This window comes from Bos mutus, chromosome 11, assembly GCF_027580195.1.
Source record: "Bos mutus isolate GX-2022 chromosome 11, NWIPB_WYAK_1.1, whole genome shotgun sequence".
Classification (NCBI taxonomy): domain Eukaryota; kingdom Metazoa; phylum Chordata; class Mammalia; order Artiodactyla; family Bovidae; genus Bos; species Bos mutus.
Window position 1 is genome coordinate 40,926,787 of NC_091627.1, and position 72,089 is coordinate 40,998,875.

At 37.7% G+C, this 72,089-nt stretch overlaps 1 protein-coding gene across 5 annotated transcripts; it reads right to left on the minus strand.

Annotated features, from left to right (window-relative positions):
• Positions 1–6,291: 6,291 nt before the first annotated feature.
• Positions 6,292–24,716, minus strand: ETAA1 (ETAA1 activator of ATR kinase). 5 transcript variants are annotated; one of them, XR_011466031.1, is made up of 7 exons: positions 24,358–24,716; positions 23,086–23,214; positions 22,749–22,825; positions 18,884–18,996; positions 16,592–18,633; positions 13,369–13,667; positions 6,292–11,527 (listed from the first exon to the last, which is right to left on the minus strand). XR_011466031.1 is itself a non-coding variant. In XM_070379358.1 (7 exons), exons 1-7 carry the CDS (start codon positions 24,578–24,580, stop codon positions 11,412–11,414), a joined length of 2,568 nt encoding a protein of 855 aa, XP_070235459.1. In that variant the 5' UTR covers positions 24,581–24,716; the 3' UTR covers positions 6,294–11,411. The 5 variants fall into 5 exon arrangements, 4 of the variants coding, with proteins under 4 accessions (XP_070235459.1, XP_070235460.1, XP_070235458.1 ...); XM_070379358.1 differs by lacking the exon at positions 13,369–13,667 and having other exon boundaries at positions 6,294–11,527; positions 16,592–16,696; positions 16,829–18,633; XM_070379359.1 differs by lacking the exon at positions 13,369–13,667 and having other exon boundaries at positions 6,294–11,527; positions 23,086–23,210; positions 24,358–24,496.
• Positions 24,717–72,089: the final 47,373 nt, after the last annotated feature.

Consider the following 72,089-nt stretch of genomic DNA (forward strand, 5'->3'; position numbering starts at 1 on the left):
TGTTGTCAGTGATAAAATTTAAGCTTTGAAGCAAAATTTAGAATCTTGGAAAACTGGTATCAGCCAACAGCGTTTTGACACATGGAAGGCACTTCTTGAGATTAGTGGCAATAGTACAGAAAGGTGATTATGTAACGATGTGCCAGCATTTTGAACATCTGCATAACTCAGTGAACCAGTGTTTTCCAAGTGACCATTGCATGATGATACACCGATTTGAATGCAGAGTTCCAAAGAATAGCAAGGAGAGGTAAGAAAGCCTTCCTCAGCGACCAATACAAAGAAATAGAGGAAAACAATAGAATGGGAAAGACTAGAGATCTCTTCAAGAAAATTAGAGATACCAAGGGAACATTTCATGCAAAGATGGGCTCGATAAAGGACAGAAATGGTAGGGACCTAACAGAAGCAGAAGATATTAAGAAGAGGTGGCAAGAATACACAGGACTATACATAAAAGGTTTTCACGACACAGATAATCATGATGGTGTGATCACTCACCTAGAGCCAGACATCTTGGAATGTGATGTCAAGTGGGCCTTAGGAAGCATCACTACAAACAAAGCTAGTGGAGGTGATGGAATTCCAGTTGAGCTATTTCAAATTGTGAAAGATGATGCTGTGAAAGTGCTGCACTCAATATGCCAGCAAATTTGGAAAACTCAGCAGTGGCCACAGGACTGGAAAAGGTCAGTTTTCATTCCAATCCCAAATAAAGACAATGCCAAACAATGCTCAAACTACTGCACAATTGCCCTCATCTCACACGCTAGTAAAGTAATGCTCAAAATTCTCCAAGCCAGGCTTTAGCAATACATTAACCATGAACTTCCATAGGTTCAAGCTGGTTTCAGAAAAGGCAGAGATCAAATTGCCAACATCCACTGGATCATTGAAAAAGCAAGGAAGTTCCAGAAAAACATCTATTTCTGCTTTATTGACTATGCCTAAGCCTTTGACTGTGTGGATCACAATACACTGGAAAATTCTGAAGGAGATGGGAATACCAGACCACCTGACCTGCCTCTTGAGAAACCTGTATGCAGGTCAGGAAGCAACAGTTAGAACTGGACATGGAACAATAGACTGGTTCGAAATAGGAAAAGGAGTATGTGAAGGCTTATATTGTCACCCTGCTTGTTTAACTTATATGAAGAGTACATCATGAGAAACACTAGGCTGGAAGAAGCACAAGCTGGAATCAAGATTTCCAGGAGAATATAAATAACCTCAGATATGCAGATGACACAACCCTTATAGCAGAAAGTGAAGAAGAACTAAACAGTCTCTTGATGGAAGAGGAGAGTGAAAAAGTTGGCTTAAAGCTCAACATTCAGGAAACTAAGATCATGGCATCCGGTCCCATCACTTCATGGTAAATAGATGGGGAAACAGTGGAAACAATGTCAGACTTTATTTTTGGGGGGCTCCAAAATCACTGCAGATGGTGACTGCAGCCATGAAATTAAAAGACACTTACTCCTTGGAATGAAAGTTATGACCCACCTAGACAGCATATTGAAAAGCAGAGACACTACTTTGTCAACAAAGGTCCATCTAGTCAAGGCCATGGTTTTTCCAGTGGTCATGTATGGATGTGAGAGTTGGACTATAAAGAAGGCTGAGCGCCGAAGAATTGATGCTTTTGAACTGTGGTGTTGGAGAAGACTCTTGAGAGTCCCTGGGACTGCAAGGAGATTCAACCAGTCCATTCTAAAGGAGATCAGTCCTGGGTGTTCATTGGAAGGACTGTGTTGAAGCTGAAACTCCAATACTTTGGCCACCTGATGCGGAGAGCTGACTCATTTGAAAAGACCCTGATGCTGGGAAAGATTGAGGGCAGGAGGAGAGGGGGATGACAGACGATGAGATGGTTGGATGGCATCACCGACTCAATGGATATAGGTTTGGGTGAACTCCGGGAGTTGGTGATGGACAGGGAGGCCTGGCATACTGTGGTTCATAGGGTCGCAAAGAGTCGGAGACGACTCAGTGACTGAACTGAACTGATACTACACATGTATAAAAGATCTATTTAAAGTACAATATAAAACAATTGATTTTAATATACTACAGATAATTCACTGATTTGGCTTGCAACTCATTTTATTTACTTACTTCCATATTTTAAGTTATGTAAATTACACATAACTTAAAATCTATCATCTTAACCATTTTAAGAGGTAAGTTTCATGGTATAAAATGCAGTTGTAATGTTTTGCAGTGAATTAAATATATGCAAAGTATGACTTGCTGAATGAGGAGACACAGGTACACAGGGGAAGTAAAAACCCCAGGGTCCTTTGGTGGAAGGCATGGTTTCAACACACTCACACAAAGGAGGTGAGGTCACAAGATTTTTTATTTGCAAATCCCAGAAATGAGGGCAGACTGCAGGCAGCTGGGGGGAGGGGAATCCTCTGACCCGCATCATGAGGAGCAGGAGACAGAAAGCAAGCACCATTCCTGTAAGGTGGCTATGGTGAAGGTCACTTTTGCTGGACCAGCTCTTAGTGGTTACATTAAAAGTTGTCCAGGGGAAAGCAAACCAGGAACTTGTGAGAATTTTAATCTCAGGTCTTTTCTAACTATCCACACTTTGGATGTGAGCAGAATTATCATACTGTTAAATGCCTAGGCAATGACTCAAAATACTGTAGCTGTTTTCTCACCAAAACCAACCATCAATTTCCAGAACGCTTATTATCTTGTAAAACTGCAACCCAAAACCCATTAAACAATAACTACCTATTCCCTCCTACTTCAGTCCTTGGCAACCACCATTCTACTTTGTTTCCATGATTTTGTTAAAAATTGAAATACAGTTGATGTACAGTATTAGTTTCAAGTGTACTACATAATGATTTAACATCTGCATACGTTATGAAATGACCACAATGGTAAATCTAGTGACCATGTATCCCCATACAAAGTTATTACAATACTATTGACCATATTCCTCATGCTGTATACCACATCCCCATGACTTATTTATTATGTAACTGAAGGTTTGCATCTCCTAATCCCCTTTACCTATTTCACCCACTTCCTCACCCCTCTCTCTTTTGGCAACCACTTGTTTTCTGTATCTATGCGTCCATTTTTATTTTGTTTTGGTTTTTAGATTGGATGCAGAATCATATGTGAGTGAAAGTTCAATTTTTTTTTCTAATTTATTTTACTAGCTAATGTACTATATACCCACACAAGCTACCACAAATGGCAAGATTTTATTTTTTACGGACTGAGTAATATTCTATTCCATACAATGGAATATTATATGTCTATATAATATTCTTGGAGAAGGAAATGGCAACCCACTCCAGTGTTCTCGCCTGGAGAATCCCATGGACGGAGAAGCCTGGTAGGCTGCAGTCCATGGGGTCGCACAGAGTCGGACACAACTGAAGCGACTTAGCAGCATATAATATTCTATATCTATAGATATACCACATCTTATTTATCTATTCATCTATTTATAGGAACTTAGGTTGCTCCTATATCTTGGTTATTGTAAATTATGCTGCAATGAACACTGGAGTGCATATATCTTTTTGAATTACAGGGTTTTCATTTTCTCCAGATACATACCCAGGAGTGAAATTGCCAAGTTAGGTGGTAGTTGTATTTTTAATCTTTTGAGGTCTCTCCATACTGTTTATAGTGGCTGCACCAATTTACATTCCCACCAACAGTGCATGAGGGTTTCCTATTCTCCACATTCTAGCCAACATTTGTTATCTGTGCTCTTTTTGTCTGCCATTCTGACAGGTGTGAGATGGTATCTTGTCATGGTTTTGATTTTCATTTCTCTGATTAGCGGTGTTGAGCATCTTGTGTCTCTTGGCTTTCTATATGTCTTCTTTGGGAAATGATTATTCAGGTCCTCCACCCATTTTTAAAATCAGATCTCTTTTTTGGATGTTGAATTTTATGAGTTCTTTGTATGTTTTGGATATTAACTCCTTATCAGATTACAAGTATCTTCTTGCTTTTAGAAGGATGACTTTTCATTATGTTGATAGTTTTCCTCATCGTGCAAAAGCTTTTTAGTTTGACGTCTCATTTGTTTACTTTTGCTTTTGTTTGCAGAGACATATTCAAAAAATATTGCTAAGACTGATGTCAAAGAGTGTACTGCCTATGTTTTAAGAATTCTATCATTTCGGGTCTTATGAATACAATAGTCTTTAATCTATTTTGTTTTTGTGTATAGTGTGAGGACTTATCTGGGGGCTCAGATGGTAAAGTGTCTGCCTCCAACGCGGGAGACCCAGGTTCAATCCCTGGGTCAGGAAGACCTCCTGGAGAAGGAAATGGCAACCCACTCCAGGATTCTTACCTGGAAAATCCCATGGATGGAGGAGCATGGTAGGCTACAGTCCATGGGGTTGCAAAGAGCTGGACTCGACTTAGCGACTTCACTTTCACAGTGTGAGGAAGTAGTTTGATCCTTTTGCACGTAGCTGTCCAGTCTTTCTAATACCATTTATTAAAGAGATGGTCTTTTCCCTGTTGTATATTCTTGCCTCCTTTGTTGTAGATTGACCATGTTAAGCGTGGGTTTGTTTGGGGGCTCCAAATTCTATTCCAATGATCTATGTGTCTGTTTTTGTGGCAGTATCATAGTTTTTTGATTACTGTAACTTCATATAATAATATAGTTTGCAATAATCAGGACTGTCTCTCTGATTTTGACAAAACTATTTCATAATTAGAAATACTTTCAAGTAGAACCATACAGTATTTGTCTTTTTGCAATTTGCTTGTTTCAACTTAGCATAATGTCCTTCATGATCATTCATGTTGAAGGAAACGTGTCAGAATTTCCTTCCTTTTTGAGGCTGAATAATATTCCATCAATGGACACTTGGGTTACTTCCATGTTTCAGTTCTTGTGAATATCCAATTATTAATAATTTTATTTTTAATAAGGCAGCTTTGAGGTATAATTGACTTAAATTGTATACATCTATATAATCAGTTTTGAAGTATATATAGTCATGAAAATTTCACCAAAATCAAATAGTAAACATATCCATCATCTCAAAAATGATGATGTAATCCTTTGTAATCCTTTCCATCCATTCTTCTTGATCCTCCCTCCTCAAGCAGTTACTGACCTGCTTTCTGCCACAATCAGCAGTTTTACTAGTGTTGGTCTCTCAGTCGTGTCTTTGTGACTGTATGGACTGTAGCACCCCAGGCTCCCGTCCACAGAATTTTCCAGGCAAGAATACTGGAGTAAATAGCTATTCACTTCTTCCAGGGGATTCTTCTGACTCAGGGATCAAACACAAGTCTCCTGCATTGCAGGCAAATTCTTCACCGTCTTGAGGCACCAGGGAAACCCCTTTTCTAGTTTCATATAAATCATAAAATTGTTTTCTCAATGGTTTTTTGATCAGTTTAAATTGCTATCAGCAACATGAGAGTTCTAATCTCTCCAGATGTTACTAGTACTTGACATAGTCTTTTTAAACATTCTGATATGTATATGGTAGTATCTCACTGTAGTTTCAATTTTCATTTCCTAATGATCTTTTCATGTGCTTACATGCTCTGTATATATTGATGAATTCTGTGTTCAAATCTTTGTTCTCTCCTCTTTCTTATTGTTTCCTGTTTTAAGGTTGAGTTTTAAGAGTAATTTATATATTCTGGATAGGGCTTCCCTGGTGGCTCAGTGGTAAAGAATATGCCTGCCAATGCAGGAGATCCAGGTTCAATCCCTGGGTCAGATCCCCTGGAGAAGCAAATGGCAATCCCCATTCCAGCATTCTTGCTGGGAAATCCCACTGTCAGTCATGGGATCATAGAATCAGACACAACTTGGCGACTTAACAGCAACAGCAGCAGCTGGATACTTGAAGCTGTTCTGTAACTCATTCATGCTTTTATTCCCCCTCCTCCATTCTGAGTAGTTCCTGTTAACATGTTGTTTACTAATCTTTTCTTGGGCAATGCCTAATGCGTCATTCATCCCATCTAGTGTATTTTTCAACTTGGAAATTATAGTTTTCACCTCTGTAAGTTTGATTTTGGCCTTAAAATCCTACATGTTTCTAAATCTTTTGAGTACGTTAAGTTTTACCTAATACCCTTACCTGCTAATTCTAAAATCTGTTTAAGACCTAGGTTGGTTTCACTGGATTATTCTTTCTTATGGATCATGTTTTTTGTTTCTTTGCATGTCTACTGATCTTTAATTGATGACATCCATTGTTAATTTCACCTCATAATGTTGAGTATTTTTTTGATTTTAATAAACACTTTTGAGCTTTGTTCTGGGACAGTTACTTGAGAATGGTTTGATCCTTTTGAATCTCACATTTAATTTATTGAGTGGAGCCACAGCAGTACAGTTTGGGGGTAATTATTTCCTATTAGAATCAAGGGCTACCCATTCAACTGTGGTTGCTGAGAATAGGCAGTTACCAGACCCACACGAATCCTCTAATCCTTTCAAATGCCTCTTTCTCCAGTCTGCTTCCTCATATACTTTGCTGATCAGGACTGTTTAATTCTCAAAGCGACCATCTATAGGTATCTGGAGTTCTGTGTTGTCTCCTGGCTGGTCCTCTGCCTCATGAAATCTTAGTCTTCCTAAGACACTTAGCTCCCTTTCCTTAACTCAGGGAGCCTACCTGGCTCTTCCTCTGTTCCCCTTCCTTGCTTCATGGCTTGGAAGTTCCCTCAAATCAGTAAGCTGGGAAAATTGTAGGGTTCTATTTGTTTCCCAATTTTCCTCACTGTCTGAGGCCTAAGGTCTTGAAGTCCACTTCTCCATGTAGTTTATTTTTTATTTGATTCTTTCAGCAAGAACAAGCAGTCCTTGTTTTCCATCATGGCTAGAAACAGAAATTACAGCTAACTTTTAAGAAACTACCACTTCTCGAGTTTTTTGAATAACATCAAAAGAGTATCTACAATTATATAAAAGATTATTTCAGTGCTGCTTTGTCTAACAATGTATCTGTGAGACATGAGACTTCATATATTGGGTTGGCCAAAAAGTTCATTTGGGTTTTCCTCTAAACTCAAACAAACAGGTACAGAAATACAAAAATACAGTACAGCATACAGAAAAACCCGAACAAACTTTTTGGTCAATCCAGTACTTCAACCGTAACAATGTATTACAACAAATTAAATGCAGAATACCACTATTCTATACAGTGGGCATCTAACCAGAAACCCTAATTTTACTACCTGGATCAAAGTTTTACTAGAAAGCTGGAGTATGCCATTACATCTTGGACTAAGCAAGTTTTCCCCAGTAGATTTAAAACTAGAACACCCAGAAATTACTAAAATAGTGAAGTAAAATGAAGATATTTAATATAGCTATACATTTTATGGATTTCTCTAATAGTTGCATGAAAAAAGTATATTCATATATGTATATATGTATTCATATAATCAATACCAACTCACCCTCTCACATACACATAGAATACAGGAGTCATCTGTAATAGCAATTCAGACTTGAAGAAAATTCTCCTGAGCTATACAATTAAGCTATAGAATTCTAGTGAGTTTTTTGGCACATATGCTTGAAATGTTACAATTATTTCCTATCAGTTCAGTTCAGTCATGTCCAACTCTTTGCGACCCCATGAATTGCAGCACGCCAGGCCTCCCTGTCCATCACCAACTCCCGTTCACCCAAACCCACGCCCATCGAGTCGGTGATGCCATCCAGCCATCTCATCCTCTGCCGTCCCCTTTTCCTCCTGCCCCCAATCCCTCCCAGCATCAGAATACATTCAGGTAATTTCCATAAACCACTGGTTTTTGTGAAGTTTCCATGAATGACCGTATATTCAGTGGTTAATATCGTATTATTTGTAATTACACTGCTTGAGTTCAAACTCCAGCTCCAACAGCCAACTGTATGACCTTGAGAAAGTCACTTATTATGCTTATTTCAGTTTCCTTATTTGTAAAATGGCCTTTAAATGTAAATTTCTTAAAACCATTCATGGTAAATAAAACATTTAGCAACTGTTGTATCAATTTAGTAATTATGCCTTCTTCTGGATCCTGTTGATTTTAGTCAATGGACTTTAAAAGCAAACATAAAAATCTACCCCTGATGTACTCATTTATGAAGTCTACGGGAAGGCATAAAGACCTAAGTTTGTTGCTTTGTTTTTGAGTCTCACAAGCAATTATGATCACTACATCCGACCAAGAACTGAAAACTACAATCATACTCCAGATAAATTATCATTTATATGAATCAGTGTTAGGCTAAATTTAAACTGTTTCTAGAAACATATTCCAATTCTGAAGTTCAAGGAATCAGAGTCAAAATGCTTTAAATGCGGAAAGACAGAATCTCTGCCATCAGAATCCATTTAAATTCATTCAACATTTTATAAATACCACTGAATATCAGCCACTGAATATTGGATAGACAGATGAATAAGATGCCTCTGTCCTTAAGAACTTTATAGAGTATAACGATATAAGTAGTTTTTCCCAAGGTGTGGTACATGCATGCGTAACACTGTATATAAGAAGCAATCCAAATTTTCCTTGGATCAGAGATGACTACAGCAAGAATGAATAATGACAGAGAGGCTCTCTTCTGTAGATTTTCCTACAATAATGGCATTCTTAGCATTGGTTTTTCTGCAGCCAACCTGAGATACATAAATAGCAGCAGAGCTTGAGATGGACTAGAACTGCCAGGCCTACCAGTTGCCCTTTCCTTGTGTGAAAACTGGAAAAAGCCAAGCTAGAGACACTATCTAAACAGTCCTCCATATGCTCAGTAATGGGCCCCTCAACTCCTACCGTTTCCAACAATAACTAAAGAAGACGAATCAGTATGATAAAAAGGGAGAGGGTGAAGAGCATTCTCAGGCTTGGATTTGGTGAGCCACACTTACAACTCCATAAGTACTGTAAGTTTGCCTTTAAAGAGAAAAGTGGTCACTTTAAAGAAATCGTTAAGTAATTAGCAGCATAGGCTGTATTGAGAACATGATAAAATTATGGAAGAGATGCAAACTAAAAAGTTTTACAAATATTACTACAATGCATATACAACTGAATTAACACATAAGGCATTATAGAATTGTTCTACAAAAGATACAAGAAATAAGTACCACAATGATCAGAGAAATCAATTCCAGTAAGGATGAAAGTGAAAGTGAAGTCGCTCAGTCGTGTCCGAACTTTTCAGACACTATGGACTATACAGTCCATGAACTTCTCTAGGCCAGAATACTGGAGTGGGTAGCCTTTCCCTTCTCTAGGGATCTTCCCAAACCAGGGATCAAATCCAGGTCTCCTGCATTGCAGGTGGATTCTTTACCAGCTGACCCACAAGAAGTAAGGAGGGTAGGGTACAAGTGTCAAAGAAACGGAAACTTACTGGGCTGTTTTCACAACTGGACAGAATAGGCTAAAGGCATTCTAGATAAATCAAGTGGTGGGCGGGAGAAGCTTAAATAAACAAAAGCAGAGATAGATACCAAAGGATAGTAAGAACACAGTGAAGTTATTTTAGAAAAAGATAAGGGTGTTCTTTGGAAGGAATGATGCTAAAGCTGAAACTCCAGGACTTTGGCCACCTCATGCGAAGGGCTGACTCATTGGAAAAGACTCTGATGCTGGGAGGGATTGGGGGCAGGAGGAGAAGGGGACGACAGAGGATGAGATGGCTGGATGGCATCACCGACTCGATGGACGTGAGTTTGAGTGAACTCCGGGAGTTGGTGACAGACAGGGAGGCCTGGCGTGCTACGATTCATGGGGTCGCAAAGGGTCGGACATGACTGAGCGACTGAAGATTCTCAGCTCTTCATTCTCTTACATACAACAATTACCTGTATTTATGTCCTTTCTAATAAGAGCCTTAGACAAAAATTACACATTACCTAGAATGTGCTATATTGCTATTGCTAAGTCACTTCAGTCGTGTCCGACTCTGTGCGACCCCATAGACGGCAGCCCACCAGGCTCCCCCGTCCCTGGGATCCTCCAGGCAAGAACACTGGAGTGGGTTGCCATTTCCTTCTCCAACGCAGGAAAGTGAAAAGTGAAAGTCAAGTGGCTCAGTCGTGTCTGATCCTCAGCGACCCCATGGACTGCAGCCTTCCAGGCTCCTCCATCCATGGGATTTTCCAGGCAAGAGTACTGGAGTGGGGTGCCACTGCCTCCTCCGAGAATGTGTTATATATGAAAATACAATTTTAAAAATGAAGTATCTCTGTATAGGTCAAAATAATGGTGAACACCCTCACAGGTATGTCACATCTATAACTTTCGTCACATCTCCTAAAGCCATTTGGGATAAACAAAGCATTCTTACCACCCTTATGCCCTCATCTTAGAGTCTTTTTACTTCTGGCTTAGAAAATCTCAGACAAAAACAGATAATAGAGAAGAATAAGCAAAGTCAGTGAATTAATCAAGGGAAAATTACATAGTTACAGGAAAATTGAAGAGATTCTTTTTATATCCTGATTCTTTAATATAAGAAACAATCAGCATTATTATGAAAGTCTCTTAATGTATTTTACTTTTAATTTTATACTACAATTAATGCTCCCACAAACAAGTTATTTTATGTAGTAATTAATACTCTGAAGCAAATGATACCATTTGACTAGGTATTCATTAGAATGAAATAAACCTTTCTAATCCAAGCACGAACTTGCCTGGGACTTTCAGAATAAGTATTCATCTCTCACCTATACAATGAAATTAGACCAGATGATCTCTAAAGTTTCTGATAGTTCTAAATGTTAATGACACTACACTACTTATATAGCCAATCCACATTCTTTTTTCTAAAGTTCTTAAATCAGGATCTTCCCTAAAAATGGTGTGAAGTTTCCAAAATGCATTACATTTTAGAAAATTTTAAATTCACATCTATTACAGACTAGGAATTGAAAAGAGTAATTTCTTACAAATAAAGTGAAGTCCTTTATTTCCTACCATCCATGTTCCTAAGAATATGAAAGTATTAATTAAATTTCAGAAATGTATAAAAACTTTAAGGAACAGTTACTGAAAATAACAACAAAAAATTCTATTAACTTAGTAGGTTGAAGTTTTGTATTTGGAAAACAATTAACAATAAAAAATTAAGGAGTTTTGGGATGACCCTCTGTAATCACAGTATTTAAAAATAAAACTTTCCTCTGCATAATTCTACTACCTAACTGCTAACTTTACTGAACTTCCAAAACTTACATGCAATTAACTTCAATATACATCTCCAAGGAAAGGTTTCATCGACCACATAAACACTGATTTATTAAATATAGCAGAAGTCCATGCTTTATAACTCAGCATTAAATTTCTCATGGAGAAATCAAGAAAAACATTTCCTATCATAGATAGTTATCAACTGTCTTTATCTCCCAAGTAACATTTCATTAAATAAATCATCTGCCTTTCTTTACAGATGATGCCTGTGCTTTGGCCATTCTTCTAATCAGCGCTGCTTGTCTTTTTCTCTGAATTTCTTCCGGAGAACACTTTCTATTTTTCTCTTCTTCTTCTAAAAATGAAACCAAATATAGATATTAGTTTTAAAGACTATAAAATCATTCTGAATGAGTTTTAATTTTTACTTTTTCATTACCCAGATCTGCCACACTGGTTTTGTTATTGGGCTTCCCTGGTAACTCAGATGGTAAAGAATGTCTTTGGTTTTGTTACTCAACCATGTTGTTGCTGTTTAACTGTTAAGTCCTGTGGGACTCTTGTGACCCCATGGACTGTAGCCTGTCAGGCGCTGTCTATGGGGTTTATCAGGCAAGAATACTGGAGTGGGTTGCTATTTACTTCTCCAGGGGATCTTCCTGACCCAGGGACTGAACCTGCATCTCATGTCTCTAGCATTGGCAGGAGGATTCTTTACCACCTAGCCATCAAGGGGGCCCATCCTAAACTATTAAGTATAAGACTACAAATGCAGATACAGTACACGGCTCCAGGCCAAAATGAAATCAAGAACTCATCAATCTCTTTGATGTACCTCTTCTCACAGGGTGATAAAATTGATTAAAAACTGTATTTTGACTACCCAGCAAATAATTCTTATGAACAATGACACCTAACTTATATAACCAATAAATGAATATATTTTAAAAACAAACTGGAATTTTAAATGTTACATAGATTTTAATAGAAATGTACTCAAAATAAAATGAATCAGATATTAATAATACTTCAAATATATATTTTTACTATAACTGATGTTAATATTCCTACGCCTACATTTTTTTCCTCTATAGATCTCAGAGATTTTCATTTCAGCTGTTTAAGAAAAATATTTTGCAGTAATAGACTGAAACCTATCATGTCAATAAACATAAAATTCACTGTCAAATACTGTATTTTTAGATGGAGGATATATTTTTTATAAACATTGGAAAATTATTTCAAGGAGCAGGATGTCTGCATAAAATTTTCAGTATGAAATCTTTTTAAAAAATATGAAGCATTCTGATATTTTTTTATGCAACATACCTTAGTATATACTTCAGATAAACATACTATGAAATGAACAACGTGTCTTAAATTTAACACAACCAATTCTGCCTCTACCAAAATTCTGAGTTCTAATAAAATGAATTTAATTCCACAGTTAAGCCAAATCACTCTTGAGCTAAAATATTAGATTATTTATGTAATGCTACTAAGAATTAGACTTCAAAATTTTAGCCAACATTTTTTCATTTAATGTTCTAAAATCAAGACCATCATCCAAATACATATTTAAGTGACTGTGTATTGGTGAAACTGTATATGTTGTAAAATTTACCCTTTAAAGAATAAGAATCAGTAGTACTGTTAACAAGAGAAATAATATCTACAGTGACATCTACAGAGATTCAGAATATAGTTGTTATAAGACATTTCTCTTGTTAACCAACGTAGATATTTACCCAAAATATATCATCACTCTCTCCTTCTGTCCCCAGTATAATCAGAAATGGGAGAGGGTGCTCAGAGTAAGAGATATATATCTCAAATTCCCCAGGTGATTCTGTTGCCTTTTACTTTCTAAATCAATTATCTTATAGACTGCAGCTATTTTTTCTTATAGAAAGATACAACATACTTTTAAATTAGCTTGACTAATTTATTATTTTAGTCTGAAAGCAGAGAAACACAAGAAACTCAGAACACACACACAATTTACATTCAGTTGACTGTAAATTTAGAAGGAAAATAGGTTAATAATCCATGGCAGAATAGAACATAGCTCCCTAAAACTGGCACCTCAGTTGGTTATGTGGTATTCTACAAATTAATTTCAAAAGATACAATAAAGTCACATAGGGAAAATTTGATTTTGGAAGAGCCATTCATTTCTTCGATAAAAATACATACCAAGGGCTCCAACTACTGGCGAGGAACAAAACAAAAATGGCTCTTTCAAATCTTAATCCTGAAGCAGGGGTGAAAAACTTTTTTTTTTTCAGTTGCTGTTTAGTCACTAAGCCGAGTCTGATTCTAGCAACCCTGTGGACTGTAATCTTCCAGGCTCCTCTGTCAATGGGATTTCCCAGGCAAGAATACTGGAACGTGTTGCCATTTCCTTCTTCAGGGAATCTTCCCAACTCAGGGATCCAACCTGTGTCTCCTGCATTGGCAGGCAGATTCTTTATCACTGAGCCACCAGGGAAGTCCTTTTTTTCAGTAAAAGACCCAAAAATATGTTAACTTTTAAGAGGCATAGGATTTCCTGTGGCAACTATTCAGCTCTGTCACGGCAGCATGAAAACAGCCATGGGCAACACATATAAACAAATGATGTGGCTATGTTTAAATAAAAGTTTGTTTATGGACAATGAAACATGAATTCCACATAGTTTTCAAAAGGTATTAAGTATTATTATTCTTTTCATTTTTTTCAACCATCTAAAAAGTGAAAATCACCTTAATATGGTGGCTGTACAAAAAACAGGTTATATAGGCTGGATCTGGACAGGCCACAATTAGCCAAATCTAACTTAAAACAATGAGGTAGTTAGAAGTATCCCCCACCCCGCCCACCCTGCCAAAGGTATGTGCTGCAGAGCAGCTTGCTACACCAAAGTAAAAGGAAATGGCAATAATAGAAAATGTCAACAAGGTTAATATTAATTAGAATATTAGGTACTATCAATAAACTTAACAGAAAAACTGTAAAGTAAACTGAAAGAGTCTGTCCATAAAAAACAATGCTGATAAAATAGTAGACAGGAGTTTCGGAGAAACTCACATATTCCAGAGAGACTTAGTCTTTAATGGACTTACAAGTATAATTAAGTTAATTCACACTGGAAGAATGACTCACTTAACTGTACTTAAATATAAACAAATATCTAAAACTACTATCAATTGACAACAATTTTAAAGTTTCAAAATATCTAGTTTGGGTGATAACGTAGCGTATTCATTGTCAGTATTGATAAAAGTATAAATTGATGTAATTAGGGGTAAGATTTTAAGATCTCCATCAACATTTAAAATATTCTGAATCTTGTATCAATTTTCAAACAGATACAATCTCATGAGCATGTGCAAATTTATGTAGAATATTCACTGGCACACTGGACTGCTTGTAATGCAAAAAACTGCAATCAAACTAAACCTCCATCAATAGAGAAACAGATAAATTATGGTATCATCCATACAACTACATACTATGTAGAGATTCAAAGGACTAAAGCAAATCTCTATCTACTATCAGGAAAAAGACAGTTACAATATATTAAGTGAAAGCAAAATCAAGCTGCCAAATAGTCTTTGCTATATAATTACAACTATTTAAATAAATGTATAGGTACACACACACCATCCTTCACCCCTACATTTTTATACTTGCAGAAAATGCTATTAACAGGGGCTTTCCCTGAAAAATCATTAGAAAAAAGGAGAAATAGAGGACTTACCTTTTTATGTCAAATTAACTTATACTTTTTACTTTTAAACAATAACCTATTACTGTTGCAAATTTTTTTAAAGTGAGGGATCACTTAACAGGAAAGTTGTAGTGATAATGCCAACAAAAGCATCATTTAGAATCTAAACAGAAAATCTACTATTAAAAGAAACTAAAAACTCCATTACCGTATCAACATTGATCTACATAATAGGTAAAATTCCTAATGTTAGCCTCAAGTGAGGGAGACTGATGTAAAAAGTCAATATTTACAAGCCAGCATAGTAAATGGTGTAAAACAAGTTAGCACGGGCTACTGGCATAACTGAGAAAGTGAATCAAAATCATTCTGAGTAGTTAGAAACACAATGTGTTTAAGAGATAAATGGAAACCAGCTAGCAGATCTGGTGTATGCATGTGGGGATACAGGTTTCTGTTGAAGAGCAATGGGCATTAAGAAACACACACAGTTATGCCAGAAATATTCCTTTTAAAAAATTATTACAGTATCAGTGAATGACAGACTTTTCAGATTATATTGTATAATGTTCACTCAAATATTTATTAAACATCTTCTAAATGGCAGCTGCTATGGTAGCCTAGATTCACTGATGAGAGAGATGGTAATCAATATCTGATTGCAAACTGTGACAAAAGAAATTAAGGAAATAAAAGAGAGATGACTGAAAATAACAGGAAAGCATTTATAGACTGTTGAAGGCAGTAGTGTTAGCTGAGAATAGCAAAGTTCCTGAACTAGAGAAGAACCTATTCTGTTTGAGGAACTCAAAATACAGCTGGGGTAGCTGAAATCTAGTAGGTAAGGCAAGGAAAAAAGAGAACAGGCAGGTTATAGAGACAGTCCAGGCTTGCAGATCAGGGTGTAAATTAAGATTTTATTTGAAATACGATGAGTGGTGCCTGAAACTTGTCTTCAAGCAGAGGAATGCCAAATATGTCTACTTGCTTTTTATTTTTTTAACCTTGTTTTAAAAGATGAGTTTGCTGTTTGGAGACTAGAAATGAGAGGGAACAGGTAGAAGAACTGCAGCAGTCCAGTCAGGCAATGTTGCCTTGCATAAGGGTGGTACAGCAGAGAGTGAGAAAAATGGACCATTTTGAGATACATTTTTTGAAGTAAAAACAATGGAACTTGAGAGATAGAAAGGAAAATTGGGGGAAAAGAAAAACTGGAAAGAATCAAAGATCACAAGATGTACTAAATAACAACTCTAACCATAATAGCTAACAGTTTTATATCAGATAGTATTCTAGCAAAGGCATTTAAGTAGAATGCTCTAAACCTTCACATATTGTTCTGCTAAAAATAGACAATTACTCAGATTTTAAAACAGTGAGGTATTTCAGTGAACACAAGGACTCTCAGACAGTAATACATAGATGTATAAGTAAAATTTTCTAGGAAATAATTCAGAAAAGACTCAACACATACTTATTGATTGGCAACTATAATAGTCACTGTATTATATGTTGGCCAAGAATTCAATGCAGTCTTTTAAAAACACAAACCACCCAGTGTTTGTATATTCCAGCATCATTATTTGTAAGAATCACTTTAAGACTTCTAGTTAAAGCAGAATAGTCTTTAACATATATGTTATGAAAATTCAATACAACAAAGAACTAGTCTGGCTATTTTTCAAAGAACACTGTTTCATACATACCTTTTGAAGGTTGTTTCAAAGGTTCAGAAAATTTCACCAAAGACTGCTGTTGAACAGCCTTCCCAGGTAACGGGTTGACAGTTTTCTTCTTCTCCAAACCCTGTGCTATTTTGGTATCAGAAATACTTCCTGTTACAGAACTGTTATTAAATGGGGAAAGCATCGGACAATTTTTCATCTTTGTAAACACATACTCAGACAATCTAACTGCTCTGTTAAGGTCACTCTGAGCTTTACCTCTTGTGGTGCTCTTGGATAGATGTAGGGTACTCAATCTGTTCTTAGAAGCAGCAATTTCTGTACTCATATGATGTGAACCCACATTCAAACTTGAATTTCCTGTAAGAACTGATTTAGAACTATTCACTTGTTTTGGTACATCAGGGTTGTTGCAAGAGACATGCAGATTACTGATCTGACAGTCTGAGTTCTTAGAGTATATACTCAAATTTGTCGTGGCACCTAAAAATCCTGGAGAATTTCCATACATTTCCCCTCTCTCCATCTTCACTGATTTATTTATTTGTAAGCTATTTGCCAATGAAGATGTCTGTGCTGAAATGCTGTTCAGATTCAGGTGCTTTGACTGCATCAACTGACTTCCTTGTTTAGGTGTAGTAAACACGTTTTTGGCTCCATGTTTAGAACTATTATTGATCCCAAGTACACTTTCTGATGTCTTGCTGTCAACTCTAATATCTTGCTCCTGAGTTAGTCTTTCAATATCATCACATGCCTGGTATAATATATCATCATCTACGTCATCTGCTTCCCAGCTATTCTCTAACTGATGACATGCTTTAACAATTTCATTGGTAAATGATGGGTCATTCCAATCATCAAAGAAAGAACCTAACTTTGATCCATTAGTCTGATCTGGGTTACAAACACTGGTTGTACTGCCCAAAGTTGCTGAGCTGAAAGGCCTGACATTAGCAGGCACCTTCAAAGACTGATTAAAAATGGACTTATTAGAACATCCTGGTTTCAAAGCAGATTTCTTTTCAGAAGCATTTACTTTACAATTAAATTTAGTATGAGTATCTTCATTTACTTTTGTCAGATTAGATGCAACTGCACAGTCTTGAATTTTGTCTTGATTAACAACTATATTAAAAGATTTCTCCAATTTCATTTTATTTCCAGTGGTTGATAATTTATTTGGTTTATCATTTGGCTTTGGTGAAAATCTGTATTTTTCAGCATCTGTTAATTCATTGTTCCATGTATTTGAAGGAAGACCTTGTAAAATTTTTGAATCTCTTAACTTGACATCTACACTTTTATTCATTCCTGACTTACTTTTAGCCTCTTTACTGTTAAAGGAACACATTTCCTTTTGATCAGCAATTTGGATTGTTTTAGGAGCAGGGAACAGCTCAGACGTTTCAATATTCTGCATAACAAAAGGTTCATTACTTAGTAAGTTTTCCCAATCATCCTCAAAATCACTGGTAGTAAAAGTATCAATGTGCTTATTAAAAGTTCCTGGTTCCTTAGTACAGAAAGTTACATATGATTTTGTCATTCCAGGATTATCGACTTGATGAGAAAGTGATCCTAGGGTTTTACTTGGCAGATTTTCAGTGACCACAGATTCATTAGTAATGATTTTCTCCTCTTTCAAAGTGTTTTTCTTTCCAAAGGTGGTATTACTGGTTTTCAAGAAAGAATCTGACAAATCTTGGCTTAATTGTCCACTACATTTCTGAGTAGAACCATCAAACATGGCAATAAAGGCTGCTTCAGCATTTTGGTCAAATGGCTTCTGACTGCTGGTTTGATCATTTACCACAGATATCTTGGTGTTTTCTTTCACTGGCTTCTTTAGTAGAGCCTTATCTATTTCAGGAACTATATCACACAGTAACTGCATCTGTACATTATCTCTGCAATTAAGTGAAGTCTCTGCTTCTGAAATCATCTGGATAAGATCATGATTTCTCTTGTCTTGCTCTTGAATCACATCCAGCTCTTCCATATTTTTATCAAATTGCTTAGCTAATTTCATAAGTTCTTCCTCTTGATTTTGTGATTTTAACCTATTAAACAAATATTTCAAAAATTATGTAGATATTCTAAAAGTCATAAATACTCAACCGTTATTTAACATGTTTTAATATTAAAACTCACAAATTTTAACATATCCTGACATAAATAAGTTCAAAACTTTACATGTCAAAGTTAAGGATAATAATTTATAACCATTTTGACATACACACAAAGCCCAAACAAAATACTAAAAATATTCACTTCACTGAATGTCAGAAAAACTGAAAAGTTTAAACTTACTTTGTGCAGCTGAGTTTTGTTCTTGATTTTCCTTTTGCTACACTAGGAGTGCAAGGAATGGCAGTGTCACCAATCCACACGCCCAGCATGGAGTCTGTTGTTGGTTTCTCATCCTTTGGTAGAAGGGCAAAAAAAAAAAAAAGAGAGATGTGAAAGTACAAAAACAACTAACCAAACAAAAACCCACTTTAATTATGTAGAATTATTTTCTTAAAGGAATAAATTCTGGTAAAGTGACAGCAATTAAACAAACTTCAAAACAATGAAAAGCTGGAGGATGGTAATAACAAGTTGCAAGACGTGATCTACTTGCTTTAGGGAATGAAAACACTCAGAATTGGGATTTCCATATTTTCAAAAAACTTTTAAGTTTTTAAGAATTTAATTAGAAATGCACGTTAGTTGCTCAGTCATGTCTGACTCTTTGCGACCCCATGGACTGTAGCCTGCCAGACTCCTCTGTCAATGGAATTTTCCAGGCAAAAACACTGGAGTATATAGCCATTCCCTTCTCCAGGGGACCTTCCTGACCCAGGGATCGAACCCAGGTCTCCTGCATTGATTGCGGGCAGATTCTTTACCATCTGAGCCACTGTGGAAGCCACTGCAGAATAGAAATACATATTCAATAATAAAAGTACATATTTTTATCAAAAGAAAACTGATCAACTTATTTCAGTTGTCCTAAGATATTGATAAAAATAAACATTAGTACTAGAAATAAACTGTGCAGCAGGAATTATCAGAATTAGGAATAAAAAAATAAACAGGGAGTTCTTTCTGTATTACCTGAATCTCCAAATTTTCCCTATTGCCATTATAACATTTATCTAAGTTGGACAATCCATGTTGACGTGAATTGACAACACTTAGATAGAACTAAGAAAATTTAGCATTAAGTCAGGACCAAGTTAGAGACAATGGCAAGATTAGAACTGATGCTGTGAATGAGGTATCGAGAAGAACAAAATTAAGTAGACAAAGTGGGTAAAGAAGTTTTAAGTAGTATTAAGGCTAGAAAAAAACCATTTTAGTCCTACATGTTTCTTTTATACCTTTTAGTCACTTGATCATGCACAAAATTAAGAGAATGAATTTATTATTAGTTACAAACCAAACCAACAAAATAAACAAGTTAATCATTTTCTACCCTATTTTTATAGTACCTGGAATGAATATAAACAAGCAACTGTCACACAAAATAATCTAATCACTAGATTACAGATTACTTGAAGGCAAGGACAGTTTCTATAACTCAGCATCTAGCAAAATGCTGAGCATAAAGATGTCAGTTCATGTTTATACACTAGAAAGTTAGGTGATAAGTTGCCTACAACTTGGTACTTCAAAATCATCAATCAATCAAAAAGTAGTTTCCTTAGATGTCCAATTGAATCTAGCAGTTTTCAGCTTTGCAAATACTCAAGAAAAGCAATTATTTTGATATTTTAGACTCAATACATAGCTTCCCTTTTGTTTCAACAATCTTGAATTTGGGAAGATAACATTCTTAATGATTTAATTACAAATTTTTTTTTTGGTCCATTTACCAAGTAGTTTTAAATTCACTCCATTTTTAGAGAATAAAAGTATAATAACTTTATATATCCAGTTATATAAATACATGGGTCCTATATATGGTTTTTATATTATTGTAAATGTTACATTTTTAAAAATTCCTCATTAATAATTACATAGTACAATCCAGGTGCTGTAAAATGTATCTAAGCACATTAGTTCATTTAATTCTAGAGTATACTGTGCAGAGTTGTATAAAAATGATGGAAAAATATATACCATCTTCAAACAAACAATACTGTATGAAAAGTATCCTGAAGAAAGTAAAATGACTGATCAACTAAAATAAAAATGCAAATTTTAAAAAATGTCATCTCTGGAACTATTGCTGTTTGTTGTTTAGTTCCCGAGTCGTGTCCAGCTCTTTGTGACCCCATGGACTGTAGCCCACCTGGCTCCCCTGTCCATGGGATTTCCCAGGCAAGGAAACTGAAGTTGCCATCTCCTACCCCACAGGATATTCCCGACCCAGGGATTGAATCCACGTCTCCTGAATTGGCAGGTGGATTCTTTACCACTGAGCCACCAGGAAAGCCCCATCAATTAAAAGTACAAATTTTAAAATATATCTCTGGAACTATTAAGGTGATTTAAATAATTATTTGAGGAGGGTAACTCATCTATGCCATTCTGGAACATGACAAGTTCCTAAACAGACCTTGATATTACCAAAGATTTATACGCTTTAAAAGTGCTCACTTGAAAGGGGTATTAAGTAAAAACAACTAATTTAACTGTATTTTTTCTTATACACAAGTTATCACTTGCATAATACTGCCATTTATGTGAGCAATTATTTCCAGCCTACTTAAGTAAAGAGTTCAATAATTTACTTACCTTTTTTTTATCACTATTTAGGCTGGCCAGTCCAAACACATTTTATTATGCTTCTTTCGTGTAAAATCAACAATTTAATGAAGATCTATTGTTAATTTACGTAGCAAGTAATATATGGCATAAATGCTATTTAACTAATGAACTCTATGTAAAATGTATTTCTATGACATGCCAAAGATGGAAAGTAAGAGCTAGTAGCAACAGAGCTCTTTTGACTGTGCTAGTTGTAATTTTGGATGTTTTATAGCCACTAAGAAAAACTTTATTTCCTGTCTCCTCCACCAGGATGATGGTGATCCTTGTACCCACAGTTTGGGCCAATGCCATGTATTGTTTATGGTCAACATACAGTCACTATCTGAGGCCACATCAAGGAAAATATCATACTTCCTGTGAAGACACTAAATAAAAATTGGATGTTTTCTGGATTTAAATGTTGCTAAATAAGAAAAAACAGAAAAAGGTCCAGAGCAGAGAGTGACTTACTCAAGCATCACAAGAGCTGAAATGAAGAAGAAACTTTTGAACACAGTTCTTTTACAGCAAATAATTTAACTATCATACTTAATTTTAATATACCTAGTATTTGTAGTAGTCTTTAGTTTACAATTTTTATCTAATTCAATCATCACAATAATACAAGAAAGAGAGCAAGACAAGTAATAATTCTATTTTAATAACTAAATGAACTGAAGTTCAGATAGTTTAAGTGACTTCTTGTGTGTGTATGCTCAGTCAAGTCCAACTTTTTGAGACCTCATGGACAGTAGCCACCAGACTCCTATGTCTGTGCAATTTCCAAGGCAAAAATACAGGAGGGGGTTGCCATTTTCCACCCCAGAGGATCTTCCTGACCCAGGGACTGAACCCATGTCTCCTGCGTCTCTTGCATTGGCAAACAGATTCTTTACCGCTGTGCCACCTGGCAAGTCAAGTGACTTGCTTAGGGGTTGCCACAGAAGGCAGATTTAGTACTAAACCCAAATCCAGTTTTTTTCCACTCTAATGTTTCCTGACGATATTTTAAGTTCACAAGTATTAAGAAAGGCAGTTTCAACTGGGAAAACACTACTACAGACAGTTAAAATAATAATAAAAAAAGATTTTGAAGTTTAAATTTTCATTGTCTGATTCTATTCTTTTAGTAACCTGAAAAATAATAACCATTATTAAATAACATTAAAAATAAAAACAAGGCTCTCGTTAAAAATCATCTCTAAAAAATAAAACATATGCTTAGAAAAATATATGTTCCCAACTTTACATTATGTTCCTTTTTTCAAAACATGCATTTCAGAGGTAGAAAAGGTAAAAGTAATCTGTGCTGGTCTGTTTTTGGAGAAGAGAATTGAATAAGACAAAATATTTTTCACATAAATGAACTACAAACAAAACTTACTGCCATTTGTTTCACTGTTCTAAAATACACTATAAAATTACCTATATTTACCTGAGGAGCAATACGATTAACAATATGTGAGATCTCATCACTATCAGTGGTGTAAAGCTGCTTTTTTCTTCCTTTATCTAAAGAAACAAAGAAATTCATATAAATTATAAACAAAAATTTCTAAAAATATCAGTCACTTCTTATAGAAAACAATTAGCATGACTTAAATCACTAAGCACTCTGACATCATATGCCTATCACAGCAACAAAATCACTTAAGATTTTGGAAAAACATCTGCTGTATAAAAGTTCCTGATGTGAATACGTGACTGAAATTCTAAGGTTAAATCCTAATCATCAAATATTCACCCAGATAAAACTGTTAATGACAAATTACCTAATTGTTTTGTCATTGGAGAATTCTGATCCCAAAAGATATCATTCTGTCCATCTGGATCATTAGGAGAGCTGAAGGTAGATGACAATAAATCCATTTGCAGCATTCTCTTTGGTGTCTCATATCTTTCTATACAAAATAAGATGAAAATAACTATTATTGCATTCTAAAGGATTACTTTACTTCATAACACACTGTTAAATACCTCAGCTAAATTACTTTTTATGTTCCAATTATAAAATTTTCTCCCAGTGATGACTATATTACTTTATCCACAACTGAAACGTGTTTCACATAAAAATCCCAGTAGTACTTTACAAACTTGACATTGTAAATAATAATTACTTTAAGACAATCTAATAGCTCTATAAATGGACAATACTGTATAAGCTAGCCACTCCACTAGAACTCGGAGGCTTTTGGAACCACCTGTAATTTACAAACACATTTCAAAAATGAAAAATATTTCAACAGCAACTTCAGAAATAGTCTGTGTTTAGCCTCCTTTGGGCAACCCTACCCAATTTACACTAAGTATTTCAAAAAACTATAGTGAGCCATTTCTTAGTTACGTTCTGTCAAATACCACTTTTTGTTTATTCTGCAAGTGTTTTGTGAAAGTAAACTACAAACAAGGTAAAAAGCTCTATTTTAAGAACATGCTCTAGGAAACAGCTCTTAAGAGTTTCAATTCCTATCAGGATTCATCAGAAATCTTTTAAAAAAAAAATGAAACACCTAAAAGTGATCAGAATGATATACTTGGAGGCCCATAGTTTCGTACTTTGAGGAACTTTATACAAAGGAACTTCATACAAAGGAACTTCCGGTTTATTCGTAAGGTAAAACATCACCGAGATCTTGAGAATACAGGTAACTGTATTTCATATGGCCTCTTCACTAAAATCTGGTCAGGGCAAACAGTTTAAGGTGAAATAACCCCTCTAGGCATAACCTGAAGGCTTTAAAAGGTATTATTTCTCATCGCTATGCCACTGCAGATGCCTGGAGAAGCAGCCTAGAAATTAGCGCTCCTCCCTGAGGTAAACCCCACAACTTATTCCTGTGGCAGGGGCGATAAGTGGTGGTCAAGCCTAACCAGGCAGTGCTCATACTCGGGGATGAAAGTCGTGGGGGAATATTTTCTGGTTAATTTTGAACTCTTGAGGGAGAAGCCCAGGGAAAGAAAACACGATTTCAGACTCCACCCCCACCCGGGGCTCTAAAACTGAGGCGCTGAGGCCCAGGGAGGCCCCGCTGCCCATGTCTCACCCTCGGTATTACTTTTACTGCACGAAGCGGCTACTGGAGGCTGTTCTTGCTGCGGCAAGGGCCGGGGAGGCCTCTCTCCTGGCCCTTGAGGCCCCGAGCCGCGGGCCGCCCTCAGCCGCCTCTTTCCCGATTCGAACACCAAACCGCATTCTTCAGTCGCCATCGCTTTGCGCGGCGTTTGCTTCAGGCCAGAGCTGTCCCCATGTTTCCTTCGCCGACTCATGGCCCACGACCCCCTCCACTGGCAGCGTTTCCTTTCACATTTTGCAACGGGAGCAGTAGAGCAATGGAACTAAAAGCGGGACGGCAAGCCAACGACCGCCACCATTTTGATCGGAGGGACCCTCGTAAGAGGAGGGCGCTGATTGGCTGCGTCGGGACGAGGGGCGGGGCGACCAGGGTGCCTGCGCAGCCCGCGGCCGTGCCTGCGCAGCCCGCGGCCGTGTCTGCTCTGTTTGCTCGGATTCGTCCGCATTGGAAATGATTTAAGGGGTGTTGGTCTGGCCACAGAGGCTCAGAGCTAGAGCATGCGAGGTGGAAAGAATCCTCTGGCACTTTTTATTGGGTTTACAACTAGAATAACACATTACTCGGGTTCAGATTATTGTGGGTTTTAATTTTTGGAAAAAGAGGAAGTACAGGAATCGGAAGGAAGACAAAACTTCTTCCATAGATGATATGTGCATAGAAAATCAAAACACGTAGGAAAAGTTATTGAATTCATAAATTAACAAAGTTGCTGATACAAAGTCAATATTCGAGGATCAATTGTGTTTCAATGGATTAGTAATAAATGTTAACATTGACGTTTTAAAGAAAGATGATTCAGAGCATACAAGATATCAGTTAATTAGGAATAAATTTAACCAGATGGTAACCCTCCTACAGAGAGAATTATGAGATATTTAAAAAAAAAATTGAAGACCTAAATAAATGGAGAAATATTGCATTCATAGATTGCAAGACTCAATATTGGTAGATGTTTTTTTCTTGAAAGTCACTCCGTGGTGTCCAACTCTTTGGGACTCTGGATTGGGGCCTGCCAGGCCACTCTGTCCATGGAATTATAGTGTGGGTAGCTGTTCCCTTCCCCAGGGAATCTTCCCAACCTAGGGATCCAACACAGGTCTCCTGCATTGCAGATGGATTCTGTTACCAGCTGAGCCACCAGGGAAGCCCAGGTATACTGAAGTGGATAGCCTATCCCTTCTCCAGCGGAACTTCCTGACCCAGGAATTGAATCCCAGGCGGATTCTTTACCAGCTGAGCTACAAGAGAGATTCCCTCAAATCTAGTGCTATTTGATTATATATTGAATTGTAAAAGGTAAAATAGCATTCTATAATATATATTGTCTTCATTACATAAAGTGAATTTTAAATTGAACAAAAAAGGTCACCAACTGTAAAGAAAATAATTAAAAATATGGCTACATTAAATTCATAACTTGAGGACTTCTGCCTAACCAAAGACAACATTAAAGACAATGAAAAGCAAGTCACAGATTGGGAGAAGATTTTACAATATGCAAAATTAAGGGCTCATATATAAAACATACCAAGAACAGATATAAATCTCTAAGGAAATGATTGACCACCATTAAGAAAAGTGGGTCAGATATTTTAGGAGGCTCTGCAAAAGAAAATCAAAATGTTTGACAAACTTGTATAAAGGTACTCAACCTTATTTGTAATGAGGAAGATGAAAATTACAACAAGGATATGATACTCTTCTCAGGAGGAGGGTGCAGCAACCCACTCCAGTATTCTTGCCTGGAGAATCTACATGGATAGAGGAGCTTGGTGGGCTACAGTCCTTGGGGTCACAAAGAGTTGGACACCACTAAAGCTACTGAGCATGCATGCACATAATACTCTTCTACACCCATCAGAATGGCTAAAATTAAGGACTGACAATAGAGGTAACAAGGAAGTAAAACTGATGAGACCATAGCCACTGCCTTGATTGCATCATGCGAGAAAATGGACAGCCAGAGGCCCCAGCCAATGGAAACTGTCACAGCACTGCTGGTAATGACATAACTTGGTTTGCTGCTGCTGCTGCTAAGTCGCTTCAGTCGTGTCCGACTCTGTGCGACCCCATAGACGTCTGGCAGCCCACCAAGCTCCCCCGTCCCTGGGATTCTCCAGGCAAGAACACTGGAGTGGGTTGCCATTTCCTTCTCCAGTGCATGAAAGGGAAAAGTGAAAGTGAAGTCTCTCAGTTGTGTCCGACTCTCAGCAACCCCATGGACTGCAGCCTACCAGGCTCCTCCATCCATGGAATTTTCCAGGCAAGAGTACTGGAGTAGGGTGCCATTGCCTTCTCCAAAACAGTTTTTGATCTAGCAATCCCACTCCACATACTTGTGTATCCAGATACATTTTATAAGAATGCTTTTAGCAATTAAATTCAAAATTACCCTAAGCTGGAAGCCAACCAAATACCCTTCAACAGTAGAGTGGGTAAATATATTGAGCTATATTTACTCAACAGAATGCTGCATAGTAATGAAAATGAAAAACTATAGCTCCTTGTAACAAGAAAAACTTATCTTATAAACTTCAGCAAAAGAAGCCATATTCCCCACTCCATCCTCCCCAAGAATAATATGTAACTCCATTCACATAAATTCCAACAGGCAAAATTAAACCATATTGTATAGAGATGTAAGCTTAAATGATAAAATTATAAAGAACAATCAAGGAAGTGATGACCATAATAGTCAGAATAATGTTACTTTGGGGAGGAGAGAAGGGCAGTGATTAGAAGCCAAGATGGAAGGAGAGTATCTGATGGTTTTGTTCATTGTCTTATTCTAGTTGTTGATTTTGTGATAATTCATTGAGCTGAACATGTCATTTTATGTACTTTTCTGAATCATATTTATCAATAAAAATATTTTAAAATTTTAATGTAAGGCAAAAAAATCTTTATTTCCACTGAATAAATGGTTTATATTTCTTTTTTGTAATTTACTATTTTTGTTCTTCAGTTTGGCTGACAGGAGTCCTAGAACTAAATCTGAGGTACTATCAATTATGTAAAACATTGTGGCGAAATAGTTCTTTCCTTTTTCCTCACTACTTTACTTTCTACTAATATTTCTGTTGCCATTTTTGCAAGAGAAGAGGGAACAGAGAACAGTCACATTCCAGGTCTTGTCCTAGGTCTGGAGCAAGTTCCTGGGATGGGCCAGTAAGTGAGCGTCCTTGACTTGGAGCAGGAAAGAATTCAAGAGCCGAAGTATTAATAAAGTGACAGCAGGTTTATTTAGAGTTACACATTTCACTGGCAGAAACCAGACCATCTCAGCTAGGTAATTTCATAGGTTAATGGGAGGAATATGCTAACTATTTGGGGTAAGAGGAGAGATTTCCAGGAATTGGGCCACCACTCACTTTTGGCCTTTTATGGTCAGCCTAGGAACTGTCACGGCACTTGTCATGGCACTGGTGTCCTTTAGCTTTGCCCATGCATTACAATGAGTCTGTAATGAGGTTCAAGATCAATAGGAAGTCAGATCTTTCACCATCTTGGGCCTAATCAGTTTTTGTAGTATTCTATACCATTCTTTTTTTGCATTTCTTTTCCATGGAGATGGTCTTGATCCCTGTCTCCTGTACAATGTCACGAACCTCAGTCCATAGTTCATCAGGCACTCTATCTATCAGATCTAGGCCCTTAAATCTATTTCTCACTTCCACTGTATAATCATAAGGGATTTGATTTAGGTCATACCTGAATGGTCTAGTGGTGTTCCCTACTTTCTTCAATTTCAGTCTGAATTTGGCAATAAGGAGCTCATGATCTGAGCCACAGTCAGCTCCCGGTCTTGTTTTTGCTGACTGTATAGAGCTTCTCCATCTTTGGCTGCAAAGAATACAATCAATCTGATTTCGGTGTTGACCATCTGATGATGTCCACGTGTAGAGTCTTCTCTTGTGTTGTTGGAAGAGGGTGTTTGCTATGACCAGTACGTTCTCTTGGCAAAACTCTATTAGCCTCTGCCCTGCTTCATTCCATATTCCAAGGCCAACTTTGCCTGTTACTCCAGGTGTTTCTTGACTTCCTACTTTTGCATTCCAGTCCCCTATAATGAAAAGGACATCTTTTTTGGATGTTAGTTCTAAAAGGTCTTGTACTTCTTCATAGAACTGTTCAACTTCAGCTTCTTCAGTGTAACGTTACTGGTTGGGGCATAGACTTGGATTACTGTGATATTGAATGGTTTGCCTTGGAAACGAACAGAGATCATTCTGTCATTTTTGAGATTGCATCCAAGTACTGCATTTCAGACTCTTTTGTTGACCATGATGGCTACTCCATTTCTTCTGAGGGATTCCTGCCCGCAGTAGTAGATATAATGGTCATCTGAGTTAAATTCACCCATTCCAGTTCACTTTAGTTTGCTGATTCCTAGAATGTCGATGTTAACTCTTGCCATCTCCTGTTTGATCACTTCCAATTTGCCTTGATTCATGGACCTGACATTCCAGGTTCCTATGAAATATTGCTCTTTACAGCATCGGACCTTGCTTCTATCACCAGTCACATCCACAGCTGGGTATTGTTTTGCTTTGGCTCCATCCCTTCATTCTTTCTGGAGTTATTTCAAATAATAAATTTTTTTTTAATATAAAAAAGCAAAATGGCTGTCTGGGGAGGCGTTACAAACAGCTGTGAAAAGAAGAGAAGCGAAAAGCAAAGGAGACAAGGAAAGATTTAAGCATCTGAATGCAGAGTTCCAAAGAACAGCAAGGAGAGATAAGAAAGCCTTCCTCAGCAATCAATGCAAAGAAATAGAGGAAAACAACAGAATGGGAAAGACTAGAGCTCTCTTCAAGAAAATTAGAGATACCAAGGGAACATTTCATGCAAAAATGGACTCCATAAAGGACAGAAATGGTATGGACCTAACAGAAGCAGAAGCTATTAAGAAGAGGTGGCAAGAATACACAGAAGAACTGTACAAAAAAGATCTTCATGACCCAGATAATCATGATGGTGTGATCACTGACCTAGAGCCAGACATCCTGGAATGTGAAGTCAAGTGGGCCTTAGAAAGCATCACTATGAACAAAGCTAGTGGAGGTGATGGAATTCCAGTGGAGCTATTTCAAATCCTGAAAGATGATGCTGTGAAAGCACTGCACTCAATATGCCAGCAAATTTGGAAAACTCAGCAGTGGCCACAGGACTGGAAAAGGTCAGTTTTCATTCCAATCCCAAAGAAAGGCAATGCCAAAGAATGCTCAAACTACCGCACAATTGCACTCATCTCACACGCTAGTAAAGTAATGCTCAAAATTCTCCAAGCCAGGCTTCAGCAATACATGAACCATGAACTTCCAGTTGTTCAAGCTGGTTTTAGAAAAGGCAGAGGAACCAGAGACCAAATTACCAACATCCGCTGGATCATGGAAAAAGCAAGAGAGTTCCAGAAAAACATCTATTTCTGATTTATTGACTATGCCAAAGCCTTTGGCTGTGTGGATCACAATAAACTGTGGAAAATTCTGAAAGAGATGGGAACACCAGACCACCTCTTGAGAAATTTGTATGCAGGTCAGGAAGCAACAGTTAGAACTGGACATGGAACAACAGACTGGTTCCAGATAGGAAAAGGAGTACATCAAGGCTCCTTGTATATTGTCACCCTGCTTATTTAACTTCTATGCAGAGTACATCATGAGAAATGCTGGGCTGGAAGAGGCACAAGCTGGAATCAAGATTGTCGGGAGAAATGTCAATAACCTCAAATATGCAGATGACACAACCCTTATGGCAGAAAGTGAAGAGGAACTAAAAAGCCTCTTGATGAAGGTGAAAGAAGAGAGTGAAAAAGTTGGCTTAAAACTCAACATTCAGAAAAAGAAGATCATGGCATCTGGTCCCATCACTTCATGGGAAATAGATGGGGAAACAGTGGAAACAGTGTCAGACTTTATTTTTGGGGGCTCCAAAATCACTGCAGATGGTGACTGCAGCCATGAAATTAAAAGATGCTTACTCCTTGGAAGGAAAGTTATGACCAACCTAGATTGAAAAGCAGAGACATTACTTTGCCAACAAAGGTTCGTCTAGTCAAGGCTATGGTTTTTCCAGTGGTCATGTATGGATGTGAGAGTTGTACTGTGAAGAAAGCTGAGTGCCGAAGAATTGATGCTTTTGCACTGTGGTGTTGGAGAAGACCCTTGAGAGTCCCTTGGACTGCAAGGAGATGCAACCAGTCCATTCTGAAGGAGATCAGCCCTGGGATTTCTTTGGAAGGAATGATGCTAAAGCTGAAACTCCAATACTTTGGCCACCTCATGCGAAGAGTTGACTCATTGGAAAAGACTCTGATGCTGGGAGGGATTGGAGGCAGGAGGAGAAGGGGACGACAGAGGATGAGATGGCTGGATGGCATCACCGAATTGATGGACGTGAGTCTGGGTGAACTCCGGGAGTTGGTGATGGACAGGGAGGCCTGGCATGCTGTGATTCATGGGGTCTCAAAGAGTTGGACACGACTGAGTGACTGAACTGAACTGAACAAATGCCATTTTTTTGCCACAGTTCTGCCCTGCTCCCTTCCTTCCTGTCTCACCACAATTATTTGTAATCTACATATTTTAAAACCATTATTTAGTTTTATATTATTTATTTATATGTAACTGGATATGACTGCTTGGGAGGTCACATCTCTTAAAATTCAAATTAATGTCTTGAACCTCCAATTTTTTAAAATAATAGGAATATTTCAGTTATTTTCTGGGGTCTCTCCTACCTCTCAACTGACCAAGAATTCCAGAAGCAAAATTTTACAAACTCAAATGTCCATTATAATACTTTCTTAAATAAATGGCATCATAGCTATCTAAGACTAAATTTATCCTAAAAATACCTAACTCATACTGAGAAAATAGTTGAAGGTATTTGAAGTATTTAATAATGCCTATTGGAGCAATAACTATGTGGTAATCATTTAAAGCATATTAATACTGAAAATAAAATAGCAATGAATAATTTCCCTTAACTGTCCAAATTCTATAATGCCCAAGTAACTCTTATAAAAAGGAACAACTCGAGCTCAAAAAACAGACATATGTTCTTACCTTAGTAGCCCCAGGATGGCTATAATCTATAATCATTATGTGGTAGGAAACTATCATAAGTTTTAGTTTTAAAGTTACTTAATTCACACAATCTGTTCCAGTTCTAAATGTAGTTCAAAATAAATGTGTTTCCTGAATATAGCTCCAAATGAATTACAGTACAACTAACTTCTGGATAAAATATTTTAATAAAAGGCAAATCCTGTAGACATCTGAATGCAATGTCATCCAAAAGGCCAAAATAGCATTTCTAGGCATTTAAATAACATGTGCATATAAGTGTGTTTTAGTACAACTAAAAACTGTTTTAATAAATCAGAGTTAAACTGATTTGTTTTACCTGCATAAATTATCCATAAGTTTAACAGTGATTATTAAGCAAAAATTTGAGGCATTGAGAGTCTGTTGTTAAGGAGCTTTTTTATAGTGAAGTGATTGCCTTGTCACTTACATTACAATGATACTGTCAGGATCAAAGGTCAATTGTGGGAGGTCTTTATTTGAAGCAAAAAATAATAGGGACTTCACTGACTATTCAGTGGTTAGAATCTTGCCTTCCTATGTAGGCAGTAAGGGTTCAATCTCTGGTTAGGGAGCTAAGATCCCATATGCTTTCTGCTGCTGCTGCTGCTAAGTCGCTTCAGTCGTGTCCGACTCTGTGCAACCTCATAGACGGCAGCCCACCGGGCTCCCCCGTCCCTGAGATTCTCCAGGCAAGAACACTGGAGTGGGTTGCCATTTCCTTCTCCAATGCATGAAAGTGAAAAGTGAAAGGGAAGTCACTCAGTCATGTCCGACTCCTAGCGACCCCATGGACTTCAGCCTACCAGGCCCCTCCTTCCATGGGATTCTCCAGGCAAGAGTCCTGGAGTGGGTTGCCATTGCCTTCTCCTGCTTCCTGCTAAAAAAAACCCAAAAAACATAAAACAGAAGCATTATTGTAACAAATCCAATAAAGACTTTAATAATAATAATAAAAATCATAGTGTGCTATTATGTGGCACAGTATGTGTACAGAGCTCTGCCCTAGCTCCAAATCTGTCAGAATATAGTTGACAGAATCTGAACAGGCAACAGAATGACTAGAGAATTTTTTAAATAGTGTTGTTACTGTATTTCTTAAATATACCCCAAAATGCACCTGGATAAGTTTGGGCCCATTTTTTCTCAGCTCTGACCTGCCAATAATTGTTTTTTTTTTTTTTTAATTAATTAACTAGTTAATTTTTTTCATTGAAGTATAGTCGATTTACAATGTTGTGTTAGTTTCAATTTTTAGATTCTTTTCCATTATACATTATTACAAGATATTGAGTATAGTTCCTGTGCTGTACAGTAGGTCCTTGTTGGCCATTGTAATTAAAGTCACATCCACACCTATCCCTCTTCTGAGGGAACTGCTCCACAGAAAGCCCAGATGATCTGCTGCCCAGGTGATATCTGATTTGAGTTAGAGATGGGTTCTTGACTTTGGGAACCAACCCATAGATTGACTCTCCATTTCTGACTGTCACAAAAAGATACATTGAGATAACTGTATTTCCTCTTGGAGATTTAAAGAATTTGCTAGCGGGCCCAGTGCAAAACCATGGGAGGATGGTTGGTGGGAGGAGAGGGTGCAGAAACTCTGAGGAAGTCTTCTAATGGTGGTGGCTTAGTTACTAAGTCTGTCCAACTCTTGGGACCCCATGGACCATAGCATGTCAGGCTCCCCTGTCTATGGGATTCTCCAGGCAAGAATACTGGAGTAAGTAGCCATTTCCTTCTCCCAGGGATCTTCCCATCCAGGAATCGAACCCAGATCTCCTGCATTACAGGCAGATTACTTACTGATTCAGCTAAGAGGGAAGCCCAGCCTTCTAATGCTGCTGCTGCTAAGTCACTTCAGTCGTGTCCGACTCTGTGCAACCTCATAGACGGCAGCCCACCGGGCTCCCCCGTCCCTGAGATTCTCCAGGCAAGAACACTGGAGTGGGTTGCCATTTCCTTCTCCAATGCATGAAAGTGAAAAGTAGAGTGAAGTTGCTCAGTTGTGTCCGACTCTTAGCGACCCCATGGACTGCAGCCCACCAGGCTCCTCCGTCCATGGGATTTTCCAGGCAAGAGTACTGGAGTGGGGTGCCATTGCCTTCTCCTGTCTTATAGTGGAACTGAAAAAAGTGGTGTTACTTGACAGGATCTTTGGATGAATATTTTAGATTTTAGTTGCTGGAAACTGAACAGCCATTTAGCTCCAGGGTCCCTAAGGCCAGGTCCCATTGTAATTCCAATCATTGCCTTTTCTTTTTCAGTGTGAGCCCTCACAGCAAACTCCCTTTCCTTGAGCTAGCTAATGCCAGTTAATTTGTATTCCTTATAGCCACAAATGCTAAACTAAAGCAAAGCTTGGGATTTAAGATTATGGCCTAATTGTTTCTCAGTTTTTATTAGATGGCACAAATTCGGAACAAAGAAATACTTGGTACAGAATGCTTTTAATTGCTGTTTGTGAAGCATGATCCCAAAATCATTCTTAAGCACAAGATGGTTGCTGTAAACTTTGCAAAATCATGCTTAATTATAAATTGAGTAATTTTTTTTCAAAAATAGTAAGTTAAAGAAATATTATTTCAAAAAGCTCAGAATAGAATGTAGCACAATCCATTTAAAGATGGACTTGGGAGCTAAAACATTTTAGTGATTCATTTGAACCTGAGACAAATTATAGTGGGCACTGGCTGTCGTTTGAAATCATTTTTTAAAACCTTTTCATGGCTCACTATTTTATAAATACCCAAAAGTTTAGAAAATATGGACCATATTTGCTGCCTTTCCTGCCCATAATCCAGGATCACCTCTGTTTTACCAGTTTCCTCAATTTTCTTACCTCTCAACTGGCCAGTACATTTTCCTTGCTGGACTCAAATTTTGGATCAACCATGCACTAGCTCTCTTAGCTTCTACCTCTGAGTTATTATGTTGGAGAGGTTCCCAACTGTGCCACAAAGAATCTGTAGTCATCAGGAGCTTTGAATGTCACATGATAAAGTGACAAATCTCATTGAGTAGGAGAACTCATGCTTTTGTCCTCCAAAATAGAGATTCCAAAGTTCTATCACTTTCTATAAAAGAATATAAAGAAGATTAAGAGAAATGATGAGTTTAATTACTAAGAATGGGCTTATGATAAATCTTACCTAAAATTTTATAATGGAATAAATAAGATATAAATGTTTCAGCAATCACTCTATAGTACTCAACGTGCTTCCTGAAATCTTCACCACAGTGAAGATAATAAATACAACCATCACCCCCAAAAGTTTCCTGTCGTCCTTTGTATTACTTTTGTTTGTAATACATAAGTTTATATACTGATAATTCACTGTAATTCACTCAACCTGTGATTAATGGTTGAGTTTAACAATCAGCTCACAAAATTCCTGAAAATTTAAAACTCAGCTCTTGATAGCTCCTCTGAATTGGTTAGAGCACACCACTGATTTCCTTATGTCTTGTGCTCCTTTTTCCAGTTTAAGTAACCTCATTTCCTTCAGCATTTCCTCATGTTGCCTATTTTTTTAAACTTTTCATCAGTTTTAAGCCTCTCAATTTAGTGATTGCTCTCAGAAGTGGACTCAGAGGGTCCTACACATAGGTTACAGGCTTTAAAAAATGAAACCAAGCTGTTTAAATGTTGTAGGAAAAGAAAGCCTGGGGCAACTTACTAGGGCTAAGAAATTAGAAAGACTCTGTGAAAGGGAGCTCAACCTGGGAGGAAACCCTTTCTGAGTGACCAGTGTGGAGGTCAGTCTGGGGAAACTGATAGGAGAAAGCAGAGCAAGTTACTCAGATGCTGGAGTGGGCCATATATTTGTACACAGTGCTTTCTGCAGGTACTGCTTAGCAGTACCACTCACTGAATTCAACCCATCCATCACTGCAGGTACCAGCCCCTGGGTATACAGACCCCCTGGGTCTGTATCTACCCAGGAATAATATCTGTGGGTGTCATAGAGGTAATTTTAACAGATATTATTCTCTGTTACTTTAAGAGAAACCTTAGGGGGAAAAATCTGAACTTCCCCCAAATGTCTTATTCTGGGTTAATAACGTTCTTTTCTCCAGGCTGTAATGAAATTTAGTTGCCATCCATGTGTTTTCATATTTTTGGGTACCAGGAGGATGGCCTGATTTTAAAGACTGCCCTTCATTCTTCTTCAAGCATCAGTATCTGCATCATTCACTCTGACACCATAAATTTAAAACACTCCTAAACTGTATCTGAGACTATTACAAAGTTCTTTATTTCACAATGAAAAATAAAGTCTTAATATTTTTACTACTGTTAACAGTGTTTAAGTTAGTCTAGCCAAGTGCATGCTTAGAGATGCTTGCAATGTCCTAAATGCAAATGTTTCTTTTGGTGAATGGTTGTTTATACAGAATCTTCTGGTTAGAGCTGAAAATGGCTTTTGATTGTGTAGGGATGAAATTACAGCATTGAAAACGTATTAAAATGTTAAATAACTTTTAGATCAGTTTGAATGTGAAAGGATAGACAAGAAGGTAGTTAAATTGCAAAGTCTATGTTACAAAACTAACTCTACTCATGTTGATTCAGTTCCCAGTTTAAGAAAATTTTCCTTTCAACAGGGTTTTTCCTGTCTTTCAGACTACTGGAAAAAATGATTGGCGTATTTCATATGAATGTAGCTTTGGTCTAGTATCAATAATCTGGGTAACAGTGTTAGAGGAAAGTGAGCCCTGGGGGTTGTCATCTCATAGGCAAGAAACTTACGGAAAACACAGATACATTTATTCTGCCGTTGAACTATTTTCCTAAGCCTGTTACCATGGCTTCTAAGTACATCAACAGGCAGGCCCCTTTACCTGCTACTCTGGCTTTTCCAAACTCTTGCTGACCTCAAAGTGCTCATTATTTAAAATATAAGGTATGGAAGAGCAACCAGGTATCACAGGGGAGCTTGTTAGAAATGCAGAACCTGTCCCCAGACCTGCTGAATCAGAATCTGCATGGTTACAAGATCCCCAGGTCATTCATGATCACAGTAAGTTTCAGAGGTGATTATCTGTAGGGAATTTTGATCCACAATGATGAATGTCTTCTCTCTAAATTTCCAATTTACCTTCAGTCTATTCTATATAATTTATGTTTCTCAGTAATTATTGGGCATATGTGAATCCCATTTCCCTCACAAATTTGTGACCTTCTAGACCAGGGAAAATCCTATAAAAGGCCACATGGTAAATATTTTAGGCTTTGGCAGGCCATATACTATCTTAGTTGTATGTTCTTTGGGGACTTGTTTACTCTTTGAAAACCATTCTAGGTAGAGAACCATACAAAAACAGGTCCCAGGCTAATTTGGTCGATGGGTAGTGATTTGCCCACCCCTGTCCTAGATGGCAGGGCCAGAATTATATGCTGGGCTTCCCTGGTGGCTCAGATGGTAAAGAATCTGCCTGCAGTGCAGGACATCTGGGTTCAATTCCAGGGTCAGGAAGATCTCCTGGAGAAGGAAATGGCAACTTGCTCCAGTATTCTTGCCTGGAAAATCCCATGGGCAGAGGAGCCTGGTGGGCCACAGTCCATGGGGTTGCAAACAGTTGGACATGATCGAGTGACTAACACTTCCACTTCCTGGCACAGTGCTAAAAGTTATGGAAGGTTACAATCAATATTATTCAGTGATTTGTTAAAGTCATTTCATATTCCTTTCTGCCTCATGTTCTAAAATATTTTGAGGTACTGTTTTAGGAGCAGTTATGAAAAGTTATCTAAATATTATTTAAAAATGTGTTTTCATACTTTAGAAATAAACTTTAATAAGAATAGGAGATTTCAAATAATCCTATATAAAGTTTTTCTTTTCTTATTGATGTCAAGATGTAAAAGTAAACCACGAGTCCTCACTCAGCAAAATAATATAATCCATAATTTTTCATTAAGACCATATTGGTAAAGAAATGTTGCATTTATTACAACCTAATATAAATAACCTAATATAAATAACCGGAGAAGGCAAAGGCACCCCACTCCAGTACTCTTGCCTGGAAAAACCATGGACAGAGGAGCCTGGTAGGCTGCAGTCCATGGGGTCACTAAGAGTCGGGAACGACTGAGCGACTTCACTTTCACTTTTTACTTTCCTGCATTGGAGAAGGAAATGGCAACCCACTCCAGTGTTCTTGCCTGGAGAATCCCAGGGACGGGGGAGCCTGGTGGGCTGCCGTCTATGGGGTCTCACAGAGTCAGACACGACTGAAGCGACTTAGCAGCAGCAATATGAATAACAATTGATAGCAAAAAAGAATAAATATGCCAAAGTAGTTAGTTTAAATATTTTTTGGCAATACCTATTTTGTGACTTGACCATAGTATTATTCTTTAGTCTCTAAGTGTTAGATTGCAACTTCATATCGTTGCGAACCATCCCCTGTGTTTAAGGTATAATCCATAAGGATTAGTTCCTTGATTTCATTAATATTTAATAATTCAAACAGTATTAGCAAGAAAAGAATGAAAAAACCCTCCAGGAAAATCCACAGCATAACATATATTACATACACACACACATACACACACACACACACACACAAATACACACAAGTATGTTTACCTGGGTTACTGCTCCAGGCAATGTTGGGAAAGAAATGGGTTTTCTATTTAGGTTGATATTTTCTGGGTTTTTTGTTTGTTTGTTTGTTTGTTTGTTTTGACCCTTATAAGAAAAACCCGTACTAAGGTATTTTAAAACCAGAAAAATGTAGTTTTCCTGGTGGTAAAGGCCAAAAACTTTACTGTTATATAGTGTATACATTGTTTCTTTTATTTAAATCAAAAGAACTAGCCTGTGTTTGAAGATCTTAATTTAATTGACTATACAGAACATATTTAAAATTGTGAAAACATTTGTTATTAATTTGATAAATGATTTTTCTTAAGATACTCATCTACAGAGAAAGAGATTGTGTAATATTTAAGATTTAAAAGTGGATTATTGGGTTTCCAATAATTCCAAAAGGGGATTATTATGGGGTTTCCCTGCTGGCTCAGTGGTAAAGAATATCCCTGCCAATGCAGGAAACACAGGTTCAATGCCTGGTCTGAGAAAATGCCACATGCCTCGGAGCAACCAAGCCCATACACCACAACGATTGAGCTTGCGCTCTAGAACGCAGCAGCCACAGCTACTGAAGCCCGCACGCTCTAGAGCCTGTGCTCTGCAGCATGAGAAGCTGCTGCAATGAGAAACTTGCCCACCGTAACTAGAAAATAGGCCCTGTTCACCACAACCAGGGAAAGGCTGTGCAGCAGTGAACACTCAGCACAGCCAAAAGTAAATAAATGAACAAATAAGAAAAAAATTAAGTGGACTATTTGTGTTCATATCTTTTTAAGCTTAGGGTTCACTTGATACATTCATAAAACAAAAGTCTTCAGGTTACACATGCTTTAACAATAGTTAACAGCTAATCTACAAATAACCAGTGAAAATACCTTTATTTTTGCCTGGTTTTCCACAATATTTTTTTTATGTTTCTATGGAAAGTTTTCCAAATTTTACTTCATCTTTTGTCCTTGGTGGAGTCATCTTTAATAATCTAAGAACACTGTTGTAAACTGAACATGAAAGTGAAAGTGAAAGTAGCTCTGTTGTGTCCAAGTCTATGCAACCCCATGGACTGTATAGTCCATGGGCTTCTCCAGGCCAGAATGCTGAAATGGGTAGCATTTCCCTTCTCCAGGGGATCTTCCCAACCCGGGGATCGTGGATTGTTTTACCAGCTGAGCCACGAGGCAATTCCAAGCTGAGCATGGCTGACTTCATATCTCAGAAGCATTAGGTAATCTTGTTCCTTTTGAGGGGTTGCCCCTTTTCCAGGTATCCACTGAGTTTCCCAGGAGTGAAAATGTGTGTTTTTCAAGCATGACATGGAGAAAAGTTGCTTTGAAATACATATTTGACTGTCAGAACTAGGTTTCCATAGGAAGTCAACTGGGGTGAGGGGAAGTGCTCATTCAAGATGATGATGTAGTTTTAGGATGATATAGTTGTAGGTAGTGGGATTCAGTGAAGGTAATCTCAGAGGTCAAAGGGCACCACCACACATTCTAATTACTGAAATTGTATTTGGAAAATTTGACCCTTCCTCTTTACACACGCACATGAAAGTGTAGGGCCCTTGGAGAGGTGGCTGTGCAGACTCAACCTGGTAAGCTGGAAAAGAAAAGAATTGAGGCAGGTTTTGTGCTGCTGCCATCTTGGGTCCACTGGAATCAGGGCAGAGATGCAATTTCCCCTCTGTTCCTACTAGTACACAGAACATGTTCTTCTGTATATAGAAAAATGTATAATTTAACCCCCAAATTAGGACATCTCTGTTAGTGGAAATGGATGCTATTAACAATATCAGCTGAAAACAAGAATATACTAAGTGTATCTGGTTAATGGATTAATGAGGAATGTTGAAGAATGAATGAACAGCGTCCGCATTGTTATTAATGGGTCTCAAAAGTCCTGGATCTCCAGACTGAGGATTTGGTTGTTGTTATCTAGCCACTAATTTGTGTCTGACTCTTTGCAACCCCATGGAATGTAGCCCACGAGGCTCCTCTGCCCATGGGATTTCCCAGGCAAGAATACTGGAGTGGGTTGCCATTTCCTTTTCCAGGGATCTTCCTGACGCAGAGATTGAACCTGCATCTCCTGCATTGCAGGTGGATTCTTTACCTGGGAAGCCACCAGGGAAGCCCAAGGAGGTGATTTAGCAAAGCATTGGCTTTGGAGAAACACAGCTGGTTCACAGCCTAATTTATCACTTGTCTGAGTGATCCTGGGACAAATTCCTTAATTGGTCTGTCTCTCAGGTTTCTGGCTGTAAGTGGGAATAATAATACTTACCACCCAAGGTTGTTTTAAGGGTTATGAAGATGATGTATATATAGCATTTAGCATGATATTTAGGACAGAACAAGTACTCACTAAATAATTATTATTCTTTGCTATTGTCTCTACTTGCCCAGAATCCAGTCCTATGTGTAAGAATAACAGTACAGCCACAGTCAAAGTGGGAAGAAGTCTTTTTGGCTTCTTACTCCACACAACCATTGGGCTTGCAAGATAACCCTGCCTGAAGTTCAGCAACCCTTCAGTAAACTGCCATGGATGCCCTTCATGAACACTGGCCTCTTCCAACTGTGCAGGCTGAAAATGAGGTCCAGGGCCTGAGCTTCTCAAATGAGCATACTGCTTGAACAGATCTGGGCTTATGCCACCAATGATCCAAATTTCTAAGAGGCTTCCCTGATGCTCTGCAATATTTGTCTTCTTGGAAGAACACATTAGCAAGATGGAAGATATGCAGGCTACTAATGAATGTATATATTTCTCAGTCTTCTTTATGGATGTACAAATAATGTTGAAAAACACTTTTTGGGGAGATGCAGGGGAAATGGAGCCAGTGGTTTGCTCATGAAAATAACATTTCAGGAATTTTGAAAGCCATAATTAAAAAGTAATTTATGTAAACATCTATTAAATTATAGTAAAAACAAAGTTAATAAATAATCAGAACTCACCACTGGTAATTATTTAATCTATATTTTGAGTTTGTTTGTGCCTGCTGTGTCTATATAGTGGTAATGAAATGCCCTGATCTGCTACCATCATTATTACTCCTTTCTTTTCAACTCTACATCCAGTGATGTCACCTTAGCAACTTGAGATTAGCCATGATGGAAAAGCTCACCCCAAAGAAACTGATAAACACTGCAAATCAAGGCTTGATTTACTGTTTGTTGATCGTCTGGACCTTAGAAAGTAAAGGAGAAAATGTAGATTACACTTCAAAGAATGCCTTTACTGTGACCAACGAGGTGTGATTAGCACAAAAATTGAGGGAATATTTTCCCAGAATTAAAAAAAAAATTTTCTGATGGAGCAAATAAATCACTCAGATCATTGGGAAACTGTTGAAGTTCCTACTTAGATCTTTATTGTTCTACTTTCTCATTAATGTAAAGGAATATATCAACCAACATTCAGGTCAGACCTATCCTCTTGCTCCTCAACCAAAATCTTATGCTGGGTTGGATACAAGAGTTTAATAAAATTATGATATAAAATATCCTTCATATCATTAGAAATTTATGATAAATGTAGTGTGTGCCTTCTGGCCATATCTATCAGAAGGAGCTGGTTGTTAACCATTAACCTGAACACCACTTGCACAGAAAGTTTAGGGCTTGATCCCTCCTGCTCTGTTTGGCTAGGGAAAAAGCCAAATCAGAAGAGATTAAAGCCAGAGAGGTGAAGCTTGAAGATTGAAAGACAAGAGGGTAAATGGTGACTTAAACTGGAGATGCACACTTGAAAAAGGACAGAGAATAAGGCAGGATAGGAAACTCAACAGCCAGAGAGAGAATGAGATGGTTCCTGAATTCACTTAGTAAAGGAGGCCCATTTATGTGAGGCCCAGATTATTCATTGTTTTGGATACATTTCTAAAGGCACCAAGCCACACAACATAGGAGGAGCCTATGAGTTAAGAAGCCTTGCTGAGGTCCAAAGTGAAATTTGGTCGGGTAAACTTCCAACTCAAGGAAATTGGGGAGAAAAAAATAGCCATTTATTTCATGGAGCAGTTTTTTAAGTACGGTAATTATTGGAAACATCACAAATGTCTTATTCTGTTATATAATTTTATGTAATATGCCTTGGGGGCCCATTCTTAACAATTACACCCTTTAGTCCTAATGTGCTATCTATTCTTATGCTTATTTTTCACACTCATGACATATAATGCTCTATATGTTTTTTTTTCTGATTTTATATAATCTCAAATCTATGTGAAATTCAATTTTGTGTACCAAGTGAATATCTAACTTAATTTTTTTTCCTGGGAGATTAGTGAATTTTCTCAGCATACTCATCAGCAGAATATATTTTTAGTTGGAATTGCATTTGAATTTAAGAGAGCCGTCAAAGACAGTGGCTTAAATCTCCTAGAGGGGTTATTAAAACTTAGATTGTTGGGCATCTCCTTCAGAGTTTTTGATTCAGTAAATCTGGGGTAGTGTCTAAGAATTCAGATTTCTAACAAGTTCACAGGTGATACTGATGCTGCTGGTCTAGAGATCACACCCAGAATGACTGGTTTACATGAGTAATGGCTTGATGAATATCGATGAATAAGAAACTGAAAGTCTGTCTAGAGCTAAGCCACCTAGGCCTGAAAACTTGGTTGCATAATATCTTGGGAAACTAGCCTCTTTGTCTTTTGTGTGTACTTTGTGATTTCAGTGGCAACGTTTCTAGTGTTCTATCGTTAAGAAGCTGTTAGCTTTATCATATTAGATATCTTATTTTCCTTCTTCACTTGTAAGATGCTATCAGGCATAGGATCTTTATGTGATAATATGCTTTTCTTATTTGGTGCATCAATGTAGCTAGATTCATTGCATAATCATATGTCCTAACACTAATTTGTCATTGTATTTATGTTCGATTACCCTCTTGTTGTTATGTAGTCTCTGAATTGTTTCTGATTCTTCACGACTCCATGGACTGTAGCCTGCCAGGCTCTTCTGTCCATGGGATTTCCCAGGCAAGAATACTGGAGTGGGTTGCCATTTCTTTCTCCACTATTATTCTCTAATAGGCTATTAAATTTCATTGCATATATTTTATTTAGATTTGTCCATCATTTCTCATTAACTAAATTGGTGTGTTGTTGACTTTAGTGTTATATTTAATGAGTTTTTGTATCAGGGTTATTCTAGCTGAAAGAACCTTATAGAGTTTACACTGTGTTCCTGGGAATCTGCTAAATTGAGACTTACATGAATTATCCCCTTTAAATTTCATAGACAATTTATGAAGTTTGTACCATAACTATTTTTATTTTATGTGTATATGTGCTGTATGTTCAGTCACGTTCAACTCTTCGAGACCCCATGGACTATAGCCTGCAAGACTCCTCTGTCCATGGGATTTTCCAGGCAAGAATACTTGCATGGGTTGCCATTTCCTTCTCCAGGGGATCTTCCTGACCCAGGGATCAAAACCACGTCTCTTGCATCTCCTACATTGGGAGGCAGATTCTTTACCACTGTGCCACCTGGGAAACCCCCATTCTCATTTTATTAGGACACTGCGTTTGAGAGCAATCACTGAAGATAATCTAACTAGGAAATTACAAGCCTCTTATTCCCCAAATTAATTCTTAATTTATTTCATACATGGGGAAATATTTCCATATTTTGTTATATTGTTGTAGAATAGTTTACATTGTGTGGGAATTATTAATTTCTTGGAAGATTAAAATAATTTATCCATAAAGTAAATCAAGATATACACTGTCTGAGTCTATAGTTTTGGGAGGAAGATATCTAAAATTTTCCTTAAAGCTAAGATTCCCAATTTCTTCCTTGTCATTAAGGATTGTTAATTTTATTTGTAGAATTGAGCATGATATACAGAGATGAAAATTATGTCCATATTTGACACAATCTTTTTTTATTAGATTTATTAAAGAATTATAATTGTGTTGAGTTTTTCTCAGAGAACCAGACCTTGCCTTTATTTATCTTCTTTTTTTGTTGTTTTCTAATTCACTATCTTAACTTAACCATCATTACTTTCTATTCTCTAGTTTCCTTAAAATATTACTGTACTTGTTTCTTTTCTAAAGAAGTGAAGTTGCTCAGTCATTTATGACTCTTTGTGATCCCATTGACTGTAGCCTCCCTGGCACCTCCCTCCATGGAATTTTCTTGGCAACAGTATGGAGTTGGTTGCCATTTCCTTTTCCAGGGGATCTTCCTGACCCAGGGATTGAATCCAGGTTTTCTGCATTACAGGCAAATACTTTACTGTCTGAGCCACCAGGGAAGCCAGCCACCAGGGAAGCCCCTTTTCTAAAGAATCTGCCTGCAAGGTAGGAGACCCAGATTAGATCCCTAGTCAGGAAGATCCCCTCAAAAAGAGAATGGCCATCAGCAGATGAATGGATAAGAAAGCTGTGGTTCATATACCCAATGGAGTATTACTCAGCCATTAAAAAGAATACATTTGAATCAGTTCTAATGAGGTGGATGAAACTGGAGCCTATTATACAGAGTGAAGTAAGCCAGAAAGAAAAACACCAATGCAGTATACTGACACATATATATGGAATTTAGAAAGATGGTAATGATAACCCTGTATGCAAAACAGCAAAAGAGACACAGATATATAGAACAGTCTTTTGGACTCTGTGGGAGAGGGAGAGGGTGGGATGATTTGGGAGAATGGCATTGAAACATGTATAATATCATATATGAAACGAATCGCCAGTCCAGGTTCGATGCATGATACAGGATGCTTGGGGCTGGTGCACTGGGATGACCCAGAGGGATGGTACAGGGAGGGAGGTGGGAGGGGGGTTCAGGATAGGGAACACGTGTATACCTGTGGTGGATTCATGTTGATGTATGGCAAAACCAATGAAATATTGTAAAGTAATTAGCCTCCAATTAAAATAAATCAATTAAAAAAAAAAAAAAAGGGAATGGCAACCCACGCCAGTATTCTTGCCTGGAGAGAGGAGCCTGGCAGTCTACAGTCCATGAGCCAGACACAACTGAGTGACTAACACCAACTTACTTGAAGTAAATGATTAGTGCATTTTCTCTATTTATTTTCCTATTTAAAAAAATCAATTCAAACTTTTGATTCTTCCTATTTTTCAGTATAGTTTTTGATTGAGTGCCGTACCTTTTTATATGCTATTTCATTTTGTATTTGTTTTTATTTTTAGCCAAAGGTTATTGAAGAGAAATTATTTTAATTCTCAAAGGGTTAAAAATGTTTGTCTGATTTTTTGATATTAATTTTTAGTGGATTTGTACTTTTTATGCTTTATTTCATTATGATTAAAGGACGTGGCCAATAAAATATCCATTTTTTGAAGTTTCTTTGGATATTCTTTATTTCTAGAAAATGACGAAATTATATCTTTCAAAGACACTTTAAAGAAAGTATTATATGACATAGATCAAAATATATGTCATATAAAATGTATCCTTCTTAAATTAATTTCTCATCAATTAAACCTATCTGATGTTTTGTACAAGCTCCGGGAGTTAGTGATGGACAGGGAAGCCTGGAATGCTGCAGTCTATGGGGTCACAAAGAGTTGGACATGTCCTAACTACTGAACTGAACTGATGTTTTATAAATTTATAATGGTTTATAAAGGATTTCACTAAAGTAATTTATGTCCGTTTTTTCTATTTTTATCAATATGGATTTTTAATATTTTTATAAGCTGACCCGTAATTCCCAATTTTTATATCTCCTTTTACTCATATAAATTTATCCTCTTTATCACATATATGCTTTTCTTTTTCCTTCTGAGTATTTTCTTGTCAATATTAATATTACTGCCTCTGCTTTTTTTTAACAGTAGTTGGAAATATTGTTGACCATATCAGTCTCTTAAAGCTTTTAAAACTTTTGGTTTATACATTTTTCTTATAAGCAACAGTTAGTTGGATTTTTATAAAACTAAATCTAAGTATTTTCTTTTTCTTAATAGAGAATTTTGTATCAATATCCATTAATTGTTACAATTAATCTTTTTGATCTACTTTTGAAATTTTTAGTATTTTTCTAAGTTTATGCTTCTTGTTCTTTTTGTTATTTACCTCTTACTGGATGAACTATGTATTTTTTCATTTATATTTTTTCTAGAGATTTGGAAGATATAATCCTGCTTTCAGTTCTATTTAGGGGTTATATATAGTTCAGTTACGGAGAAGGCAATGGCACCCCACTCCAGTACTCTTGCCTGGAAAATCCCATGGGCGGAGGAGCCTGGTGGGCTGCAGTCCATGGGGTTGCAAAGAGTCGGACACGACTGAGCGACTTGACTTTCACTTTTCACTTTCATGCATTGGAGAAGGAAATGGCAACCCACTCCAGTGTTCTTGCCTGGAGAATCCCAGGGACGGGGGAGCCTGGTGGGCTGCCGTCTATGGGGTCACACAGAGTCGGACACGACTGAAGTGACTTAGCAGCAGCAGCAGCAGCAGCATAGTTCAGTTAAAGCTACAGAAATCTATCAATCTGTAATTACTCATTCAGCACACTTTTTTTTTTTTTTCAGTGAGTTTTGTGACAGGCATTATTCCATACCATGAAATACCATAGCTGGCAAATAATAAATACATAAATAAAAATAGTTCAGAAAGTAAAACATATTTTCTAAGGAACCACACACAATGTTATAAGAATCTAGGTTTGACCAGAGAAATAGAACCAGTAGAAGATATATATTAAGACATTTCTTACAAGGACTTGGCTTACTTGATTGTGTGGTCTACTAAGGCAAGTCTGAAATTTGTAGGGCAGCCCTTCAGAAAGGACAGGCTGGTCTCTCAGGCATAGGCTGAAGCTGCTATCCACACACAGAAATTTCTTCTTCTTTGGGGAAACCTCAACTTTCCTTTTCAAGCCTTTCAGCTCCATGAATCAGGTCCACCCAGATCATCTAGGATAATCTCCCTACTTTAAATCAACTAACTGATTATAAACTTGAATCACATCTACAAAACACATCCACAGCACCACTGACATTAAATAATTGGATATTGTAGTCAAGTCATTCCATCAAAAGGATCATTAAAAATGTTAAGGTACAATCATGGTGAATATTATGAAGAGATACATAGTATTAAAAGATTGAATAAGATGGGAAAAATTGACTTAAATATGGAGGCCAGGCAGACTTTGGTCCCTTCACCACCCATTTTGTGCCTAATCCAAGACTTTGTAAATATGTAACTGTTAAGGGCCCTGTTGACTTACAGGTTGCTTAAGACTTCATAGCTGTACAAATCGACTAGCCTTAAAGGGAAAGTTTACCTCATTTATATGGCCCTAAGTTATCTTTCACGTGAGCCAGACCAAAACAAATCTCTCTTTAGATGGTTCTGAGAGTGTTTTTTGCTTAAAATGTAAATAAAGGCAAATACTCCATCATCAACATCAATAAATGTGTCCAGCCTTCAAAATAGCATATTAAGAATTTTCTGTGAAACCTAATGAACTTTTGTGTAATTAAGAAATATTATGCCTTCAGTTCTTGACAAACTCTCTTGAAAAAGTAGTAAATTTATCCCTAACATGGATAAAATGACTCTCATCTCAGAAGACAATCTTCATACAGGATGTATACAGCCCCTTGGTGCCAGTTCATCCAATAGAGCTCATAATGAGCCTCGGTACTGTGTGTACAACTTCCATCTTCACTGTAGAAGTAAAAATAAATGTGTGGTTAATCATTTCAGGCACTCCATCTGCATCTTAGGAACCCAAGTGGTCTATCCAATTGAAGATTTGTTCAGCAAATAAAATTTTTACCAGTTCAAAGCTGCTGGTAGCTGTTAGTTTTCAGAGGTGTTCATAAACTAGGAATTTTTCTTGAGTGACATCATTGTGGATGTTCTTGGTAAAAACCAGGAGATGGCTACTGAGTGATTTCAGGATCAAATTGCATCCTGAATATAAACAGAATAACTGTCAATTCATCCAGGTCCTCCTTGGATACAGGAACAGCAATTCTGAAGCATTTCACAAGTAATTCTGGAGTGGATAAGATTATTTGCCAATGGCACTTCCTCATCTTTTTCCCCTTTCTCCAAGACACAATCAGTCCCATCATTTTCAGGGCATATGGTGTGGCCTCCATAGCTGTAAGAATCATCTTTTCTTTTGATGGGATTTGAGTGAAGCAAATTTGGAAGATGCTTCTGACCAACAATATGTGTTAGAACTAATCTAAGTTTTGGTAAAGTTCTAGTCTTTGTATATTGGAACTCCTTTTTAGGCAAGGATCTATACTGATGTGTTGTTAAGATGGACTTTTTTTTTTTTTTTTTTGCTTCTATTAATGTCTTTTAATCCTCATGTTTCTCTAATGAGAATGTAATGTGTTTCCTTGGGTACTTTTTCTTTGGTCTTGAAATCACCTTGAGGCCAGAATAAGCAACATTTTCTTTTTTTTATACAAAAGAATGTAACTCTAATTTTAAAAGTCACTGGCAAAGAAAGACTCTATTTCTGGGTCTTTTTCTCCTTTCTCCTCACTCTATTTTCACTAACAGTTAGGCTATTTATTTCAGTTGAATTGCCCACTTAACAAAACAACAACAAAACTTCCACCCAACTAAACAACAGTCTGAGGGAGTCGTAGCTTAAATCAGTGTTACTACAGAAGCAAGCATGTTGAGGAGTGCCATCACCACTCTTTCTAAAAGAGTAGTATTTTTAACACACACAAAAAAGAAAAAGCTCTACAGGAGTTGTGTTCCACCAAAGCAAGAGAATAAACCAAAAAAGAGAAAACCTTAAGGTTCTGACAGACTTTTAATTCTGTTTAGATAGATAAACTAAATCAGGAGATGAGTAAAGGGAATCCCTAACATAATTAAAAAGTGATATTAGTGGTGCAGTTAATATTACTCTAGATTGAATGAATGAAAATTAGAATGAAAATTTTCAGAATGGAAATTTCCCAAAATAAAACATCGAAAGGGGGAGATTTCTTTCTGGTGAAAGTTTTCTGACTGTTGGCAGTGTGTGGACAATTAGCAATATGTATATAAAACTAAATAAGTGAAAATGAACAGATATCTGGGACGCCAGGTGGCCTGGGCAGGAATTTCCAATTATGGGAAAGTAATAAGGCTGGTAAATCCTATTTTCCTCAAAATAACTATGCTGCTTAGTTGTGTCTGACTTTGTGTGACCCTACGGACTGCAGCCTGCCATGCTCTGTCCATGGGATTCTTTAGGCAAGAGTACTAGAGTGGGTTGCCATGCCCCTCTCCAAGGAATCTTCCTGACCCAGGGGTCAAACCCAGGTCTTACTGCTGAGACACCAGGGAAGCCCTCAAAATAACTGTAAAACTCATCAATTTTTTTTCCAAAGAAATTTGAGGGTTCCGAAAATCAAAGGCAAACAACAAATTGAGAATTATTTATTACTAAAAAAATATTGTTGAATTTCAGGTAAGGGCAATGGAAATCTGTTCCATTCTTGCCTGGAACTATTACCATCCAGTCCTATAGTGCATTTGGGATGGTGTTTGTACCAGGTTGACTTCCCTGGTAGCTCAGATGGTAAAGCATCTGCCTAAAATGTGGGAGACCCGGGTTCAGTCCCTGGGTTGGGAAGATCCTCTGGAGAAGGAAATGGCAACCCACTCTAGTACTCTTGCCTGGAAAATCCCATGGATGGAGGAGCCTGGTAGGCTATAGTCCATGGTGTCGCAGAGTCGGACATGACTGAGCGATTTCACTTTACTTCACTTTGTACCAGGTTGGGCAAGCCATCAAAGCAGAAGCTTTCCTGCTGAAGGGCTGACTTGACTTGGAGGGAATGGCAAAACAACTCACACACAATAAAGTTATGCCAGTGATAGTAGTAGCCTGGATAGGAAGAAAATGGTCTAGGCTACAACCTTGTAATCCAAGCCTGAGGTTGTGATCCTGGTTGGAGTGAGTGGCAGACCTACAAACTAACCAGAAATTTAGCAGTGGATTCCAAAAAAATCAGACAGCTCTGGAAGAGCTAGCAAAGGTCCTCAGACATCACTGGCTGACCAGGACGGCATGCCTTTATACAGAGAATACTTGAAAGAGCATGACCAAGTGTAGAGGTAACATCAAAGATGCCAAAGGCTTGAAATCTGGATTTACTCCTAACCCACAAACAGATCACTGAGCAGGGTGTCAGCCAGGCTGACTCTAGGTGTTTGAATGAAATAACGGGCCAATCATGAGTTCACCACTAAGCCATACATACTGTATTGACTCCTGATCTAGTTAAACCAAGATAAAGAAAGATGACACAAATTAAAAGAATTGTAAGGATACACTGTCAACAACATTATGTCAAAAAAATTAGAAAACTTAGATGAAGCAGAAAATTTCCTAGAAAGACACAAACTACTAAAACAAACTAAAGGAGCTGTAGAAAATCTGAACAGAATGACAGGTAAAGAAATTGAGTTAGTAATTAAAAATCCTCAAAAAAAGTCCAGGCCTAGATACCTTCTCTAGTGAACTCTGTTAAATATTTAAATTCTAATTAAAAAAAAACAAAAACATATGCAACAAGCAGCAAAAGTTTACTGTATAACCCAGGGAACTATAGTCAATATCTTGCACTAACCTATAATGGAAAATAATCTGAAAAATAATATATGTATATATATATATAGAATCACCTTGCTGTGCACCTGAAACATTGTAAGTCAACTATATTTCAATAAAATACGTGCTAAAAATAAATAAATAAATAAAAGCTCAAAAAAAATAATAATAAAACACTTTACAAATTCTGCCAGAAAAATAGATATTCAGAAAATAGAGGAAAAGGGGATACTTTCCAATGCTATGAGGCTAGTATTATCCTGATACCAAAGCCATATAAAGATATCCTAAGAGAAAGAAAAAAAAAACTACAGATCAATATCTAATGTGAATATAGATGAAAAATTCTCAAACGCCCTCCCCTCAAAAACCTAACAAATGAAATCCAACAGCAAATAAAAAAAGTATACCGTGACTAACAGATCTACTTATCACAGAAGTACAAGGTTGTTTTAACATCTGAAAATAAATCAATGTACCATACCATATTGGGCTTCCCCAGTGGCTCAGTGGTAAAGAATTTGCCTGCAATGCAGGAACTGCTGGTTTGATTCCTGGGTTGGGAAGATCTCCTGAAGGCGGGGATGGCAACCCACTCCTGTATTCTTGCTTCGAGATTCCCATGGACAGAGGAGCCTGGAGAGCTATAGTCCATAGTGCTGCAAAGAGTCAGATATGACTGAAGTGACTTAGCATGCATGCATGCATGCACCATACCATATTAATAAAAAAGGGGATTAAAAACTTCATGATCATCTCAAGAAAAACAGAAAAAAAGTTTTGAAAAATATTCAGCTCCCATGAAGCTCTCAAGTTGGCAATAGCAGGGAAGTTTCTCTATGTGAAAAAGGGCACATACAAAAATCCACAGCTAACATTATACTAAATTGCTTTGTCTTTAAGATTAAGAGTAAGGCAAAGACATCCACTCTCACCAGCTCTATTCACCATTGTACTGTAGACTCTAGACTGTACAATAAAAGACAAAGAGATTAAAAGCATATAAAAAAGCAAAAGGAAGAAGTAAAACTATGTTTTCTGAAGACAACATGATCCTGCATGTAGAAACTTCTAAGAAATATTAAAATAAAATATTAGGACTAATAGATGAGTTCAAGATCACAGTATTCAAGATAAATATGCCAAAATAATTATTTTTTTGTATTTTGTCAGTGAAGAATTGGAACATGAAAGTCCATTTCTGAGAGCATCAAGAAGAAAAAATATTTAGAGTAAATGTAACAGAAAGAAAGTTTTATTTACAGAAACCTCCAAGGGACTGCTGAGAAATGAAAATTGAAATAAATGGAGAGATTTTTTATGTTCTAGACTACAAGCCTCAATATTCATAAGATGGTAATTCTTAGATTCAAACAAATCTCTATCAAAATCCCAGGAGACTTTATTTTTTTGTAGAAACTGACAAGATGCTTATAAAATTTTACGGAAACACAAAGTAACCAATGAAATTTTTAAAATGAAGAACAAATTTGGAGGACTTAGAATATCTGATTATAAAACTCATTATAAACCTATGGTAATCAAGACAGTGGAGTATTGGGTAAAGATAAAAAAATGAATCAACAAAATAGGAATAAACTCTTAAATTTATAATTAATTGATTTTCAACAAAGGTACTAAAGTTGTTTAATGGAGGAAAGGAGATTCTTTGCAATCATTTGTTGCAAACTAGATATTATTGACAACTAGATATTCACATATTTCAAAAAATAAACTTAGACCCTTACACATTGAAATGTAGGAACTGAACCTCTAAAACATCTTTAAGAAAACACAAGATGAAATCTTTGTAACTTTGAGTTAGGTAAAGATTTCTTAGGTATGATTTCAAGAGAAAAAATAAAGTAGACTTGATATTTGTTCTTTGTATTAGTGTTCTATACTGCATAACAAATCACTGCAACATTAATGGCTTAAAACAGCACATACTTATTAGTCCACAGTTTCTCTAAGTCAGAAATCAGGACAGTTCATTTGGGTCCTTTGCTTAGGGTCTTACAAGGCTGCAGTCAAGGTGTCAGCCAGGGCTGAGAGTCAGTTACAGAATGTCCATTTACTAACTTGCAGAGTTGTTGGAAGTGTCTGGTACCTGGGGGCTAAAGGATTCATGGCAATCAGCTTCTTCAAACCCAGGAAGAAGGGAGAGAGAAAGGGAAAGAGAAAGAGAGTCTCTAACAGGAGAAAGAAAGACTCTGGTAAAATGGGTGCTATACTCTTTAACAGTATACATGGAGTCACTTTTGCCTCAGATCATTGGTGAAAAGCAGGTCACAGGTCCCACCGTATTCAAGGGGAGGGATTCAATCAAAGCACTGATACCAGGGGGCAGGGGTTATGAGGGCCATTTTTAAGTCTGTCCATCACACTCTTCTAAAGAGATCAGTAAGAAAATTTAATAAAAATTTTTGCAAATCACACAGCTCAGGGGTTGGCAAACTGTGGTCACAGCCTTTTTTGGTAAGACCTATGAACTAAGAAGGGGCTTTCCAGGTGGCACAGTGGTAAACAATTCTCCTGCTGGTTTAGGAGACACAAGAGTTGTAGATTTGATTCCTGGATCAGGAAGGTCTCCTGGAAAAGGGAATGATGACCTACTCCAGTATTTTTGCCTAGGAAACCCCATGGACAGAGAAGCCTGGTGGGCTACAGTCCATGGGGCTGCAAAGAGTGAGACACGACCCAGTGACTGCGTGTGCGTGCGCACACACATACACACACACACACTAAGAATAGTTTTTACATTTTTATAAAGGTTGTTTATAAAAGAAGCTAATACAAAAGCAATCCCATTTGACCTACAAAACATAAAATATTTACTATCTTTCCACGTACAAAAAGTTTGTGAACCTCTACTAACAGACATGAATCCAGAATATATACACAATTTTACAACTCATTAATAAGACCAACAAGCCCCTTAAAAGTGGATATTTGGCGATACCTGTCCCCACAGTATCCATGCTCTAATCCCTAAAATCCGTGAATATGTTATATTACTTGGTATAAGGGCTTTGCTGATTAATTAAGGATATGGACTTTAATACAGAGATATTATTCTATATTATCTGGGTTGTGATTAAATTATCTCAATCTAATCATGAAGAGTTGGACACGACTGAGCTACTTCACTTTCACTTTTTACTTTCATGCATTGGAGAAGGAAATGGCAACCCACTCCAGTGTTCTCACCAGGGATGGGGGAGCCTGGTGGGCTGCCGTCTATGGGGTCGCACAGAGTCGGACACAACTGAAGCGACTTAGCAGCAGCAGCAATCATACTAGCCCATAAAAGTTAGCATCAAAAAGATAAGCTAACAAGAAAAGACAGAGGCAGAGAAATTAAAAATGTGGCAGGAAAGCAACTCCTTCTTGCTGGACCGGGGACACAGAGAAAGAATTAAAGGAATTCAGCCATAAAATGGAAAAATTTGAGTCAATTCTAGTGAGGTAGATGAACATAGAGCCTATTCTACAGAGTGAAGTAAGACAGAAAGAGAAAAACAAGCATCATATATTAACGCATATACAGGGCTTCCCTGTTAGCTTAGATGGTAAAGAATCCACCTGCAATACAGGAGACCTGAATTCAATCCCTGAGTGGGGAAGATCCCTTGAAGAAGGGAATGGTTACCTGCTATCTGCTCCAGTATTCTTGCCTGGAGAATGGACAAAGGAGCCTGGGGGCTACAGTCCATGGGGTTGCAAAGAGCTGGACAGACTGAACGACTAACACTTTTAATTTCAATGCATATATATGGAGTCTAGAAAGATGGTACTTGATGAACCTATTTTCAGGCAGGAACAGAGATGCAGACATAGAGAACAGACCTGTGGACACAGCAGGAGAAGGAGAGGGTGGGGCGAATTGAGAGAGTAGCATAGAAACATATACATTACCGTGTGTAAGATCAGATCAGATCAGATCAGTCGCTCAGTCGTGTCCGACTCTTTGCGACCCCATGAATCGCAGCACACCAGGCCTCCCTGTCCATCACCAACTCCCAGAGTTCACTGAGACTCACGTCCATCGAGTCAGTGATGCCATCCAGCCATCTCATCCTCTGTCGTCCCCTTCTCCTCCTGCCCCCAATCCCTCCCAGCATCAGAGTCTTTTCCAATGAGTCAACTCTTCGCATGAGGTGGCCAAAGTACTGGAGTTTCAGCTTTAGCATCATTCCTTCCAAGAAATCCCAGGGCTGATCTCCTTCAGAATGGACTGGTTGGATCTCCTTGCAGTCCAAGGGACTCTCAAGAGTCTTCTCCAATACCACAGTTCAAAAGCATCAATTCTTCGGCGCTCAGCCTTCTTCACAGTCCAACTCTCACATCCATACATGACTACAGGAAAAACCATAGCCTTGACTAGATGAAACTTCGTTGGCAAAGTAATGTCTCTGCTTTTGAATATGCTATCTAGGTTGGTCATAACTTTCCTTCCAAGGAGTAAGCGTCTTTTAATTTCATGGCTGCAGTCACCATCTGTAGTGATTTTGGAGCCCAGAAAAATAAAGTCTGACACTGTTTCCCCATCTATTTCCCATGAAGTGATGGGACTGGATGCCATGATCTTCATTTTCTGAATGTTGAGCTTTAGACCAACTTTTTCACTCTCTTCTTTCACTTTCATTAAGAGGCTTTTGAGTTCCTCTTCACTTTCTGCCATAAGGGTGTGTCATCTGCATATCTGAGGTTATTGATATTTCTCCCAGCAGTCTTGATTCCAGCTTGTGTTTCTTCCAGTCCAGTGTTTCTCATGAAGTACTCTTCATATAAGTTAAATAAACAGGGTGACAATATACAGCCTTGATGAATTCCTTTTCCCATTTGGAACCAGTCTGTTGTTCCATGTCCAGTTCTAACTGTTGCTTCCTGACCTGCATACAAATTTCTCAAGAGGCAGGTCAGATGGTCTGGTATTCCCATCTCTTTCAGAATTTTCCACAGTTTATTGTGATCCACACAGTCAAAGGGTTTGGCATAGTCAATAAAGCAGAAATAGATGCTTTTCTGGAACTCTTTTGCTTTTTCCATGATCCAGCGGATGTTGGCAATTTGATCTCAGGTTCCTCTGCCTTTTCGAAAACCAGCTTGAACAACTCGAAGTTCAAGCTGAAGCCTGGCTTGGAGAATTTTGAGCATTACTTTACTAGCGTGTGAGATGAGTGCAATTGTGTGGTAGTTTGAGCATTCTTTGGCATTGCCTTTCTTTGGGATTGGAATGAAAACTGACCTTTTCCAGTCCTGTGGCCACTGCTGAGTTTTCCAAATTTGCTGGCATATTGAGTGCACCACTTTCACAGCATCATCTTTCAGGATTTGAAATAGCTCAACTGGAATTCCATCACCTCCACTAGCTTTGTTCATAGTGATGCTTTCTAAGGCCCACTTGACTTCACATTCCAGGATGTCTGGCTCTAGGTCAGTGACCACACCATCGTGATTATCTGGGTCATGAAGATCTTTTTTGTACAGTTCTTCTGTGTATTCTTGCCACCTCTTCTTAATATCTTCTGCGTCTAGCTAATGGGAAGTTGCTGTACAACACAGGGAGCTCAACATGGTGCTCTGTGACCACCTAGAGGGGTGGGAAGGAGGTTCAAGAGGGAAGTGACATGTACACATATGGCTGATTCACATTGTTGCATGAGAGAAACCGATTCAACATTGTAAAGCAATTATCCTACAATTAAAAATGAATTAAAATTAAATAAAGGAATTCAGGTAGCATTAAGATGCAAAGACTGGTCTCTGGATGGCAGCTAGCAATGAAACCTTGGTCCTACAACCACAAAGAACTGAATCTGGCCAGCAAGCTGACTGAGTTTGACCGAGGATTCTTGCCTAGAGCATTCAGTACAGGACACATCCTGTTGTCCTGTTGACAGTTTAATTACAGCTTGTGATACTCTAAGCAGAAGATCCAGCTGAGCCCAAATGGGCTTCTCACCTTTAAGCAACCACATTTGTAGTAATTTGTTATGGCAGCAATAAAACAAAGAAAAAACTAATACAGTAGGCAACAGATTTACACAGACATTTTATAAAAAAAATAATGGGCCCAGGAAAAGAGGCTAAAAATAATGAGTCATTAGGGAAATTTGAATTAGAATGAAGTACTGCTCTACATCCATTAAAATGGCTTTAAACAAAAAGACTGACAGTTTTGAGTGCAGGTGAGGTTATGGAGTAACTGGAACTCTCATACATTGCTTGTGTGAATGTAAAATAAGACAGCTACTTGGAAAACAGATTAGTGGTTTCTTAAAACATTAAATGTAAACTTACTATATAACTCAGCAATTCCATGCCTAGATATTTATCCAAGGGAAATGAAAACACAAGTCATACAAGACTTGTACACATATGTTAACAGTAGCATTATTTATAGTAGCCAGAAAGTGGAAACAATCCAAATATCCATCAGTCAGTGAGTGGATTAACAAAGTGTTGTATATCCATAAAATAGAATACTATTCATCAATAAAAAGGAACAAACTACAGATACAGGCTACAACATAATGAATCTCAAAATATTATGCTAAGTGAAAAAAGCCAGATACAAAAGACTACATGTTGCATCATTTCATTTATATGAAGTTTCCAGAAAAGGCAAATTTTATTGAGACAGAAAACAGATGAGTAGATGCCTGTTGCTGGGAGGGGAACCACGGGCTGACTGCAAACAGACACACTAGAATTTTCTAGGATGATGGAATTGTTCCAAAACTAGATTGTAGTGATAATTCCATAGCCCTATAAATTTACTAAAATTCATTGAGCTGTACATTGAATTATAGTGATGGGTGCATATTATGCTGTGTAAGTTGTACCTCAATAAAAAATATGGTGATAATTAACTTCAGAAAAATATAGGAAAGAAAATATATTCTTAGGACAGTGCTCAGCTGTGAGTAATATTTACATAGACATAACTGGATATTGATTTAATTTAAAAAATGAATACAACTACATTGGAATCATGGAGCAAGAGAAGCAGAGTGGATGGGAATATAAGAGAGTAACTTCACTATCATAATGAGGAATTCAATTATATTCCAAATTTATATACCTAAACATAGCAAAATATGCACATTCTTTAAGTGTATAAAATCAGGTAAATGCCAACAGGAAATGGCTGAAAGAGTCAAAGTGAATCACCAAGTAGAAAGGAGGAAAATGTAGGGGGAACTGATAATTTTTATTGTTGCTGTTTAAACCTTTTAGTACAATCTGACTTTTTTAAAATCTGTACATTTATTCATTGATGAAAACAAGAAAATATTTAAATCAAACTCAAGCTTTCTTATCTTCTGTCCTCTTTCCTATTTCTGTTATTTTTCATCTTCTTTCTGGGAGATTTCCTAAAGTTTTCCCAAAGTTTACTTCTTAATAAATCTACTGAGATTTAAAAATATATATATATATATACACTCTCATATTTTAAATTTGGGGGCAGGAGGAAAAGGGGACGACAGAGGATGAGATGGCTGGATGGCATCACCGACTCGATGGATGTGAGTTTGAGTGAACTCTGGGAGTTGGTGATGGACAAGGAGGCCTGGCGTGCTGCGATTCATGGGGTTGCAAAGAGTCGGACACGACTGAGCGACTGAACTGAACTGATTTTAAATTTCATGACATTTCTTTGGTTCCTTGAATGTTTATTTTTGCAGTGTCTTCCTAACTGTTCTTCTCTGTCTGCTGCTGCTGCTGCTAAGTCACTTCAGTCGTGTCTGACTCTGTGTGATCCCAGAGATGGCAGCCCACCAGGCTCCCCCGTCCCTGGGATTCTCCAGGCAAGAACACTGGAGTGGGTTGCCATTTCCTTCTCCAAAGCATGAAAGTGAAAAGTGAAAATGAAGTTGCTCATTAAGTGTCTGACTCTTCGTGACCCCATGGACTGCAGCCCACCAGGCTCCTCCATCCATGGGATTTTCCAGGCAAGAGTACTGGAGTGGGCTGCCATTGCCTTCTCCAAAAATGTATGCTTATCCTCTAAGAAATCATTTGTATCCTATATGGTATGCATATCAAATTCTCTCATTTTTCTTTCTTAAAATAACAATAGTCACACTCATTTAATTTAAAATAATACATACATGCATTTTTCAGTTTAATGATGGTTCATATTTCTCCATTGGAAAATGTAGGGGAACTCTCTGCTTTTGAAAGTTTTCTTGATTCCCAATGCAGAGCTTAAGCAAGTTGAGAATGCATTTCTTGATTTATCCCTATTGATGATATAAATAGGGAAATGTCGGCCAAGTTGAAAATACCTTCTTTTGTCTTCAGTTAACTGTGTTATCAACTTCTTTCTTTTTACAGTTTTAATTTTGATTTAACATTTATTATAAAATGGCTATAAGATAAAGGGTATTTGTTACATTATGTAGTCTTATTCTCAGCTCCAGATTACATTGAACATTTTCAAGTATTTTTTCCTTCAGTTCTTTTTGTATTCAATATTATACTACATTTAATTGTATAATTTAGGCTTTTCTATAATAATGATTTAAGGGCTACTGACATATCTTTCCTTAGAGACTAACAGTTGTAATACTTAAAAATGATCTCTGTTAGTTCTAAAATAAATATACTCTTGCAAGAAATTTACGTCATATCAAAAATGAAAGTCTCTCTTAATTGTAAAGGTTGAATTATATCTGCTAAACATCTTACTTGATAAAATAATAGTATGCTAGAAACGGAAATAATTTCATAATCTGAGAGATTACTGTAGATGCTAAAACAGCCAAGACAGTAGTCTTATGGACCATTATATTGAGATCAACAAATCTGCCTTAAATTGCTCCATCCCATTGCATATTGAGAACAGTATCTGAATGCAAATGGAAAAAAGAGTAACTTTGCCAAGTGGTGGAGAAGAGGGGAAATGCTGCTAGATTAGAAGATAATTCCTTTGGGGAGGAGAGATGGGTTTCTGATAAAGGCAACCAAAACCTGCTTTTCAGTTTTGGGTGGTCAGTGATATAAGTTGAAGCCTTTCCTATCTTCCAGGTACCTCTCTTTAATGTTCTGATTCACAGATTAGAATTTGAGCAATTCAGGAATGCATTTCTTAATTCATCCTTGTTGTTTATGGAGATAGTGGGAATTCCTCTTAAGTCTAGGATATGTTCTTCGGCCTTCAGTGTAATTGCCAGTTTACTTTTTTATATATTTTCATCGTAAGTAGAAGTCTGGAGAAGGTGCACTAGGCACTACTAGTCTCATTGCTATGATAGCAAAGAAGTCCTTAAATATCTTATAAATCCTTATCATGGACAGACCGGAATTTATATGGAAAATTATAGGATATTTTCTACTTCTACTTTCTGCTTTTGGCTTTTCTTCTATAGTCAAGAGAGTTAAACATGCCACACGTTTTATTTTAGCTCTCCCTTACATTCTTGTTTTATTTTATTTTCTTCCTTATATCCTGTAGATCCATATGATAATTCATTACAGCATACAAAACATGATGCTATGGTTTCCAAAGCAAGGCTGTATAGGACTCTGTGGGCTTCTCTGGTGGCTTGGATGGTAGAGTCTGCGTGCAGTGTGGGAGACTTGTGTTCGATCCTAGGATTGGGAAGATCCCTTGGAGAAGGGAATGACTATCCACTCTAGTATTTTTGCCTGGAGAATTCTATGCACAGTGGAACCTGGTATTCAATTTCTAAGAATGTATCCTTGAAATTTTATACATTATACATTAACATTTACCTTGTAATAATTTCAGACTTTCCACAGGAAAGTGGAAATAGTATAAAGAATTTCCATTTATCCATCACCCAGATTCCCCAAATGTTATTATTTCATCCTTGCTATATCATTCTTCCATCTATATGTATATACACAAGTATTGCCATTTTTCCTGAACTATTTGAAAGGAAGTTACAAACATATGACCCTTAGCCCTAAATATTTATATGTGTTTCCCAAAACAAGAATATATTCTTTGGTAACCTCAGTATAATGATAAAAAAAACCCAGGAACTTATACATTTACTTCTAGACAGTTCAGTTCAGTTCAGTTCAGTCGCTTAGTCGTGTCTGATTCTTTGTGACCCCATGGACTTCAGTAGGCCAGGCCTCCCTATCTATCACCAGCTCTTGGAGCTTGCTCAAACTCATGTCCATTGAGTCGGTAATGCCATCCAACCATCTGGTCTTCTGTCATCTCCTTCTCCTGGCTTCAATCTTTCCCAGAATCAGGGTCTTTTCTAAGGAGGCGGTTCTTTGCATCAGGTGGCCAAAGTATTGGAGTTTCAGTTTCAGCATCAGTCCTTCCAATGAATATTCAAGACTGATTTATTTTAGGATTGACTGGTTTGATCTCCTTGCAGTCCAAGGGACTCTCAAGAGTTTTCTCCAAGACCCACAGTTCAAAAGCATCAATTCTTTGGTGCTCAGTTTTCTTAATTATCCAACTCTCACATCCATACATGACTACATACATGGCTTCTAGATACATATATGACTTCTAAACAATACATATCTTACATTATATCCATACATGATTTATATAACATCCATACATGACTACATATGTGACCTCTACATACATACATGACTTCTAGACAATACATTCCTAAAACTGTACATACTGGTAACTGACTATTGTTCTGGCTATAATTTAATCTGCTTTCAAAGGCAGCACTACATCACTATTGCCTCTTGTTCTTATTTTATAAATTTTACTTCAAATGATAGTCATATCACACTGTCTCTTCCTTCTGAATTTAAAGAAGATCAAAAATTTTTCTGAGACCCCCCCCCAGATATAATAAATCTGTCTCAGTTCTTAGGGTTACTTTTTTTGGCCTGGTAAAGTTAGAGAAGTCCTTTGGAAGTCAAAGACTTGTGATGCTCAGTTTTGAATTTTCACAAAGCCATTTCTCCCCATAGATTATGATGTGCCTTTGTTATTGTGATGTCGAGTTACTGCCCCCCTCAAGCCCTGTATCCCCTTGGCTTTCACAGTGTAGTGAACTATTGATGGATTCTTTTTCTATTTTCTTTTAGTTTGCTCCTCTCATCCTACTGGGTGCTGAGAAATTGTTCACAAGGACTTTGTAGGCAGGTCTGAGTTGGTACATTTGCTTATCATAACCTCACATCACCTTTGCTGGTCAATTATCTAGTATTTCCTTTTCTTTACCCCACTCTTCCTTTTTCTTTTGGAACGTATGGGTAATAACAACTTTCTTGCCTCTAGTCGCAGATTGTTGCATTATCCCCTATGGTTCCTTGACATTCCATTTGCACTTATATAATTGATTTCTTTTTAAATAATTCTTCATCAAATTAAAACTATTTGAATTTGAGTATGTTATTTGTTTCTTGATAGAATCTTAATTGGAGAAGGCAATGGCACCCCACTCCAGTACTTTTGCCTGGAAAATCCCATGGATGGAGGAGCCTGGTAGGCTGCAGTCCATGGAGTCGCTAAGAGTCGGACATGACTGAGCGACTTCACTTTCACTTTTCACTTTCATGCATCGGAGAAGGAAATGGCAACCCACTCCAGTATTCTTGCCTGAAGAATCCCAGGGATGGGGGAGCCTGGTGGGCTGCTGTCTATGGGGTCGCACAGAGTCAGACACGACTGAAGCGACTTAGCAACAGCAGCAGCAGCAGAATCTTAATTTATACAATGTTCTTATTGTTTAAAAGCCAGTTTTTCACTGGGTTTTCTATTCCCTCCAGTCAAAATAATAAAAGTTTTCTTAAATGTGTTTGCATGTGTCTGTATGAGCCTGTGTTTGCATACACTCACATAGACACAAACCACATTTGTAAACATATGTTTTGCATAGTGGCTGATTATAATACAATTAAGTTACACATTTCCCTCTTTGGAAACATTTAGGTCCCCTCATATCTTCAACGGAGAAGGCAATGGCACCCCACTCCAGTACTCTTGCCTGGAAAATCCCATGGATGGAGGACCCGGTAGGCTGCAGTCCATGGGGTCGCTAAGAGTCAGACATGATTGAGCGACTTCACTTTCACTTTTCACTTTCATGCATTGGAGAAGGAAATGGCAACCCACTCCAGTGTTCTTGCCTGGAGAATCCCAAGGACGGGGGAGCCTGGTGGGCTTCCGTCTATGGGGTCGCACAGAGTCGGACACGACTGAAGCGACTTAGCAGCAGCAGCAGCATATCTTCAAATTTTCACTATTCTAAATAATGTATAGAAAATCTTAAGTATAAGTTTTTTTTCAATAAATTCTCTAAAACATGACTAGTGAGTTAAAATACGTATTTGCATTTATAAATACTTATTTTTATTTTACATTTTATAAATATGTCATATTTAATTTGATGTTACAAAATTGCTTTTGAAAAGAACTGAAACAATCTAGTTCTGTGTGAAAATACTCATTTTGCTGCATCTTAACAAGCATTGTGTATTTTTATTTTTTCACTTTTTTTCTAATTTATCAAGAGAAAAAATATCCTGTTTGTACATTTTTGCTATTTTATTAATGGATTTTGTTTGTGTAGGTCAGAAATTGTTTTAACTCTCTGTTTCATGCCTTGCCAAAAAATTAATTTTCATGTAAAAGAAAATTAAACCAGAATTTTAAAAAATTCTGAACTTCTAATCAAAAAGAAGGACTTTTTTCTTAGGAATTCCTAGAAGGAATTCTTGACCCATAGATCCTGCTTATAAAATATTATCATTTGGAGGCTAATTCCCTAATGTTACATTACTGTAATTAGATGCCAAAATTTCTATCAAGTGACTTAGCAGTCAGAGATCAAACACCAGTATAATTTCCTATAATACAAAAGAGTTTCTTTCTTCTGGTGAAGTGTGAATGATCCTGGTGAGGAGTGGTATGAACAGGTGTTTGTTTGGGCTGTTGGTTTATGGCACTGAGAGCCATGGAATTATTCAATGGATATCATTCATCAGCATGCTAAAGGGAATGTCTAGTTGTATTTCACCAACCAATGCCACTGGGAGGGAAATATTTTGTTCAAAGACATAACAGTTAAAAAACTAAACAAAAAGGGGGAATGATCCATAGGATAATATCCTTAATTCTTCATTGATTAAAAAAGTGAGAAATAAAGTAGCTCTTGATAGCAATTTTCAGTTTTATCTTCAGTAAGAGTCATAGCATTTGTTCATTTCCTTGAAGCTTCTGTAACTGTATATCTATATATCTCTGAGTTATTATGAAAAGGCAAAGAAAAATAATATATTGAGGAAGAGTTTTGCTTCCTGAGGGATTTGCTTTGCCCAGTTATTTAGCGACTTCTGGGCTGAAGCCCCCAGTTAGTGCTATGAATGGGAAAGTGTCGCACAACCCACATCAGTCTTGGAGTCTAGTCTGTGTTGGATTTAGCAGCTCCCAGCACCCCCAGACTTATGAGATTACCCGCAATTTCAGTCTATGCAGGACTAGGAACCACTTTGTCCCAGCAGGTTCACTTGGACTCTTGGGACCACCTAATTACTCCAAACCACTCTTTTTGATTGATTGACTCTAGCTGTGCCGTAAATGCCTGCCTCTTTGGTCATCTGCTTATTCTAGCCTTTTCCTTATAATCCATGTGTCCCTCTACCCGTCTTTCTGCTATTGCTTCTTCCCAACAGGGTGTATTTTGCAGACCCATGGAAGCCCCTGCTCCTTAGTAAATAAGCTCTCCTCTTAGTCTTCAAGGGGTTCCCTAGTGGCTTAGATGGTAAAGAATCTGCCTGCAATGCAGGAAGCCTAGGTTCGATCCCTGAGTCAGAAAGATCCCCTGGAGAAGGGAATGGCTGCCCACTACAGGATTCTTGCCTGGAGAATTTCAAGGGCAGAGGGCCCTGGCTGGTGCTACAGTCCACAGGGTTGCAAAGGGTCAGGCATAACTGAGCAACTAACAAACACTTTAGTCTTCAACTTGCTATAGATTTCCTCACCTCCATGACTGAAATAAAATCAGATCTCCCCCAAATGTGCCACTCCTTCCATTCACTTAATCAAGGGAGCAACAGGGGAGAAAGTGGAAGGAATCCTAACTCCATATGCCTACTCATTTTTACTTTATGGTAACAAATTGTCCTGTTTTAAGGGTTACTCTCTTCAGATACTAACCATCTGCCTTACTGGTCCCTATCATTAATTGAACCTCTGGTCTATAGATCCACCTTCCTCAACAATACTGATCCCAGTTCAACCATTTCCCCCTCAAGTTTTACATTTACTTTTGATCTTTCATGTCTACTTTGGAATCCGTTTGAACCATCAGATGTACCCGTGTTAGGGCTAAAATGCACTGACTATTTTAAATGCAGTGAGTCAAAAATTTCAAAATACTAAAAACAGTAGTCTGTGTGTTTTATATATATATAAACAAATATCAAGCTCCTCTGTCCATGGGATTTTCCAGGCAAGAGTACTGGAGTGGGTGGCCATTGCCTTCTCCTGAAGGAGAATAACTACCCCAATTATTTGAATTGAGAAGTGGCCAAGTAACCTTCTCTGGTCGATGAGGCATGAATGGACCAATCATGTATGAATTCCATTCAAAAACTTTAAAAACCAATGAGCAGCTCACTACATTTTTCCTGCCTTTGCAGTTGCTGAGATACAATGGAAATGTGAGCTAGATTATGGTTTTTAGCTACTCATGTTTTCTGTTTGTGAGTCTCAGCACAATTTAGCATGCTCTGATGGCTGTATTAGGAAATAGAGATTACAATCCTCCTCTGCCCAGAGCCCCTCATAAAACACATTTTATCTGTGTGGGGTCTTTATTTTCTATCCAAGACTGTCTAAGCTGTTAAGTTTGTATGTGTATGTGTGGTTCCCAGTTTTTGAATATCCAAACACACTGAAGTTCTTCAAGATATAGGATTATACAAAGACAGAGTATTCTTTTTGTAGCTACATTTTTTTTTAAAACCTACCTCAAATTGGAACTTATGGAATCAGAAAAAAATTAACTATGGTGCCATCCCATTGTACTTTTTTTTGTTATTTCAGAGACTGAATAGGAGCTTTCCTCCAACAAAATATTAAAGTATTTCTTTTCTTTTTCTTCCCTTGCTGCAACAAGTGTGAATGCTTTGGGGTAGAATGATCAGGATGTGCGAGTTGGACTATAAAGAAAGCTGAGCACTGAAGAATTGATGCTTTTGAACTGTGGTGTTGGAGAAGACTCTTGAGAGGCCCTTGGACTGCAAGGAGATCCAACCAGTCCATCCTAAAGGAGATTAGTCCTGGGTGTTCATTGAAAGGACTGATGCTGAAGCTGACCACCTCATACGAAGAGTTGACTCGGAAAAGACCCTGATGCTAGGTGCGACTGGGGACAGGAGGAGAAGGGGACAACAGAGGATGAGATGGCTGGATGGCATCACTGACTCAATGGACATAAGTTTGGGTAAACTCCAGGAGTTGGTGATGGACAGGGAGGCCTGGCGTGCTGCGATTCATGGGGTCGCAAAGAGTTGGACACGATTGAGCGACTGAACGGAACTGATCAGAGCCTTCATGTACTTGGTTTGGAAATTAAGTTGCCAGGCCCAAGCTTCAGAAGCAATCCTGATAATTCTTATCAATTCCATATCTTCTTCAGAAAATGAAAATCTGCTCTGTATCCACTATACAAAAGAACTCCTTTGCCTGTAAATAATCATGTAATAGTCTTCCTGAATAAGGGTTAATGTGCAGAATATAACATAGATTCTGACCTCCTGTTTAGTCTCCATTTACTTGGTGGTTCAGATGGTAAAGAGACTGCCTGCAATGCAGGAGATCTGGGCTCGATCCCTGGGTTGGGAAGATCCCCTGGAGTAGAAAATAGCAACCCACTCCTCCAGTATTCTTGCTTGGAGAATTCCATGTACAGTGGAGCCTGGAGGACTACAGTCCATGGGGTCACAAAGAGTTGGAAATGACTGAGTGACAAACACTTCACTTCTTGTTTTTATGGTCCCTGAACTAGAAAGACATTCTTTTTTCACCTGTTTGGTTAACCCTCTTGAATATCACATTCTCTTTATTCTTAAGATATCATTCATTCTCTCTGTCAGTGATATGTTGTTGGTGGCTCCCACTGTGTCCAGAGAACAGATCGTGTATTTCTTCCCAACTTCAGCAACTTCAGCTATGGTGGCTGCTTTACAGAAGGAATAGAACACACTAACTCATTAGATTTGGGCTTCCCAGGTGGCGCTGGTGGTAAAGAATCTGCCTGCCAATGCAGGAGGTGCAAAAGACTTGGGTTTCATCCCTGGGTCAGGAAGATCCCCTGGAGTAGGGAATGACAATCCACTTAGTATTCTTGCCTGGAAAGTCATGGACAGAGGAGCCTGGTGGGCTACAGTCCATGGGGTTGCAAACACACACACACACACACACACACACACACACACACAGAGGACACATACACAGGGAATTATATTTAAAATTTCATCCCCATCTATACAACCATATGGATAATTTTCATCCAGAATTTGAGCCTAAACCTCCTTAACCTCTCCAGCTTCCAGCATCTTTCTGCATTCCATTTCTGCTGTTCCTGCCCTCAGGGTCATATTCTCCTTGACATAATTTGGAACTGATTTGTCTTTGAAATATTAGATCCTAATTCCTTACCCTGAGTTTAAACGCCAATAGTCTCAGCTTATTTCTCTCTTACTCTTATCATACCAATATTTCAGAGCTCCAATCCACTTATTCCTTCACTTCCTCAAATAAGTATCAGATCAGATCAGATCAGATCAGTCGCTCAGTCGTGTCTGACTCTTTGCGACCCCATGAATCGAAGCACGCCAGGCCTCCCTGTCCATCACCAACTCCCGGAGTTCACTGAGACTCACGTCCATTGAGTCAGTGATGCCATCTAGCCATCTCATCCTCTGTCGTCCCCTTCTCCTCCTGCCCCCAATCCCTCCCAGCATCAGGGTCTTTTCCAATGAATCAACTCTTCACATGAGGTGGCCAAAGTACTGGAGTTTCAGCTTTAGTATCATTCCCTCCAAAGAAATCCCAGGGCTAGTTCTTTTCTGTCTATCTTTCTTTTTCTGACCACACCATACAACACATCAATTAATGTTTCGTTGCCTCTTCATCCCTTTGGCTCCCATGTGAATTAACCAGTCCCTGTAGCTGGTGGGCTGCAGGCTATTGAACACAGTGGGAGAGTTCAAGTAACCACGAGAAGCAGTTCTCTCTATTTCTATTTCAAACCCATTTTCTGAAAAGGGTCATGTTGTAAATATTTTAGACTTTTGGGCCACACACCATTTTCTTTTATGTTATTGTCTTCTTTTTTTCATGATACTTCACAAATGTAAAATTCTTAGCTTGGAAATTTATAAAAACAGGCCAATAATTGGAATTAAGAATTAAAAACTAACCCTCATTCTTACCTCAAATGGGACCTAATTAAAAGCTTTTGCATAGCAAAGAAAACTATAAACAAAATGAAAAGACAACCCACAGAATAGGAGAAAATATTTGTAAACAAAGCAGGTGACAAAGGATTAACCTTCAAAATATACAAACAGTTCATGGAACACAATATAAAAAAAAATAAGGCAATCAAAAAATGAACAGAAAGTCTAAATAGCAGTTTCCAAAGAAAACATACAGAGAGTTAAAAAGCACATGAAAATATGTTCATCATTTCTAATTATTAAAGAAATGCAAATCAAAACTACAATGAAGTATGACCTCACACCAAGAAGAATGGCCATCATAAAAAAACCTACAAAAAACAAGAGCTAGGAGAAAAGAGACACTTTCTACACTGTTGGTGGCAATGAAAAGTAGGACAGCCTCATACAGAACAGTATGAAAGTGAAAGTCGCTCAGTCATGTCTTACTCTTTGAGACCCCAAGAACTTGGGAGAATTCCATGGAATTCTCCAGGTCAGAATACTGGAGTGGGTAGCCTTTCCCTTCTCCAGGGGATCTTCCCAACCCAGGGATGGAACCCAGGTCTCCCACATTGCAGGCAGATTCTTTTACCAGGTTAGCCACCAGGGAAGCCCAAGAATACTGGAGTGGATAGCCTATCCCTTCTTCAGCAGATCTTCCCAACCCAGGAATTGAACCAGGGTCTCCCTGCATTGCAACTTTACCAACTGAGCTATCAGGGAAGCCACAGAACAACATAGAGGTCCCTTAAAAAATTAAAAATAAAGCTACCATATGATCCAGCAATCCTACTTTTGGGTATATTTCTGGAGAAAACCATAATTCATAAAGGTACATGCACCCCAATGTACACTGCAGTACTATTTACAATAGTCAGGACATGGAAGCAACTTAAATGTCCATCAACAGAGGAATGAATAAAGAAGTTGTGATACAAATATACAGTGGACTATTACTCAGCCATAAAAAGAACTAAATAATGTCATTTGCAGCAACATGAGTGGATCTAGAAATTGTCATACTGAGTGAAGTAAGTCAGACACAGAAAGGGAAATAGCATATGACATTGCTTATCTGCAGAATCTAAAAAAAAAAAAAAAAAAGACTACAAATAAACTTACCTAAAAGGAAATAATTGTAGATACAGAAAACAAACTTATAGTAACCAGAAAGTAAGGCAGGGGGAGGGATAAAATGGAAGATTGGTATTGACATATACATATTACTATATACAAAATAGATAACTAGCAAGGACCTACTCTATAACACAGGGAACTCTACTTAATACTCTGTAATGACTTATATGGGAAAAGAATCTAAAAATGAGTGGATATATGTTTTATACATATATATATATAAAACAGATTCACATTCTGTGCACTTGAAAATAACACAACATTGTAAATCAACTATATGCCAATAAAATTGTATTAAAAAAATTAAGAGCTAACCCTCCTCTTACCTCAGATTGGCTCACAACAATGCTTAGCAGTGTTTGTCAAGAACCTCTATCCACTCCCATTCTCCACAGCAGCTTCTTATAAATCTGACTCAAAAGATCCCTATACAACCTCCCCTCTGCTTCAGCTTCTTAGTAGAATGCACTATTTGTTCATAACCTGGTCTCTGCCTCATAGTTTTTCTCATCACTTCCTCACACACCTCTATGGCTACTGCCATATCAAACTAATCCATACCCTTCCCACTTGTGAAGACCACCATGAACCCCCAAGGTTCAGATAACACTGTCAGCTGCTCATCACTCAAGAATCCAATACTGAGAGACAACTGTTGGGTAAAAGGAAAGATTGGTTTGTTGAGAAAGCTGGCAACCCTGGGGAGAGGGTGGATTCATATTTCAAAGAACAAATTCCCTTTTGCTGATCAGGGGGCAAGTGCTTTTAAATGGGAATCTCAGGAGGGCACAGGCTGGGCGCGATGTTACTTGTGAAACAACACAGTTAGCTCTAATGATCATCTTGAAATTGGTCATGTGGTGGTCTGATTCGTATCATCTTTGTTGTCTTAAGTACAGATAATCTTTAATTTCAGGGTCAGTTTTTTTCGCATTTCCTTAGGGCCAGTTCTCAAAATTGTGAGAGCTTATGTCATAGCTATTGTTGTTCAGTTGATCAGTCATGTCGGATGCTTTGTGACCCCATGGACTGCAGCATGCCATGTTTCCCTGTCCTCACTATCTCCTGAAGTTTGCTCAAACTCATGTCTATCGAGTCGGTGATGCCATCCAACCATCTCATCCTCTGTTGCTCTACTTATCCTGTCCTCAATCTTTCCAAGCATCAGGTTCTTTTCCAATGAACTGGCCCTTCGCTTCTCATGACCAAAGTATTGGAGCTTCAGCTTCAGTATCATTCCTTCCAGTGAATATTCAAGGTTGATTTCCTTTAGGATTGACTGGTTGTTGTGGCTATAGTCTGGTCATTATACAGCTAGCTTTTACTCCTGGGAGTTTCAGTATCTGCAAAACAGCTCAAAGGATATGGCTCAGAATAGTATCCATTATCCATTATCCAGCCCTTAAAGAGAAACTAAAGGTCCTTGACTTTGTTTAGTGGTTAACGTATTATTATTTTGTCTTGTGTGATTGTTTTTCTTCATTTCTGCACTTTCTCATTTCTTTGTTAGGCTTATTCTTTGGCTGAAGCTTTTCTACAGACAAGAGGCACGCAGAAGATATCAGAACGGGGAGTCTGTTGTGGGAAGACCCCATAGAATCTTGCTCCTTTACACTATCATAGCATAGAATGTTTCCTCCACAGAAATACAGCACAGTATAACCAAAAATATAAATATCCCCAGAATTTCTTGTTGAGAGATAGCACAAGAGAGACAACCACTGGCACACTCACTGGCAAAGAGATGTTCTCAAGCCCCCGACCCATTCAGATACGGTCATTCCCAGCAACATTCCAGACTATTCCATGTCACATTCTTGGTTGTTTGGAAGAGCACAGACTGTGCAGGTTGGTTCTTGAGTGCCTGAAAATTTCTGTATTAATAGTTCTGAAAAAGATCTTTAGACTTTGCATATGAATTTCTCCCTGCCTAAAGACTCTTCAGGAATCTTCATCCCCTTTGTCCACGTGGGTATGCTCAATTTCTGTCATTAGTGAATCAGAGCATACAGACATTGAAACATGATGATGAATATCCTTGAATAGCTTGTCAGAAATTTATATTGGCTTAAATTCCCACTAGTGTTGCATTCCCAAAAGTTTTCTTCCTGGCTGATGGGGGACATATCTTTTTATTTTTTTACTTTATTTTTATTTATTTTTTTAAATTTTATTTTATTTTTAAACTTTACATAATTGTATTAGTTTTGCCAAATATCAAAATGAATCCGCCACAGGTATACATGTGTTCCCCATCCTGAACCCTCCTCCCTCCTCCCTCCCCATACCATCCCTCTGGGTCATCCCTGTGCACTAGCCCCAAGCATCCAGTATCGTGCATCTAACCTGGACTGGCAACTCGTTTCTTACATGATATTTTACATGTTTCAATGTCATATCTTTTTAAATGACTCAGTTTCTTGGACCATTTTATTTTATTTACTTTATTGGCCTCATCGCACAACTTGTGGGATCTTAGCTCCCCAACTAGGGATTGCTCCCATGCCCCCTACAGTGGAAGCATGGAGTCCTAACTGCTGGACCACCAGGAAATTCCCATTAATAGTGTTTCAAAATAGTGTTAACTGAATTATTTCATAAAAATGTTTAAACTACATAATTGTACACATGTCCAACCCCAAATCTTTATTCTGTGAATGTTTCCTATAGTATAATTACAGTCCTCATCACTCCCATAATTCTTGACCTTGATTTATTCTATGGAATTATTTCAGTTCTTTGGGAAACATCATCCTGGACTGCTTGTGAATTTTTTTTTTTACTAGCCTTGAGTGGCACCTGAATCTGCAGGTATTTAAGCGATTGCTTCTTGGGAGGTGTTCATCTGAGTGCAAATGAGTTTGGCTCTGAACAG

What these genes read in the sequence shown, in the direction of transcription:
- ETAA1 (XM_005893568.2), bottom strand. Translation starts at nt 24,580, where the DNA reads ATGAGTCGGCGAAGGAAACATGGGGACAGCTCTGGCCTGAAGCAAACG. An exon ending in TCCAATGACAAAACAATTAG is followed by an intron (nt 22,826 to 23,085) that starts GTAATTTGTCAT and finishes TTGTTTCTTTAG; the next exon opens with ATAAAGGAAGAAAAAAGCAG. An exon ending in TTAATCGTATTGCTCCTCAG is followed by an intron (nt 18,997 to 22,748) that starts GTAAATATAGGT and finishes CTTCTACCAAAG; the next exon opens with GATGAGAAACCAACAACAGA.